At 45.4% G+C, this 72,089-nt stretch overlaps 1 protein-coding gene across 1 annotated transcript; it reads right to left on the bottom strand.

Moving 5' to 3' along the window:
- Positions 1-41,113: 41,113 nt before the first annotated feature.
- Positions 41,114-59,068, bottom strand: KICS2 (KICSTOR subunit 2). The gene is made up of 3 exons (XM_082252762.1): positions 58,669-59,068; positions 50,980-51,268; positions 41,114-42,114 (listed from the first exon to the last, which is right to left on the bottom strand). The coding sequence occupies exons 1-3, from the start codon at positions 58,991-58,993 to the stop codon at positions 41,304-41,306; spliced, it is 1,425 nt and encodes a 474-aa protein (XP_082108888.1). The 5' UTR covers positions 58,994-59,068; the 3' UTR covers positions 41,114-41,303.
- Between the last annotated feature and the right edge of the window lie 13,021 nt (positions 59,069-72,089).

The raw sequence follows: 72,089 nt of genomic DNA, 5'->3' as shown, positions 1-72,089 counted from the left end.
CGCCATGCCGCCCGGGCACAGTTTGCTGGGTTGACCCTGGAGCTCGAGGAATCCCCTGTGGAAAAATTGTTGTCTATCCCAGAGGTGACTAAACTGGTCACTACGTTTTATTCTAGGCTACAGGCGGCTAGTGCCGACCCTTTTAAACTGGCCATGCGCAAGTGGGTCACACTGCTTCCTGAGCTGTCCGAGGAGGGGTGGGATGAGGCCTCTGAGGTGTGCTTCCAGGACCTTATTAGTTCTAACCACAGATTCATACTGTTCACATTTATTCACCATCTGCATTACATGCCTCACAAATTGGTCCATATGGGTGTTGCCCCGGGAGCCGCCTGTCCTAGATGTGGTTGTTGGTCCTGCCCCCATATTAAGTGCTACTGGACATCTATTTTTGTTTTTTTAAATTATAAATTACACCTGCCGGTCCCACATACGCCGGAGGTAGGCCTGTTGGGCGTATTGAATGATTTTGTACATGCCTGGGCCCTGATCCGCATATTACTATTCTATGCTAGGAAACTTATCTTGTTACATTGGAAAAGTGTTGAACCGCCTACAGTACAGCAGTTCTATGTTATTGTGCGAGGAGATATACCACTATATAAACTGATCTATAAGAGTAGAGGATGTCCTGGCAAGTTCTCTAAAGTTTGGCAACCTTGGCTTGATGTGGATGATTCGTTCTGGGCAGATACCCCTCTGCCTTCCAGCTTGTCTGCTGAATAAGACCGTGGAGGTCCCATGAGAGTAAAGGATTATATGACCTCAATGTAGTGTACTGACTGTTCCCCTTCGAGGGATGGGCTGTTGAGGGTAGGGGAAGGTGTGTGTGTGTGAGTGTGTATGTGGGACTGTGAGTGTGTGTGTGTCTTTGTCTGTGTTAGCCGTACCTGGCTGGTTGTCTCCCCGGTCTACCTTAGAGTTAGGACCACTTATGATGCCCTGCCAGGCTTGTCCCACTGTTGCCGTTATGGCTCCTATGCAACCCAGTCTTTGAGGTCCCCCCGTCCCTCCCTCCCCCTTTAGGCCCCGTTGGCCTGTTGTTGAATTATCTATGCTGCAATATTTTCCATTGCTTCGTTGTATATAACCTGATATGTTTTATTGACATTGCTTTGAGTTTTTGTTCTGTATTGTTACTGAAAATGTATAAATAAACACCTTTCAAAAAAAAAATTAAAGGCCTGGATGTTCTGTGAATAAATAAATAGAGGTTGTACAGCCATTGCGTCAAGAAAAGGGTGCAGGGCCGGGAGGTTTTCAAGGACCGTGGGAGCCTGACAAACTTACTGGTCGAAAGGGACTCAACTCAAAACTGTGGGGGTGAAAGGAGGACATAAAGGGAAAGGGGAAGAAGAAAGAGGAACAACGAAATAACAAACAAAAGGAGAGCACTTTATGCAAAAAGCATCCCAGAGTTCCACTTTAATTAATGTTGCATATGTTGTCAATTGTTGGCAGATGCCAGTGTGGTGTGGAATAGAAATATATTCATTACCTTTATAAAATATGGCTTCCTTATCTAAATACATATATGAATGCATATTTTTGGTTTTGCTTATTGTGGGAAAGGGTTTAACCTCTGTTAGGACTTTATAGTCCCTGCTCGGAAGACACTTATAAATTATGATTAATGTGACAAACCATTATTAATTTATTACTCCATATTTCTTAAAGATTTCTACCTGCAGCATGTCTGTGTTGCACATATGACTCATACAGTACCTCCACACTGCACCTACAGTATTTTTCACCTACTGGCCTATACAAAGGCAAGCATAGATTCATTCAAATTTGGATGGATTGGATGTGTAGGAGGTTTAAATGGTCCTGAGTTTAAAGTATTAGTCAATATAAGTATTAAGTATTCTTGACAGTCACTACCCAGCTGCTCTCCTGTACTGCTTAGTGTTGGTTATTATCTCAGATGGTGTTTACTGCTACGTGTAGTATTACCGAGCCTCAGAGAATTTTGCCAAAGGTCAGGTAAATAATAAGTCTTAGATATTGATGTATAATGTATAAGATTATCCCTACTTATCCAGCTAGCAGTGCACAGGATGTGCTTGATATATTGAGCAATGACTTTCAATACATGACATCATTAAGAGGAAGCACTTGGGCTCCATCGGCAGAAACAGCTGCGGGGTAATTTTAGAAAACACATGGAGGAGAGAGAATTTGTGCCGCCTATAGCAGTTATTTTTTTATGTATGTTGGAACTGTGTTATGAAACCAAACAGGTTGTGAATGAATTTCACAAAGGTATTTATCACAACATTAAAAAAAAAAAAAAAAGACCAAAACCTAGCAGAGGAAATACACAAAGCAGAAACTAATCAAGCAGAAGTATAAGACCCTTTTTAAGGCCCCTTAAACACTATAGCGGTCTGAAAAACTGACAGGCGGACCCGATTGGACCCTCCGATCTATTCTCTGGAGTGGCAGTTGTAAACAAACATGTGTCCATCTACAGCCGCTTACGTCCAATCCAATCCGATTCACTAAAAACAGACGGATGGGGTCTTTATCTGCCTAGTTGATCGGATCGGATGGCAGTCGGGTGTAAAAAGACAGGCAGTCTATTTTACATCAGACCGCCCATAGAGGAGAATAGGCTGTGTCTGTGTCTGCTCTGCATCAGCAGAGCAGACACGGACTAGTCATCTGCCTTCTCAGTGTGGATGAAACGACAGATCCCCTGCTGAGCAAGCGGACTCCTGGAGAAGTCTGCCCCGTGTGAAAGCAGCCTAAAGACTCTCTTTATCAAATGCCTTTCTGTATAAAAGCAAACTGTAAAATTCCACTTTTAAATTGTACTGTATTTAAAGTGGAGTTCAGGCCACAGAATCTTTTTTTTTTTTTTTTTTGTTATGTCCCCCAAACAGTGACCCTCCGACCTCTATATATCCGCTAATTCTGTTTTTATACAGTGGAATAATATTTTTGAAAGCATAAAATCTTACTTTTTACAATTTCTGCAGAGCGCCGCCATCTTTGTGCTGGTTCGCCGAGTCCGCTGTGGGGAAATGTGTGCCCTGCTTCCTGGTTGAAGTGGGCAGAGGCCGGTGAATCCAGCGCGAAATCTCGCGCATGCCCAGTACTATGCGATCGGCATAGTATAGGGATGCCAAACAGGAAATAACGCGATGAGTGGAGCGGCCGGCCGCCTACTCACTGCCAATTGCATCCTGGGAGCGACGAGTAAGAGCTCCCAGGATGCATTGCGGGACAGGAAGTGACAGCGCGGGCTGCGGCCGAGGAAGGAGGAAGTGGATGTAAAGGTGAGTATATTATCCTCTGTAAAAAGGTAAGTAAAAAAAAAAAATTCCCCGGGAATATCCAATTCTGGCTCATGGAAGGATAAGGAAGCGGATGCCATAAAATGTAAAGGCATGATTTTCTGCCCGGAACTCCGCTTTAAGGTCAGTCAGCCAGTCCTCACTGGAGAAAATCACCCTCTCTATATGTCCTGGGACTAAAAGGCAGGGAAAAGCCTGTTGAATTTCCCTCCAAATTGTGTAGTTACTGGAAAAGAAATTAAGATGAAATATTCAAATGGAGAAACTTTTTCCAGTACCAAGAGTTTAATGATTTAAAATATTTGTCTGGGAGAAACATGGAGATTGCAAATGCAGACTGCTCTACATATGGCAGTTGCCTGTCTGTCCTTTTTACTCTCTGTCCTTGCAATATTTGCACATTTGTTTCAGAAATGTTAGGCCTTGTTTGCACTAGTAGTTGGGGGAGCTGTAAACCAAGTGGGTGAGTTGCAGTTATACCGTTCCCCTGACGGTTCCCGTTTAGCTGCAAAGGCAGCGGCTGGGGGTATACACATTGCAGACATGATCTTTTATGGTTGCAGCAGGAATTATACCTCCTGATCTATTCAACTTATTGGGGCCGCCCCACAATGGCCCCATACACCAAGCTCAATGCACACAGTTGCAGCATGCTACTGTGGGCTGCAAGGGGTCAAAGCAGGCAGTGAGGAGGTGACAGAGCACCTCCTTATAGTCTATCAAATGCTCTCTGAAGAGCAATCTGAGCGCAGATCGCTCTTCAGATAGCAACGCAAGTGTAAACAGGCCCCTACTTACAAAGTCACACCTCCCAACATTACAAGATAAATGGGGACACGGAAACACAGATGACATGCTACATGCACCGCAAAGAAGTAGGTGCGGTTTGATTGCACTGAATACTCTGCGTTATTTAAAGGTAAATGGAGTTTTAATCTCCTAGTTCTATACATTGCACACGTATTCCACAGGCCATGTAGCCACAAAAAAAAAAAAAAGATCCCCCTTCCCCCAGCATTCTTGGTCAGTGCCAGCAAAAATAGTATCCCCTTCCCCCAAGCATTGGTGGTCAGTGGCAGTGTAAAAATGGCCAACCCCTTCCCTCCCAGCATTGGTGGTCAGCTGACATATCCTCCCTCCCTTCCCCAGGATTGGTGGTCAGCTGCCGGATCCCCTGCCCCCCCAGGATTGGTGGTCAGCTGCCGGATCCCCCTCCCCCCAGGATTGGTGGTCAGCTGCTGGATCCCCCCTCCCCCCCAGCATTGGTGGTCAGCTGCTGGATCCCCCCTCCCTCCAGCATTGGTAGTCAGCTGCCCGTCCCCCTCCCCCCAGGATTGGTGGTCAGCTGCCGGTCCTCCCTCCCCCCTCCCCCCAGCATTGGTGGTCAGCTCCTGGATCCCCCCTCCCCTCAGCATTGGTGGTCAGCTGCTGGATCCCCCCTACCCTCAGCATTGGTGTTCAGCTGCTGGATTCCCCCTCCCTCCAGCACTGGTAGTCAGCTGCCCGTCCCCCTCTCCCCAGTATTGGTGGTCAGCTGCCGGTCCCCTCCCCTCAGCATTTGTGGTCAGCTCCTGGATCCCCCCTCCCCTCAGCATTGGTTGTCAGCTGCTGGATCCCCCCTCCCTCCAGCATTGGTAGTCAGCGGCCTGTCCCCTCCCCCCAGTATTGGTGGTCAGCTGCCGGTCCCCCCTCCCCTCAGCATTGGTGGTCAGCTCCTGGATCCCCCCTCCCCTCAGCATTGGTGGTCAGCTGCTGGATCCCCCCTCCAGCATTGTTGGTCAGCTGCCCGCCCCCCCTCCCCCCAGCATTGGTGGTCAGCTGCCGGTCCCCCCTCCCCCCAGCATTGGTGGTCAGCTCCTGGATCCCCCCTCCCGTCAGCATTGGTGGTCAGCTGCTGGATCCCCCCTCCCCCCAGCATTGTTGTTCAGCTGCTGGATCCCCCCTCCCTCCAGCATTGGTGGTCAGCTGCCGGTCCCCCCTCCCCCCAGCATTGGTGGTCAGCTCCTGGATCCCCCCTCCCCTCAGCATTGGTGGTCAATTGCAATATAAAAAGTCTCCCCATCTCCTGAGCAGTGGTGTTCACTTTTATTATAATAAGGTTATCTTTTTTCCCAGTATTGGTGCTCAATGGTGGCAAAAATACCCCCCCCCCCTCCTTCCCCATGCTGGTGATGTGCTGAACAACTTGAAAATAAATTGAGTGCTATACATTGATATTGGTGTGTAATGACTTTCCATGTGGACGTTGCTGTTGGAGAGCAGAGACATGCTCATTGGCACCTGGTGGCTTTGTGCAGGAGTCTTCAGGGCACTTAAAGCAGTTTAAAATCCTTACCATTGGTGGCAAGTGGTTCTAAAGATAAATCCCACTCCCTCCCCTAGTCTCTGCATTGGTGATTAGTGTCCTCTGCTGCTTCATAACTCTGCTTCCTTTTGCTGGTGTATTCTGTTGGGCAGGAGATGACTTTACACAGTGGGGTGGATTTAGTAAAGGCACATAGACTGTGCAATTTGTCATTTTCCCCAGAGCTAAGCAAATGTGGTGAGGCTTTGTTGATTTCCATCATCACAAGGAAAATTAGTGAAACTGAACTTGCAAGATGCACAGTCTATTTACCTTTATTAAATAAACCCCAAAGTTTGCATAGATATGGAACCAGGTACTGTAAAAAAGAAGAGAAAGAGAACATCTAGAATCTCAAATCACATGGCAGACTTTGCAGGCACAGCACGAGGCAACGTAGTTAAAAAGTATATTTTTGTTCCAAAAAATAATAACATTTTAAGCACGAGTAGCAAAAAAACACGTCAACACCCTTTGCAAATAGGTCAACAGATACCCAATAACGAGCATGGATATACAGATTCAGCCGATCCCGAGCATGGATATACAGATTCAGCCGATCCCGAGCATGGATATACAGATTCAGCCGAGTAAGTAATAAGATGATTGGAAGTCCAAAATTAAAAATAGTATATATGGTGTCAGCATAGATATCCCACATTAGGTTCACAGTTTCTCCATGCTTGTAAGTCAACGTGTTTCCCAAACTTTGATTGCTTCTTCAGGACTGATTGGGTGGGTGCTATTATTGAATTCAAAATATGACATGACTCTAATGGAATACTGTTATATTAGAAGTTTTGTCTATACCTTTATCCTTACGATTCATGTATTAGTGTATCCTCTAACCATGAACGATCGAAGAGGATAAAAAAAAAAACAAATGTACTTGCCTTATCAACCTTGCCTGCAGAAGACACAGGCGAATGCCAGGTACTGGTATGAGTAATGAGTGTTTAAGCGTTTTCCATTGGGGCATAGTCTGAATCCAGTCCCATGGGATACGGGACCATGGGGGGGGGGGGGGCTATAAAAAAGGCATTGATGCTATAGATCAGTGTTTCTCAATCTTTTTCCAGTCGAGGCACCCTTTAAAAAGTATGGAAAATCTCAAGGCACGCCATTCTAAAATGTAAAAACTATTCTAATAGTTTCACATAATGCAGCAACATCCACACATGTAGGATACCCAACGTTCTAGATGATTTATTCTTCCAAAGCAAATACACTTTTGGAAACTGGTACTGACTAGTATTCCAATGTTTCTCTTCTCCCTCAGTTTTTCTCCATCACTAATGTGACCCTAATGCTGATGGAGAGGGGCAGGGAAAGGTCAAACAAGGATGCTATGCAGGCAACGAACATCCTCCTCACCAACTGATGATGCCAATGGTCGTTAAAATGCTGGCAGCTAGGAAGTTGTAATGATGCACAATGAAAACCTGTGGCTTTGTGTAACTAAAAGACAGGTTTCATCCACACGCTGGCTTGGATACAATTTCTGGCAATTTTTAGACATTTTGGCAAGGCACCCGTGGAGAAACCTCAAGGCACCCTGGTAAAAAAGGCTGCTATAAATGGTCAATTTAATGGGCAGATCACAAGGAGGTCCATAGTGGTAATCCCTCTGGGGTTGATTTACTAAAGGCAGAGCTTAGTAAATGAGCAGAAGCTCTGTTGACTTCCATCATCCAATTATGCTCATGCAAAAATTCAGTTTTTTTGTTTTTCCTTGCACCTGATTGGGTATTATTTGCAAAATGAAGCCTTACCTTTTTTACTAAGCTCTGTAGCAACTGCACTTTGTAAAGTGCACAAGCATTTTGCATTTAGTAAATCAACCCCTATGCTTTTCTAAGGAAAGGTTTCTACTCGTAAAAAGCTTGCAATACATTCAGGCTGGTGTTTATAAACTAAAGCCTGCATGAACTAGGCACGAATGTGCTGGGATATGCTAGCCCTAGCTCCAACCATATGTCTTCTAAACTGCTGGTGATTTTTAAAGTACTTCCTCACATGGCTCCATTTTCATATACACAACCCTTTTCACTCCTCTAACAGTAGTGAATAATGATATGCTTTTTTTTGCGATATACATTTCTCTTTCCTGAATAAAAAAAGAAAAGAAAAAGCCACCAAGGCAATTTGCATGTAAAAAGTACAATAAAAAATCAATATGAAAATGTGTGCAAAAAGAATATTTTTGTACTCAAAGAAAAACTCAATAGATATCTGCTTCAAGTCAGGTCTATAGTAGCCTACACTGTATAAATATGACATGTTGCAGTGTCCTCGATGATGTTTGTTAACAAAGGATAAAGTATATTTTAACACAACACATCTGGAACGTTGCAACAATCATATAACCGTTTCAGATATGAACAGTGGAACTAAAAACGAAATACCAAAATACACTCAAGAGGGCAATAGTAAAGTCACAGACATAAATAGAAGCGTTTATCCCTATGACTTTAACACAGAGAAACACTGTTTATTCGTATAAAGGTGTACTTGTCAAATTCATTGTACTGCTCTACTGCCACCTGCTGACTGTTCTAAGTACAACTTAAAGTGATGCAAAACAATATCCCTATTCTCCAAAAAGTCCATACGTATTCACTACTTTTTGGCCCTGTAATCTATTTTTCATAATGCCGTTACTATCAGTGTTTTTCTGCATCATTGTAATGTCCTATATAAGATCCTGAACCTCAGAAGACAAGAATAGCGGCACCTCAAGATGCAAAACAGGCTTCTTTATTTCTTCAAACCATACAGGGCGAAACGTGTTTACTGGCTGTCCTGGAGTTGTGTGCTTTTGTCTTTTAATTTGTATGGATTGGAGAAATAAAGAAGCCTGTTTTTTTGCATTTTGGAGTGCCACTATTCTTGTCTTCTATCAATTTATAAAATAAGGTCTGCAGGTATCGACAGCAGGGTTTGCTCTTGGATACGGAACTGGCTAAAAGGGCGTGTCCAAAGGGTGGTAATAAACAGCGCATACTCAGACTGGTCTGAGGTAGTAAGCGGGGTCCCCCAAGGCTCAGTCCTAGGACCAACCTTGTTCAATTTATTCATAAACAGCATTGAGGACGGGATCAGTAGTTCAATATCAGTTTTTGCAGATGACACAAAATTAGGCAGGGCAATAACAGCACAGCATGAAGCAGATATCCTACAGAATGACCTGGACAAAATAACAGAGTGGGCAAAGACATGGCAAATGAGGTTTAACGTGGAGAAGTGTAAGGTTTTACACTTGGGGACTAGAAACATAAAAGCACAATACACGTTAGGAGGGGAACCCTTGGGAGAATCAAAAATGGAGAAGGATCTGGGAGTCTTGGTTGATGATAGACTAGGCAACAGCATGCAATGTCAAGCGGCAGCTGCCAAAGCCAGCAGAATATTAGCATGCATAAAGATAGGGATGTATTCCAGAGATAAGACTATAATCCTTCCACTTTATAAAACTCTGGTCCGACCTCATCTGGAGTATTCGGTCCAGTTCTGGTCACCAGTCCTCAGAAGGGATGTGTTGGAGCTGGAGAGAGTCCAGAGAAGGGCAACTAAACTAATTAGGGGATTGGAGGACCTTGATTATGAGGAGCGTCTGCAATCGCTTGATTTATTCTCCCTGGAGAAAAGACGCCTGAGGGGGGACATGATAGCAATTTTTAAATATCTAAATGGGGATCTAGGCTTAGAAAAAAAGCTGTTCAGTCGAAGGGATTGCATGAGAACTCGGGGGCATACAATGCGATTAGAGGAGAAGCGTTTTAACCTCAGGCAACGTGGGGGGTTCTTTACTGTTAGGGCTACAAGATTGTGGAATTCTCTACCACATGAGGTGGTTTCTGCGGGTAGTATGGTGGCTTTCAAAAGACTCTTAGACGTACATCTCAAGGATCAGAACATTCAGGGGTATGCAAGATGATTACAGCCACACACATCTACACAGGTTGAACTGGATGGACTTTTGTCTTTATTCAACCTCACCAACTATGTAACTATGTAACTATGTAGTACACTGCTCTATGCACACTATAAATCTCATAGTCCATAGTCTCTAATCCATCTTGGGAACAAACAGAGGGTGGCTACATTCCTACAAACAGTGGGACTAAGGAGAATGAACAAAGCTACCCTCTAACAGGAAGTCAGACACACAACAGCATATGGAAATTGGAGATTGAGAATTTTTTTTTTAAATCAGAGTTTAATGTCACTTTAACCACTTTAAGACCAGAGGATTTGGCTGCTCAATGACCAGGCCCTATTTTGCGATTCGGCACTGCATTACTTTAACGGACAATTGCGCGGCCGTGCGACGCTGTACCCAAACAAAATTGACGTCCTTTTTTTCCCACAAACAGAGCTTTCTTTTGATGGTATTTAATCACCTGTGCGATTTTTATTTTTTGCGCTATAAACAAAAAAAAAAGCAACAATTTTGAAAAAATAACAATATTTTTCACATTCTTTTATATGAAATTCTCAAATCAAAATGTAAAAATCAAAATTTTTTAACATTTTAGGTCAGTTTGTTTTCTGCTAAATATTTTTGGTAAAAAAAAATTGCAATAAGCGTATTTTGATTGGTTTACGCAAAAGTTATTGCATTTACTAACTACGGGAAAGATTTATGTAATTTTTTATTGTTTTTTTTTTTTACTAGTAATGGTGGCGATCCGCGATTTTTTGCAGGACTGCGACATTGCGGCGGACAGATCGGACCCCTAACTGACATTTTTGACCCTTTTGGGGGTACCAGTGACATTAGTACGGTAATAAGTGCTAAAAATATGCACTGTTACTGTAAAAATGACACTGGCAGGGAAGGAGTTAACTGTACTGGTGATCAAGGGGTTAAATGTGACCCTAACTGTAGAGGGGTGTGTGAGATCATCACAGAGACATGCGATCCTATATAGCATAAGCACATAGCCTCTGTGATCATCTAAGGGAGAATGACGGACAGCTGTTTTTACATAAGCCGTCTGTCCTTCTATGTCAGCGGCAGGAGATTGCGAGTGGCCGGCGGCCATCGGAGCCGCTGGTCACACGCACTGGCTCCCCAGCTGATGAGCGGGGGCGGGAGTGTGCCGCCATCGGCGCTCGCTCAACCCCTAGAGTCTCCTGAGCATGCGACGTAGTACTACGTCGCTTTGCCCAGGTGCGGCTGCCTACCGCAGTAAAACTGCGGTGGGCGGTCGCTATGTGGTTAAATACTTTTAAAAGTATTGCCAAAGCTTTTATGGTTATACTTCTATGGATCACAGGAGTGCAGTTCATTCCCGACCTGACATCCAGGCTCGGGAAAGATCCTGACCATGTGGATGGTACCTGGTTCAACCTCTCAGCGATCCTCTGAGAGCCTGAGCTAGCCCCTCCCATCCCCTGCACAGCCCAGCACTCCATTGAGCGCAGGCGGGGAAAACAGAGAGCCGGTGACTGCCAGTCATGGCTCTCTGCTCAGAGCAGAGGTGAGAACTGAGTGATCAGAGGTGTTTGATCGCTCAGTTCTTACTGCAGAATCGGTGGGGGACAGATTCAGCATCTGATTAATGCTGCATTTACCTACAGTAAGTAGGTAAGTATAATTGTTTTTTTTTTTTCCCTGAACAATCCCTTTAAAATTACAACAAATCTGCAATTAAAAAATAGTTGTTAAAGCGGGAGTAAAGTCCACTTTTTCATTTGTACCTACAAGTAAGCCTGTGATAAGGCTTACCTGTAGGTGGTACAGTGAACATCTAAACGTGCACCGTTTAGGAGACATTCTCATTTGTAGCAGCTGGTGGTGTCACCGATGCATGTGCACTGTGCTCTGAAGGGACAGCACACTGGAGTGTGCCATCCATTCATTGTGTTGCGATCGTGACTTTAATGCACATATGTGGGGGGTTGATGTCATTGCGGTCCGGCCATCTAAATGGCCGGATCGTGCAAACCCAGAAGACCAGGTGAAGATAGAAGCCCTGTCAGTGGTGACAGCACAGCACACTGCTGGAGGGATGAGCTTTATAGGTAAGTCTATCATAATGTGCTAATATGCCATGCATAGTATATTATGACATTAACCTGCAAGGGGACCACTTTTTTTTTTTTTTTCTTTTTGCAAGCGAAAAACTTTACTACAACTGTAATTTGTAAATAAGCAAAGTTTGTTTTACAAGTCTGGTCTCAAAAGAACACATCAGGTTCCATAGGTGAACAGATGTAGGAGCATTCACAGTGGGTACATGGAAAATGACGTATGGGATTCCAAAAAGTAAGCAGCTGAAAACTGAAAATCATTGTGTTGTTTTCCAGAAACATGACTTTATGACACTACCCACCCTAGAGAATTCAAAAACCTATGTATATTTAAAAGCTCTTCAGCAGCCAGGTCAACCACTGGTCTAGACTGAGCAGGGTTTAAATGATGGTACAAATACATTACCACAATAGGAGGAGAGTGCTGCAGGAGGGTGCGCTTTAAGTAACAATATAACCTGTATGAAGGCCCAGTTTATACTTGTCGGGGTTGTGTTCTGCAGGTAGAGCACTCCATTCATTTTAACAATGGGATGCCCTACTCGCAGAAACGCAAGGAAAAATTAAAAAAACGCTTCACGAAGAATTGCATGTTGCTATGGCACCATGAAGTCTTGCACATGCACAAAAACATGGGTGTTACTGTTTTTTCCATACATAATGTTAACAGGCGCTTGATCACATATCGAACCAAAAGTCCATGGAGTTAAAAGTCATTAATGGCACAGGGGGAGAAAAAGTCCACCATGTAGGGCAGCCATCCAGAAACCAAAAGCCAGGGGTTGCACAGGGCTAAAACAAAGACAGACAGAGGCGCCTCTAAGTGTAGACTTTATGCAACAGGTTTAATGAATAAAATTATGCACTCACGTTAGTAAGCATATATTCATGCCCATAAAACAAGGTTCCAGTGTGGAGAAGTGTACATCATCCGGTCATGGACATCCGTCCTGCTGGAGCCAAAATCCTTTCGCCGTGGCCGGCTTGTACGGCAAGGTTAGAACCAGGAAGTAGGCTCTGTGTATTTGCTTGACAGCGAGGCTTGGTGGATAGTCGAACCTGGATGATGTCATCTGCATGCAACGCGTTTCCGAGTGTGCTTGCTGCCTGGTGGAGGGCAGCCGCGCTCCTTCTTCTGTCTGTCTCTGTTTTTCCCATGCATGGGGGAGCCATTAATTCTTGGACAGCAATGCATTTCTCTCACGTTCCCAGTAGGCAGTATTGTGAAACTTTACTAGAGGATAGTAGGCTAGGTTCACATCTCCGAGTTTTGTGTGGGTGCGTTTGCATGGGCACAGAAGCACATTATTATGAACATATTGTTGCACCTGCAGGAAATAAAAGGGAAAAAATCCCTAACCCTTTTCCCAAAATGCACACGCAGGGCAGCCATATAGTACTGCATTTTCTGATAGGTGGGGGATCCATTAAGAATATACTAAAGAGCAGCCTGATTGACTGCGGTAACACATGTGATTTCCCACACCCACATATGTGTGAACCTAAGTTAAACTCTGGTTTTAGAAAAAAAAAATCTGTTCCGCTGTGTTTTCTTCAAAAAAGTACCTTCTATTGCCCTCGCTTTTCTTTCTCTCCTATTGACATTCAAGCTCTTGTTAGAGGGTGGCTACGCTGGTTCTTCATGGTCCCACTGTAAGTCTGAATGTAGCCACCTTTCCTTGCTTGCTCACAAGATGGGATAAGGGATTTGTAGTGTTCACAGAGCATCTCTTTCCAAACAAAGGAAAGTGAGAAGTTTGGAAGCTCATTGAGAAAGCTATAAGAAGGCATAAAAACACAGAAGAAACCTTTTTAACAAAAGTTCTGCTTCTTAGCAACCCCCCCTCCTCTTTAATTATTGGAAGTTTTTTGGGGGGTAGGGGAAGCGGGTACCAAGCCGTGGTACTAACGAACAATCTTGTTGCATGTGATGGATGCCTGGGAGTAAACACATTGACATTAATGATATGCGTAAATTGACAGCGCTATATAAGTACCTGAAATAATAATAATAATAATAATTTGACTGAGGCCTGTCCCAGAAATCAGGGAGTTAATTTCTGTAGTACTCTGGAGAGACTTGCACAGCAGCAAGTAAGCCATTCACAAATTGGCAAGCTACTTAAAGGCCATCCAATGTACTCTTCCCTCCTCTGAAGAAGTTGGTGTGACTGGCCAACGAAACGCGTCAGAATAATGTCACCATCTGTGTTGACCAATGGGATAGGAGATAACGGATGCACACCCATTCAGCTGGCTATGGTAATGAATGAACTGATACAGCGGGACTTTCAACCGGACTGAGCAGGCTATCCAGGCACTTATGAGCCGCACTAGTGGCAGCGACGGGGTCGAGGCAATCGGACAGTGGTGAGTCATTCATCCTTTCAACCTGCTGGGACTTTTGCAGTTTATCTCCCCCTTACACACGCTACGTAGGCTACATACACACTGTTTTGTATCAGCAGCCTATAGCACTGGAAGTCGGCAAGTGCGGATTACCTATGCTCTATTACTGCCAGCATATGGGTGTACCGTCATTGCTACCTTCATCTGTTGCCTGTGTCCACGGTTTTCCATCTGGATTCACAATCACCAATTGATGTAATTCTTTTTGAGGCCGCCGGCCACTCGCGATCTCCTGCCGCTGACATAGAAGGACAGACGGCTTATGTAAAAACAGCTGTCCGTCATTCTCCCACACATTTAACCCCTTGATCACCAGTACAGTTAACTCCTTCCCTGCCAGTGTAATTTTTACAGTAACAGTGCATATGTATAGCACTGATTACTGTAGTAATGTCACTGGTACCCCAAAAGTGTCAAAAATGTCAGTTAGGGGTCCGATCTGTCCGCCGCAATGTCGCAGTCCCGCAAAAAAAAAAACGCAGATCGCCGCCAGTACTAGTTAAAAAAAAAAAACAATAAAAATGGCATAAATTTCCCGTAGTTAGTAGTTGCGATAACTTTTGCGCAAACCACTCAAAATACGCTTATTTCGATTTTTTTTACCAAACATATGTAGCAGAAAACAAATTGGCCTAAAATGTTAAAAAAAATTGATTTTTACATTTTTTTGGGGTGGAATTTAATTTAAAAAAATGTGAAAAATATTGTTATTTTTTCAAAATTGTCGCTCTATTTTTGTTTATAGCGCAAAAAGTAAAAATCGCACAGGTGATCAAATACCACCAAAAGAAAGCTCTATTTGTGGGGAAAAAAATGTCATACATTTAATTTGGGTATAGCCTCACACGAGCGCGCAATTGTCCGTTAAAATAACACAGTGCCGAATCGCAAAATATAGCCTGGTCAGGAATGGGGTAAAATCTTCCGGTCCTAAAGCGGTTAAAAATACGCTCATTGAGAATTTTTTTGTCAAAGACATGTAGCTAAATACATTTTGGCCTAAATATATGAGAAAAATTGAATATATTGGATATTTTTTAACTGTCAAAGTAGAAAAATATTGTTATTTTTTCAAAATTGTCGCATTTTTTTATTAATATCGTAAAAAATGAAAAGTGCAGAGGTGATCAAATACCACCAAAAGAAAGCTCTGTTTGTGGGAAAAAAAGGATGTAAATTTCGTTTGGGTACGGCGTTGCAGGACCACGCAATTGTCAGTTAAAGTCGCACAGTGCCCAATCGCAAAAAGTGGCCTGGACATAAAGCAGGAAAATCCTCCGGTCCTAAAGTGGTTAATCTCCTTGGCGGTATGATTATGTCCAGATTTCTGTGCTAAAAGCAGTACATTATTTTACACGGAAATTTGTTGTTTTACATTTTAAAACTCACCTTCCCCTGCGATCCACCTCAGTCCTCCCCCACTGTCCTCCCGCTGTGTGCTCGGCCGATGCCGGCACCTGTCCTCCGGTTCCCTTCACTGCGAGCGTTGCGACGCAGAGGGGTGGAACCGGTGGCAATTTCAAAAATTTTAATACACTAAATGACATGATACAAAGTTGTGATCCTAACGGATTACACTGCATCATGCCATTTCACCACAGGATTATACCTGGTGACCTTTCCAGTGCCCTGCTTGTGCTTTTCCAGTTCTTTGTGCCTGGAAAATTGAGAATGACCATGGTGTCCAAAAAGTGTTCTTTTTGCGCAAAAGCGCTTTTAGACGAACTGGAAAACAGCGACAGCGAAACTGAGTTATTTGAAGAACTGAGCGATAGCAATTCGTGTGAAAATTCGTCATCAGGTACGGAAAGTGATGACAGCCACGATTCGGACACATAGCTCCGTTGGAAATTCTGAAGAATCATTTGATATACTTCCCAAATTCCACAAGCCAGAAAGAGACAGAATCGTTGCTGTCATCACTTTCCGTACCTGATTATGAATTTTTCCACGAATCGCTATCGCTCAGTTCTTCAAGTAACTCCATTTTTCCGTCGCTGTTTTCCAGTTTGTCTAAAAGCGCCTTTGCGCAAAAAAGAACGCTTTTTGGACGCCATGGTCGTTCAAAATTTTCCAGGCACAAAGCACTGGAAAAGCACAGGCAGGGCTCTGGAAAAGTATCCAGGTGCAATCCTGTGCATGATACAGTGTGATCCGTTCACAGCTTTATATCATGACATTTAGTTTATTTAAGCTTTTGAATTTGCCGCCGGTTCCATCCCCCTGCTTCGCACCGCTCGCAGGGAGGGAACCGGAAGGCAAGTGCCGGCAATCAGCCTTGCACAGAGCGGGGAGAGACTGTGAGGAGGGCGGGGGAGCACAGGGAAGGTGAGTAACATTGCGGGGTAATCCCAAGTGTGGCTCAGGGTTACCGTTTTTGGTACTGAAAATTAAACCCGAGCCACAATCGGGAATACCGCCAGGGAGGTTAAGATGCCAGTGCCTGGACCCAAAGCAGATTGGAGAATCAGCTTGTGTGAGGACAACACTGGATCCCTGAACAGGTAAGTGTCATTATATTAGAAGTCAGCAGCTATAGTATTTGTAGCTGCAGACTTCTAAATTGTTCTGGGAGAGACTGGAACTGCTCTTCAGGTAGTGGATGTCTAATAATTATTTTTGAAGTATAAGGATATTGTTTAGTGTTACTAGGAAAACTAAACTGGAAAGTTTCCAGTATGGAAGGGCTTAAGTCAGACCTGAGGATCATCGGTAGCCACATATCCCCCTTTGTAGAGTAGGAAGCATTTGAATGATTGTCTTAGCAGTGCATTTATTATTAGGTATTGTCCTCTGCATGCTTAAAATATAACTAAAGACAAAACTTTTTTTTCAGGTTTAGTGTAGAATTCAAGCCAGCTTTTATTGCTGTGTCCCCGTTACGGAGATTCACCCTCCTTATTTGTCCTGTTTACCATTATCATTGCAAGTGTAAGTAAAGGAAAAATAAGATTTTTGTAAGATCTTACCGCAAAATCTTTTTCTCTGATGTCCATCGACAGACGCTGCCTCATCTCCATGAGCTGAGTGGGTTTATGCTCCTCCCATCAGAAGTAGTCTAGGCAGGAAAATTTGAATACACACGCCCAAGGGGCTGTTCCTTTCAGACATAAACCCCCACTGCACAACCCAGCACATCAGTTTAGTTTAAAAGCAGTGAAGACAACCCCAATCAGAGGGGCGGGTACTGTGTCTGTCGATAAACATCAGAGAAAAATATTTTACGGTAAGATCTTACAAAAATCTCATTTTATCCATTGTCCATCGACAGATGCAGCCTCCTCTCCATGAGCTGAGTGGGACATCCCAAAGCAGTATAGGCATGAGGGGTGGGAAAACGTAACCAGAGAGTAATGTCAACTCCAAAAGGCTAAGCGTAGCCAACTGGCCACATGGAGCTCAACCAAACAACAGGAGCTCACCCAGCTAAAAGTCCCCGAAGAGAAGTGCAAACGTTCTCTTATGAAACAGCACATGAGAAAGGCAGCGCATGAACCACACCGGGATGCAATGGATAAGGAAGTTAGGTGAACATCCAGTATAGAAAGGGTTAACAGTTTATTGGTATTGATAACCGAAATACAAAGTACATAAAATGCTTACATCCCCCTGGGCTGGAGTGGACAAGGGCACCTGGCTATCAAGTTGATGACTTGATAAAGCGCATAGCGCGAAACATGTAGTCATGGCAACCATATAGCTTGTGGTCCACCCTGGTTCCTGGTACTTTCCTGCAAGTGGCGCCTGTCCGGCTGATGTCACCGCTACGAAACTACAGCAGAGTCCTTTCATCCTCGCGCCAGCTGGTTTTCCAGCTTAGTGCACACACTGCTCAGTGGTCCTGGGAGACTGACCTCCTCGCACTCGTGTTGCTTGCTGCCAGGTGCCCTTGTCCACTCCAGCCCAGGGGGATGTAAGCATTCTATGTACTTTGTTTTTCGGTTATCAATACCAATAAACTGTTAACCCTTTCTATACTGGATGTTCACCTGACTTCCTTATCCATTGCATCCCGGTGTGGTTCATGTGCTGCCTTCCTCATGTACTTTTATCCATATCAGCACCCTTCCTATGCTCGTTGGCTAGCAGCAAAAAAAACGTTGGGGAGCCTCACAGGCTTATTTCTATCCCTCCACCCTAAAGGCACCCCAGGAGCGCCACATTTGTGATTATTGCTTTGACTTCTGGACTGGAATTTTTCCTCTGGCTGCCCTGGGTGCAAATCTCTTTACTGAGCCATTAGTTTGCTAACAGCAGAACAACCGCTGGGGAGCCTCACAGGCTTACTTCTATCCCTCCACCCTACAAGAATCCCAGGAGCGCCTGGTTTGTAAATATTGCTTTGTCTTATGAAACAGCAGCCTGCAAAACCTTGCGGCCAAAAGAGGCATCCGAAGAAGCCAACAAATTAACCTTGTAAAACTTGGTAAAGGTGTGCACAGACAACCAAGTCGCTGCCTTACAAACTTGTACAACAGAGGCCTGATCGCGAAAAAGCCCAAAAGGCACTCAGCGTTCTAGTAGAATGCGCCTTCACAGGGAAAGGAGGAACCTGACCCTTGATCAATAAGCCTGAACAACCGTCTGCCTGATCCATCTCGAAATGGTCGCAGCGGACGCAATCAAACTATTGCGAGGACCGTCCGGAAGGACAAAGAGAGAGTCCGACTTCCGGAAGGACTCATTAACTGTCAGATAAACCCTTATCGCCCAAACCAAATCCAGAGAGTGCAAAGCAACTTCCTTGTGATGTTTAGACTTAGGACATAAGGAAGGCAACACAATGTCTTCATTCAGGTGAAAATCCAACACCACCTTAGGAAGAAAGGACGGATTAGGTCAGAGGACCACTTTATCCCTTTGGACCACCAAATAAGGCGAACGACAGGACAATGCCACCAACTCAGAGACTCTGCAGGCAGAAGTGATAGCCACTAATAAGGCAACCTTCTGCGACAAAGAAAGCAGAGAAATCTCCCTAATATTCTCAAAAGGAGGCTTTTGAAGAACAGACAAAACCAGATTAAGATCCCACGGCAGTAACGGGGATCTTCTCGGAGGGGCCAGATGACGCACCCCCTGAATGAAGGTGCAAATAAGCTATGAGTAGCCAATGGACCTTGGAAGTAAATAGCCAAGGCCGAAACCTGGCCCTTGCTAGTACCCAACGTCAAGCACTGCTCAACCCTTTGTGTAAAAAGGGCAAAATCCTAGCTAAAGAAAACAAGCGAGGGTGCAGCTGCAGTGATTCACACCAAGAAATGTACGATTTCCACGTCCAATGATAGATCTTCCTAGATGTCGACTTCCTGGCCTTCAAAAAAGGTAGGAATCATCGAATCAGAAAGACCTTTATCCCTCAACACCTTGCTTTCAACAGCCAAGCCGTTAAAGCCAGCGACCGTAAAGCAGGATGGAATATCGGTCCTTGAGATAGTATATCTTCCTGCAAAGGAAGATGCCATGGAGGATCCACGACCGTTTTTACCAGCTCTGCATACCAAGACCGCCGAGGCCAGTCTGGTGCCACCAGAACGACCGGAATGCCTTCCATCTCCACCCTGCGAAGAAACCTTAGCAGGAGAACGAGCGGAGGAAAGGCATAAATCAGGCGATACTGTATCCAAGGAGCCACCAGAGCGTCTGTGGCGTTGGCCAGAGGATCCCGAGACCTGGCCACAAACTTCGGAACTTTTCTGTTGTGGCGAGACGCACGCAAACAGATCCACGTCCAGGGTCGCCCACCGAACACACAGTAGATGAAACACCTCCGGCTGCAGGGACCACTCCCCCTGATTGATCCAACACCTGATGACTCAGGTAATCCGCTTACCAATTCTCCATACCCGGTATGTGAACTTCAGAAAGAGCTGGAACATTGTGTTCTGCCCTTGGCCACCAGGGCACTCCTGGTGCCCCCTTGATGATTGATGTAAGCCACGGCCATGGCATTGTCCGACTGGACACGAGCCAGAGAGCCATGTAGCCAATTCATCCAGTGAAGCAGGCAGAGCTTGATCGCTCTCAGCTCCAGAAGATTGATTGGCAAGAAAGACTCTTCCGACGCCCCAGTCCCCTGAGCGCAGAGCTTACCCAGCACTCCACCCCAGCCTGATAGGCTGGCGTCCGTAGTGACCACCGTCCAAAACACCGGCAGGAAGGACTTGCCATGGCAGATTTCCTGAGATAGTTCAACCGAATATTCTGGTCCAACGACCAAGGATCTCTGTTCCATTGTGACAGAATCTATTTCTACAGCTGTCTCTTGTGAGACTGAGCAAACGGGACTGCTTCGAAGGGCGAGACCATCAGACCCAGGGCCCTCATGCAAGCCCGCAAGGAGGACTGATCGGCCTCCATCAGCAATCGGACCGCCCTCTGCAACTTCTGAAGCTTGTCCAAGGGAAGGAAAACCCTCACCAGAGCAGAGTCAAGGATCAGCCCCAGATAGGTGACCCGCACAGACGGAGTCAGGGCAGATTTGGTGACATTGATCGTTCACCCGCAGTCCTGAAGGGTCCCAATTGTGATGGAGATGTTTTCAAGCAGATCCGAATCGGAAACTGTTCGCAAGAGGAGATCGTCCAGATACCCCACAATGGAGAAACCTAGTCGACGCAACAAGGCTAGCACAGGGGCTAGGACCTTGGTAAAAACTGTGGGAGCCGAGGCAAAACCAAAGGGTAACGCCACAAATCGAAAGTGCTCCTCTGCCACTGCAAAGCGGAGGAATTGCTGATGTCCCTCGAATATGGGGACATGGAGATATGCATTTTTGAGATCGACGGAAGCCAGAAAATCCCAGATTCAACCACCACCGACCGAATTGACTCCATTCAGAATTTCTGCACCCGCACAACGGTTCAGAGCCTTGAGGTCCAGGATTGGACGCACCTTGCCCTACTTTATGGGCGTGGTGACCAGGTTTGAATAGAAACCTTGAGAGGATTCCTGTTGCGGAACTGGCACAATCACCCCTTGAGCCAGGAGAGCTCGCACAGCCTCCCGCAGATCCTTCAAATGATCCAGAGACATGTGAAGATTTGACTGAAAAAACCTCTCCCCTGGCCGAGACCAAAATTGGATCTTGTACCCGGAACAAACCAGTTCATGACCCCATTCATCCTGAATGAAGGAAGTCCAGGGTTCCTGAAAGAAGCGCAGCTGTCCCCCCCCACCCCTAAGACGGTTGAGGGCGCCATTTCATGCTAGAAAGGACTTGTCTGAGGCACCGGACTGACTGGCCTTGGACTTACCCCAGGGTTTCTTAGCACCTTCAGAAGTTCTGAATGGCTTGCGTTTTTCTTGCGCCCCGGAGGCACGAAAAAAATGTTTATAAGCAAAGGAAGGACACCGCTTAGGACTGGGTGTCTTACCCTTGGGGGGATTGAGGGAGAAGAGTACTCTTTGCGCTAATCAGGCCCTTGATCAAATCATCCAATGAGTCGCCAAACAACCTGTCTCCCAGAAAGGGGAGATCAGCTAAGGCTTTTTTAGAAGCTTGGTCAGCCGACCAGCTCCTTAACCAGACCATGCATCTTAAAACAATGCCCCCGGCCGACACCCTGGCCCCCTGGGGAGCCGCATCCATAGACACTTCACACAGGAACACCAGAGCCTGAATCACCTGGTCCAACAATTCCAGCTGTTCTGGAGGAACAGTCTCAGGGTCCAAAGTCTCCCGCAAACCCCTAATCCATTCCGTCACCGTCTGTGAGACTAGCACAGACACAAAAAACTGTTTCAAAATGGAACCCGCCAGGACGTGAAGATGGCGGGAAAGGTATTCCATCTGCCTGCCCACTGGATGCGTAAAAACTGGGCAATCCTCCACAGGCACAACAGTAGATTTGTTTAATCTGGAAACAGGATGGTCCACTTTAGGTGGCACCGTCCAACGGTTGGAAACCTTTTCAGCAAAAGGATACCAGCGTTTAAAGGGTTTGGGCACCACTAACACTTGCTTAACGCGCCGCCATTGGCCATTCACAATATCGTGAAAAGTGTCGGGACAAGGGAAAACCCTGTCAGCTTCTGGAGACTTCTGGGAGTCAAAAGCAACCCACGTCCCTGCCGGAGTGGGCTAATCAGCCAATTTTAAAGTATCCCGCACTGAAATAATCAGGGCTTCCACCAAAGAGCATTCCCGCACTGCAGCTGAAGAAGACATGTCCTCTTCACCATCTGACTGCGAGAACAGCGAACCCTAAATCAACTTTAATTGGCAGGCTTTCCAGGGCAGCTGAAATCGCGGCCAGCTACTGTGATCTGTAGTGGGATACTGAGTGGGTCTGAGGGTGAAATTCCAGTTTGGGACTCCATAGTGCAATTTGCAAAAAACAGAGTACTGTAGCTTTAGGAACGCCGATAGGGGTATCCACCACCGATCGCAGCGGTCTGCACGGAGCCCCTTTAAACCAAACTGATAGCAGAAAGTGCAAGGATATGCCCGCAGGGACCCTCAGTACTTTACCACCTCGGACACACAGCCTCCTGAATCTTCCACAGCATGGAGAGAGAGAGAGAAGCAGGAAATGACCACACAGGAAGTGATGTCGGCTGATAGGGATACACTGCCAAGTATAGCACCAGGGCTACACAAAACGGAATTTTTGTAAAATCTTACCTGTAAAATTCCTTTCTCTGAGTCCTCCGACAGTCGCCGCCCTCTTCATATTCGTCACAATGGGGTATTAGACTTTGCTCCGAAGGAGTAGCTAGGCAACAGAATATGTCAATATAAAAGTTTTAACACATCCCCCCCCCAGGGGGTGGTCCCCTCAGTCAATACCCTCCCACTTCCTGTATCCATACTCCAGTTTCAGTGGAATAGCAGTAGAGAGTACAATCGACCCCAAAAGAGGGGCGGGGGCGGCGACTGTCGGAGGACTCAGAGAAAGGAATTTTACAGGTAAGATTTTACAAAAATTCCGTTTTCTCTTACGTCCTCCGACAGTCGCCGCCCTCTTCATATTCGTCACAATGGGGACGTCCCAAAGCAGTGCAAACATGAGGGGTGGGAAACGCAGCCGCGCCCCAGGCAACGCCATCTCCACAGCAGAGAAAGGAACCTTACCAAAGGAAGGAAACCATCTGGGCAACAGAAGAAAAAACTTGCTCAACAGAAGCAAACAATCCCAGGAAAACAAATAACCTAGGGATAACAACATGTATCCCAAACAGCCAAGAAGCCCATACAAGAGGCTCTAAGGAACTGCCGCACTAAGAACCTTGCGGCCAAAGGAAGCATCTGCCGATGCCTGAACATCCACTCTGTAGAATTTCGTGAAGGTGTGAACGGACGACCAAGTCGCCGCCTTACACACCTGGGCCACAGAAGCCCCATGACGACAGGCCCAAGACGTATTTAGAGATCTTGTAAAGTGCGCCTTCACAGGCACAGGGGGAACTTTCCCCTTCAAAGTATAGGCCTGTTCCACAGTCTGTCTGATCCATTTGGCAATGGTAGAGGCCGACGCAGCCAAGCCCTTCCGAGGTCCCTCAGGAAGGACAAACAAGGAATCCGACTTGCGGAAAGATTCAGTCGATTTCAGGTAAACCCTAATCGCCCGAACAACATCCAAGGAATGCAGTTCCACCTCCTTCGGATGTTTGGGCTTCGCGCAGAGCGAAGGCAAGACAATGTCCTCATTGATGTGAAAATCCGAAACTCTCTTCGGAAGAAAAGAAGGGTTGGGTCGCAAGACCACCTTATCCAGATGAAGGACCAAGTACGGAGACTTGCAGGACAAAGCCGCCAGCTCCGAAACCCTACGAGCCGAAGTTATCGCCACCAAAAAAGCGACTTTTTTGGACAACATGGACAACGAGATCTTCCTGATCTGTTCAAAAGGAGCGAGTTGTAACACGGACAGCACAAGGTTCAAGTCCCAAGGAGGCAAGGGTGCCCTCCTAGGAGGGGCCAGATGTCGCACCCCTTGAACAAAGGTACTAACCAAAGAGTTAGACGCTACAGGACGTTGAAAGAGAACGGCCAGCGCAGACACCTGACCCTTGACCGTAGCCAACGCCATACGCTGGACGACACCCGTCTGAAGGAAGGACAACACCCTAGACACAGAGTATGTGCGAGGTGAAAACCCCCTGGACTCACACCAGGCAAAATAGGCCTTCCAAGTACGGTGATAGACCTTCCCCGAGGAAGACTTCCTCGCGTTAATCAAAGTGTGAATGACCTCCGGAGAGAGACCCCTATCCTTCAGGACCTCGGTTTCAACAGCCAGGCCATCAAAGCCAGCGACTGTAAAGCAGGATGGAATATCGGCCCTTGAGACAAGAGATCTTCTCGAAGAGGCAGACGCCAAGGAGCGTCGACCGCCAGGTTCACGAGATCCGCGTACCAGGACCGGCGAGGCCAGTCCGGTGCCACAAGAATCACCGTGTGTGGTTCCGAGTTCAACCTGCGAAGGAACCTGGGCAGCAATTGAATCGGCGGGAACGCATACAGCAGCCGATACTGGTGCCACGGGGCCACCAACGCGTCGGACGCGTCTGCCCGAGGATCGCGCGTCCTTGCCACGAACCTTTTTACCTTGTTGTTCAGACGAGACGCGAACAGGTCCACTTCCGGAAGACCCCACTTCGCACACAACATCTGGAAGACAGCCGGGTGGAGAGACCATTCCCCCTGATCCAGGGTCTGGCGACTCAGATAATCCGCCTGCCAGTTCTCCACCCCCGGAATGTGTACCGCCGATATCGCCGGGACATGAGTCTCGGCCCAAGAAAGAATGTCGGCCACTTCCCGAGCCGCTCGGGCACTCCTGGTGCCCCCTTGGTGATTAATGTAAGCCACCGCCGTGGCATTGTCCGTCTGCACCCGAACCGGACAGCCGCGCAGCCTGTCCGTCCAACGGTGAAGGCAGAGATTTATCGCACGCAACTCCAGAATGTTGATCGGAAGGGAGGATTCCTCCTCCGACCAAGTCCCCTGGGCGGACAGAACGCCCAGAACACCACCCCAGCCCGACAGGCTGGCATCCGTGGTGACCACCGTCCATGAAAGAGGACGAAAAGACTTTCCCCCCGACACCGCCGGGGACTGGAGCCACCACAGAAGATCCCTTCTGGTGCGACGGCTCAACGAAATCTGGACATCCAGAGACTGCGGACGCCCGTCCCACTTGGACAACAGAATCTCCGCTTGGAGACCCCTCATGTGAAACTGGGCAAAGGGAATTGCCTCGAAAGCCGAGACCATCAGACCCAGACACCGCATGCACTTCCGCAGGGATGAGCACGGAACTGAAGAACCTTGATTTTGTCGTCCGGTAGGAAGACCTTTGCTTGGACCGAGTCCAGGATCATTCCCAAATAGGGACGACGAACCGCCGGGCACAGTGTCGATTTTGGATAATTTATCGTCCAACCAAACTCCTGCAGAGTCTGCACCGTGACGGACAGATCCTTCTCCAGACCCTGGCTGGTCGCAGATCGAACCAGAATGTCGTCCAGATACCCCAGGACAGAGATGCCCTGGGCCCTTAACAAGGCCAGCAGTGGCGCAAGCACCTTGGTGAAAACCCACGGAGCCGAAGCGAGGCCAAAAGGTAACGCCACGAATTGGTAGTGATCCTCCGCAATGGCGAATCGAAGGTACCTCTGGTGACCCTCGAAAATGGGGATGTGTAGGTACGCATCCTTCAGATCAATGGAGGCCATGAATTCCCCCGGAACCAGGGCAGCCACCACCGACCGCAGAGATTCCATGCGGAACTTGCGAACCCGCACAAAGCGGTTTAGAGCCTTCAAGTCCAGAATTGGACGAACCTTGCCCTCCTTCCTGGGTACAGTGAACAGATTTGAATAGAACCCCCGAAATCTGTCCCGATGAGGCACCGGGACCACCACTCCCTGAGCTCTCAGGTCCCGCACCGCCAGGTGCAGATCCCGCAAACGCTCCGGAGACAGTTGAAGATTTGAGGGAAAAAATCTGCTCTCCGGCCGAGAGAGAAACTCGATCTTGTAACCAGATCGAACGATTTCCTGAACCCACCTGTCCCGAACACGGGCCAGCCAAGGTTGTAGAAAACCTAGCAAGCGTCCCCCCACCCCAGAACCGGGTGAGGGCGCCCCTTCAGGCCGCACTGTTGTGGGCAGCGGATCCGGATTGGCCGGACTTCTGCTTACCTGTCCACGGCTTCTTTTGAGAGCCCTAACCTTTGAACGGTTTGCCCTTAAAGTGCGGCCGAAAGGCACGAAAGGACCCCTGAGAGGGCCGAAAGGAAGCATGCTTCTTACCAGGAGCCGACTTAGCCTTCTGGGATTGGGGCAAGAGCGTGCTCTTACCCCCAGTGATCCCCTTAATCAGAGTATCCAAGGATTCGCCAAACAGACGAGAACCGTCATAAGGGAGATTGGCTAAAGTCTTGCGAGAAGATTGGTCCACCGACCAACACTTCAACCAAACCAAACGGCGAGACAACACCGCCACACCGTGTACACGTGCGGCCAACGGGACCATATCCAAGTCCGCATCGCACAAATACATGACACCCTGATGGATTTGATCCACCATGTCTAATGTCGCCTGCGGGGCTGAGTCAGCCACCAAAACGCGTCTAAGCACCTGCGTCCAACTTGCGACCGCCTGGGCCGCCATAAGGGAAGCAAACAGAGCTTTTAGCATAGAACCCATAATAGAATAGGTATGACGGGCAAGAGACTCCAGCCTCTTGTCTGTGGCATCCCGGAATACCGGGGGTATCCTCAGCAGGAATCGCAGTGGACTTATTCAGAACCGCGATCGCGTGATCCACAGGAGGTGGTACACACCAACGCTCGTCAGTAGCGGGCGTGAAAGGATAACGCAGTTTAAACCTACTGGGTACCGCAAAAGGTTTGCGAATATTACGCCATTGTTCCTTAACGGAGCTCTGAAAATCATCAGTGCAGGGAAAAACCTGCGATGTTTTGCGCCTTCTCTTTGTCCCATAAGCTGCCAAAGCAGCCGGCGGACATGGTTCATCTTGCAAGCGCAGCGTTTGTTTGATGGAAGCAACCAAGTCATCCATGAGTGCAAGCTCTTCAGACGAGCCAGGGGGAGAATTATCCACCCCTTCAACCTCAGCCTCCACCTCGGACCCCACAAGATCCAGGGAGGAACGGGACCCCGACAAGGAGACCCCGGCCATATCAGCCCCCGCACCATCACCCTCTGAACCAGAGGAAATTGAAACTCTGGACCTTTTTGTGGATTGAGCAGCCACCAACATTTGCACCTGGGCAGCAAGATTAGCCACAATCACAGCCAAATCCCCCCCTGGGGGAGAAACAGCAGTCCCCTGGCTACCCACCAACGTGGCAGGAAATTTGCCCTCCTGAGAATCCATTGCCCCACAAAACGTATGCTGACAAGAAAGGGTTAACTGCCCCCTTAACAAGCGCGGCGAGCGCAGCTCACCGACACACACACAAGCCTAATGAGACCCCCACAGGGATAGCACAGAAAACAGGCAATGGATACAGGCAGATAGAAAAGTAAAAACCTGAGGGGACCCCTGTAGTAGCTGCTGCTTCGATCGGTGCACATCAGGAAAGAGGAAGTGATGCAATCAGGGCGCTCTTGTAAAGCCTATGAGAGGCTACAAGAAAATGGCCGCCCGCATTGAAAACATGCGGCCGGGGCGATGCAGGCAAAATGGCGGCGCTTGGCGCCGACAACGCCGCTCCCCCGCTCTGCGATGTAACAACATTACCCATGTAAAAATCAACATGGCAGGTCGCCGCAGTGACCGCTGTACAGTGCCCCCAAAATGACCAAAGGCATGCCCCACAGCACACAGCGCTTCACACATTAACAGGCAGACACACAGTGCCACACAGCCCCCCCTCCTGCAGCCCACAGCGTGCAGGCAGAAAGACAGGGAGCCAAATAGTGTGAATAGAGGCAGGTTACACAGTCCCAGACTGACACCCCCCCGACAGACAGGTCCCCACATAAGTACACTTACCTTCTAATGACGCGGGGGACCCGCACAGGCGAACAAACCGCAGCACATGAGGCAGGGAGAGTCGCATCCAGGACGCACGAAACCGGGGTTAAGAAACCACACAGCGTCCAGTGAGGTAGCCACCTCACCAAGCATCCCTGCACCGAACAGGGATGGGTCGTTCACTGTGCCAGGAGCGATACCTGGCTGAACGCTCGATGGCAGGCCGGGAAAACCACTGACCCACAACCTGCGACCAGGGGGATCAGCCCGAGTCCCAGCCCGCACGAATCCTCTTCATCAGAAGTACTAACTAACGCTGACAAAATGAACAGCTAAGCAAACAGAGAGAAAAAACTCAAACAAAATCAAAAAAGAATAGAGAAAAGGCTGAGACAAATGCCCCAGCATAGAGACATCCAGCTACTCCTGACAAGCTAGACATTGAAACTGGAGTATGGATACAGGAAGTGGGAGGGTATTGACTGAGGGGACCACCCCCTGGGGGTGGGATGTGTTAAAACTTTTATATTGACATATTCTGTTGCCTAGCTACTCCTTCGGAGCAAAGTCTAATACCCCATTGTGACGAATATGAAGAGGGCGGCGACTGTCGGAGGACGTAAGAGAAAGATGGATGCCCATACAAAACAATAGGAAGCTGCAGAGAGAAATGGCTGCTCCATGCAAGTCTATGGGGAAAAATTCCATTGCCCACACCCAAGATGGCGGCACCCATGGCACACCATGTGGCTAGGGACCGACACATGAAGGCCTCAGGAACCACAACAGGGACCAGCAAGCCCAAGGTACCATGTCACCCCCCCCCAGGAGCACCAGAGCACTCCAGACACACAGCCCCCTGCAGGGACAGGGAAGGACACACAGACCGGGCACTGGGCAGACCAGGGGGATCTCTTGGGAGGCACAAATCCAATTATCCCCAGTGGAGGGCCCACACCCCCCCCCCAAGGCCAGCAGGGGCACAGTTACTCACCATACCATGGACCGGGTGGGCTCCGCTCCAGCCAGACTGCCTCCCACCTGAAGTGGGGGTGCTGCCAGCCAAGGGGTACGCTGTGACTCAGGGCGTTCCAGGTCGTTGCATCCCGGTGAGGCATCCGCTCGCAGGTTCTTGCCCCTCCAGACAAGGGGCCACTGTCGTGGCTAGGCCTAGGTCGGAACTATAACCTGCTCACGCTCATAGGCCAGACTGGGGGGTGATCATAAGGATCTAGATTATCCAGTACGAAGCCCCAGCCAGCATCGTTGCTTGTAGATTGCCAGGAAATTCTTCCCTGAACACTAGCTAGCAAGTGAGTAAAGAGAAATAAAGGAAAATATTCTGAAAAGAATAAAAAAAAAAAACTGAGACCGGAGTCCCAGCAGGAAACCTAGGTCCTACTCCTCTAGGCAGAAAACAAACTGATGTGCTGGGTTGTGCAGTGGGGGTTTATGCCTAGAGTGACAGCCCCCTGGGCTTGTCTATTCAAATTTTCCTGCCTAGACTACTCCTGATGGGAGGAGCATAAACCCACTCAGCTCATGGAGATGAGTTTGCGTCTGTCGATAGATAGAGAAATCCCATTTTTTGGGTTATCCTCAGAAAAGAAATAGAGAGGAAATCTTCCAATGAGGACACTAGTTCTGACGACCTGGGGGTCCCCAAGAAATTCCCTTAATTTGCAGGGATTTCCACGCACTTCTTGTTTGGCTGTGGAACAGGAAGTGAATGGAAATCTCAGACACACAGATGGCAAAAAAAAGTAGTTACACCTTTGTTCATACGGATTGCAGCAACAGTATTTTCTTGGAAAAGCAAGTTAGATGCTGAAGCATGCCACCTAATTTAACCATGGCCAAGATGTAGCAGCAGCAGAAGTACTGTTTGAGCTCCTTTTCCACAATACTGAGAATTATTCTTCTAAGAATGCTGAAGGCATCCCTTATGTGCTTATACCCTTAAATGTTCAACATACAGTTTTCATGAAGTCCTGAGAAATTAAGTTTTGAATTTTTTTCTTATTGCTACACTTCCAGAAAATGTGTTAAAATCATTGATATTAAAAAGTTAATAAACTCCTTCTGATACCTCTCCCAGTCTTTGTGTTCTCTTTATCTCTTTCACGTATTGGAAAAACCTTCCTCCCTCATCTTTTCCTGGGCATGCTTACATTGGGGCCACAGTTGAGAGGTCATTTCACTTGGCTGCCCTGTATTGGGCGCCTCCTCATTTGCATGAGCCGGCCATGAGACAGATGCCGGTGGAGATGGGGGACGTCTGCGGGATCCACCTACCTGTCTTGACCCTATGCATTCATGCAGTCACACCTGTTCGTCTGATGGTTCCTTTAGGACTTCTGTTTGTGACCTATTACGTTATTTTCTTGCTCTTATGCTACGTTGCACTGTTATGTATTTTTAACCTGCTCAGTGACCTGTACTTGTTTTTATGGACTGCAATCTGCTTACGTAGTTTTTTTCTTTTGATCTGCTATCTTATGTGTTACCCTTTGTGATGCGTGCTTTTATACACTAAAGAATTTGGAAAAAAAAAAGTTAATAAAGAAGTATTTACAGTATCTCACAAAAGTGAGTACACCTCTCACATTTTTGTAAATATTTTAACATATCTTTTCATGTGACAACACTGAATAAATTACACTTTGCTCCAATGTAAAGTAGTGAGTGTACAGCTTGTATAACAGTGTAAATTTGCTGTCCCCTCAAAATAACTCAACACACAGCCATTATTGTCTAAACTGCTGGCAATAAAAGTGAGCATACCCCTAAGTGTCAATGTCCCGATAGGGCCCAAAAGTGTCAATGTTTGTGTGGCCACCATTGTTTTCCAGCACTGCCTTAACCCGCTTGGGCATGGAGTTCACCAGAGCATCACAGGTTGCCCAAGGAGTCATCTTACACTCCTCCATGATGATATCATGGAGCTGGTGGATGTTAGAGACCTTGCGCTCCTCCACCTTCCGTTTGAGGATGCCCCACAGATGCTCAATAGGGTTTAGGTCTGGAGACATGCTTGGCCAGTCCATTACCTTTACCCTCAGCTTCTTTAGCAAAGCAGTGGTCATCTTGCTTAGAGGTGTATTTGGGGTCGTTATGTTGGAATACTGCCCTGTGGCCAAGTCTCCGATGGGAGGGGATCACACTCTGCTTTAATAGGTCACAGTTCATGTTGGCATTCATTGTTCCCTCAATAAACTGTAGCTCCCCAGTTCCAGCAGCACTCATGCAGCCTCAGACCATGACACTCCTACCACCATGGTTGACTGTAGGCAAGACACACTTGTCTTTGTACTCCTCACCTGGTTGCCGCCACACAGGCTTGACACCATCTGGACCAAATAAGTTTATCTTGGTCTCATCAGGCCACAGGACATGGTTTCAGTAATCTATGGTGTCCTTTTATGAAACGGAGATGAGAAGTGATCCTGCTGATCACAGCTCATTTCCGATCATTCTCAGTTCATGAAACAGAAATGATCAGCGGAGAACATGTCCTTCGCTGATCATCTCTTCACACGGGAATCTGTCATTGCCTGACACAGAAACAGCCAGGTTATGAAGCTGCAATCTCCGCACTTCACTGGCGATCTGTGCCAGAATCCACACTCCCAGATTCACCAGCCTGGAGCTTGTGAAGCGGGGAGTGAAGACCAAATCGGGGGAGAACTGAGGGGGAAAAACAAAGATTATCGACTTCCTTCTTCCTCGTTCAGACCCCCCAACACAGTAATCATGTCCCCCTGCCATATATATATATATATATACACATATATATATATATATATACACACACACATAGAATGTGTCGGCAGATAAGAACCATTTGGCCCATCTAGTCTGCCCAATATATCTGAATCCTATGAATAGTCCCTGGCCCTATCTTATATGAAGGATAGCCTTATGCCTATCCCATGCATGCTTAAACTCCTTCACTGTATTTGCAGCTACCACTTCTGCAGGAAGGTTATTCCATGCATCCACTACTCTCTCAGTAAAGTAATACTTCCTCATATTACTTTTAAACCTTTGCCCCTCTAATTTAAAACTGTGTCCTCTTGTGGTAGTTTTTCTTCTTTTATACACACGTATATATATATATATATATATATATATATATAGTATGCGGGTGTGTATTCAGTGTATATATACAGTGGGTACGGAAAGTATTCAGACCCCCTTAAATTTTTCACTCTTTGTTATATTGCAGCCATTTGCTAAAATCATTTAGGTTCATTCTTCTTCCTCATGAATGTACACATAGCACCCCATACTGACAGAAAAACACAGAATTGTTGACATTGTTGCAGATTTATTAAAAAAGAAAAACTGAAATATCACATGGTCCTAAGTATTCAGACCCTTTGCTGTGACACTCATATATTTAACTCAGGTGCTTTCCATTTCTTCTGATCATCCTTGAGATGGTTCTACACCTTCATTTGAGTCCAGCTGTGTTTGATTATACTGATTGGACTTGATTAGGAAAGCCACACACCTGTCTATATAAGACCTTCCAGATCACAATGCATGTCAGAGCAAATGAGAATCATGAGGTCAAAAGGAACTGCCTGAAGAGCTCAGAGACAGAATTGTGGCAAGGCACAGATCTGGCCAAGGTTACAAAAAGATTTCTGCTGCACTTTAGGTTCCTAAGAGCACAGTGGCCTCCATAATCCTCAAATGGAAGATGTTTGGGACGACCAGAACCCTTCCTAGAGCTGGCCGTCCGGCCAAACTGAGCTATCGGGGGAGAAGAGCCTTGGTGAGAGGTAAAGAAGAACCCAAAGATCACTGTGGCTGAGCTCCAGAGATGCAGTCAGGAGATGGGAGAAAGTTGTAGAAAGTCAGCCATCACTGCAGCCCTCCACCAGTCGGGGCTTTATGGCAGAGTGGCCCGACGGAAGCCTCTCCTCAGTGTAAGACACATGAAAGCCCGCATGGAGTTTGCTAAAAAGCACCTGAAGGACTCCAAGATGGTGAGAAATAAGATTCTCTGGTCTGAGGAGACCAAAATATAACTTTTTGGCCTTAATTCTAAGCGGTATGTGTGGAGAAAACCAGGCACTGCTCATCACCTGTCCAATACAGTCCCAACAGTGAAGCATGGTGGTGGCAGCATCATGCTGTGGGGGTGTTTTTCAGCTGCAGGGACAGGACGACTGGTTGCAATCGAGGGAAAGATGAATGCGGCCAAGTACAGAGATATCCTGGACAAAAACCTTCTCCAGAGTGCTCTGGACCTCAGACTGGGCCGAAGGTTTACCTTCCAACAAGACAATGACCCTAAGCACACAGCTAAAATAACGAAGGACTGGCTTCACAACAACTCTGTGACTGTTCTTGAATGGCCCAGCCAGAGCCCTGACTTATATCCAATTGAGCATCTCTGGAGAGACCTAAAAATGGCTGTCCACCAACGTTTACCATCCAACCTGACAGAACTGGAGAGGATCTGCAAGGAGGAATGGCAGAGGATCCCCAAATCCAGGTGTGAAAGACTTGTTGCATCTTTCCCAAAAAGACTCCTGGCTGTATTAGATCAAAAGGGGGCTTCTACTAAATACTGAGCAAAGGGTCTGAATACTTAGGACCATGTGATATTTCAGTTTTTCTTTTTTAATAAATCTGCAACAATGTCAACAATTCTGTGTTTTTCTGTCAGTATGGGGTGCTATGTGTACATTCAGGAGGAAGAAGAATGAACTTATATGATTTTAGCAAATGGCTGCAATATAACAAAGAGTGAAAACTTTAAGGGGGTCTGAATACTTTCCATACCCACTGTATATGTATATTTATGTAAGGGGACTATTATTTATTAACATTAGTGGGGATCGTGTATTCAGCAGTGATAATTTATCAATGCTTGTTAAAGAGCGCCAGTGATTTTCATACTACGGTAATCTCGCTTTGTCTCACGAGATTACAGGCGCTCCCATTCACTTCTACACAGATCTCGGCAGTTCTCAGAGAAAACAGTTCTCCTCTGATCACCTTGGGAGAACTGAAGTTCTCCACTTCATAAAAAGGGTGCCAGAGGAGATAATTTTCCCCGGAGAACTGCAGAGAAGCGAACAGAGAAAAAAATTCACCCTTTCATAAACGTACACCTATGTCCTTGGTCTGCTTGTCGTCAGAAAACTGGTTGCAGGCTTTCTTCTGCATCATCTTTAGAAGAGGCTTCCTTCTGGGATGACAGCCATGCAGACCAATTTGATGCAGTGTGAGACCTATGGTCTGAGCACTGACAGGCTTACCCCCTGCAGCAATGCTGGCAGCACTTATAGGTCTATTTCCCGAAAACAACCTCTGGATATGATGCGGAGCACATGCACTCAACTTCTTTGGTCGACCATGGCGAGGACTGTGCTGAGTGGAGCCTGCCCTGTTAAACCGCTGTATGGTCTTGGCTACCATGCTGCAGCTCAGTTTCAGGGTCTTGGCAATCTTCCTATAGCCTAGGCCATCTTTATGTAGAGCAACACTTATTTTTTTTAATATCCTCAGAGGAGTTCTTTACTATGAGGGGCCTTGTTGAACTTCCAGTGACCAGTATGACAGAGTGAGAGCGATAACACCAAATTTAACAGACTTCTCCCCATTCACACCTGAGACCATGTAACACTAACTAGTCATGTGACACCGGGGAGGGAAAATGGCTAATTGGGCCCAATTTGGACTTTTACACTTAGGGGTGTAATCACTTTTGTTGCCAGCAATTTAGACATTAATGGTTGTGCGTTGAGTTATTTTGAGGGGACAGCAAATTTACACTTTTTACAAGCTGTAAACTCACTACTTTACATTGTAGCAAAGTGTAATTTGCTCAGTGTTGTCATATGAAAAGATATGTTAAAATATTTACAAAAATGTGAGGGGTGTACTCACTTTTGTAAGATACTGTATTTTTAATTGCAAACCTTAATTCAGAGCAATTTTAACGTGCATACAGTTTTTTTTTAGGCTATCTTGGCTGCCTCATTGCAAAGAATGAGATACATGACACATACAGGGAATTGGAGAGGGGGTACCCAATCAGCAGTCAGTTAGTTTAGGGTCAGATAGCTCGCAAAGCTGTAATGAAACACTTTGTTTAGGATGCATCTGTGCTATAAACAATATCTGTACCAATAAAGCCCCGTACACACGTACCGATGGTCGGCTTACAAATGTTCCTCTTTTCTCCCCGGGATGTCGGTGTCTGCTGAAAAGTGCAAAGACAGCACAAGGACAGCACAAGAATTTTGTCCGCCGACTGCAGAAGTGATGTCATGTAATGGTTAACTTTCCCTGTGTTTTCTATTTTCTGAGCATGCCCAGTCTTGCAAATCTGCGGTCTGTCGGCCGAATTGTGTACTGACAGGCGAACAATCGTCCGTTCTGGTGTCGGCATACAAATATTTTCATGTTTGCACGAAAGACTTTTGTCCGCGGATTGTGCGCAGACATCTGTCGGAGGCACCATACTAACACGCGTACAATCGGCAGATCCTTCGTCCACCGACGTTTGTATGCCGACGATCGGTACGTGTGTACGGGCCTTTACTATCCAATGCTGGATGCATAGAAAGTCAGTTGCTCAAACACAGATGCATTATCCTGTCCTCTATCCAAAAATTAGGAAAAAAAACTTTTTGAAATTGGGTTTGATTTGATGACATTTATATATATATATATATATATATACATACATACATACACACATACATACACACACACACACACACAATAATATCTCTTTATGACAATAGTTTATGCTCTTCAAAAACTTACAGATGCTGCGTTTCTTACTATATCAGTAAATGTATTTTTTTTTTTTAATGCAAGCAATGTAAATACCAACATTTTTCTTGGTAGCAGCCATTTAAGCTTCAGTTTCAGGTATTCAGTTGTATACCTTGTTTATCTGCATATGTATTTATGAGAAGGTCTATATTTCATTTGTCTACATTGCCTTTCTGATCTAACTTTGGTCACTTTTGATTAGATATACCACTTATCACACAAAAGGTAGCGCAGCACTACCCCACACTTTCAATCTGCTTGTAGTTTAAGGATAAACTATCAGTGCTAGCTGCAACCTCCCTCTTTCTATTCCGCCATCCCCAACATCCCTTTTTCCATATTACCGCAAGAGCCTTCTTTGTTTACAGCCATTTAAGCCTGGTACGCACGATCAGAAAATCTGACAACAAAAAAAAAATACCATTTCCGCAATTATACAGCTTTCAAGAGCCGACCACAACACCTAATGCAAATTGTCCGAAGGGACAAATACGAAAATATTTCTCGTACGATACGAGAACGAACGATTTTCGCTTTAAAAAAATGAAAATTGGAATATTAAGACCACACATGCTCAGAAGCAAAAGAATATATAATACAACACAACACTTCTGAAGTTGTATGCTGTTCTTTCTACAAGACTTTTCTTAATTTCAGTAACCTCCTCATTTTTGATATGAGACTTGCATTTAAAAAAAATAAAAAAAATGTTATATTGTTTTTTGTTTTCTTTGGCATGATGTTATAGTAAGACTGATAATATTATTGCAACTTTTGTTATAATTTTTTTTTTTTTCTTTGTATATGTTTGTTATTGTTTTGTGGAAAAATTACAAAAGAGATATTGAAATAAAAAAAATAAAAAATTGACTAACGTTTATCTGATATTCTCATTGTGTGGACGAGGCTTTACAATCCCTATATACAGAGCTTATACTTGGTAACAAGACAGTGTATGTGCAAGCCAGAAATCAAGCCTCAGTCCTGTTAGACAGGGCTGTAGGGTGTGGCAGAACTGTGCAAAAGCTCAGAACTGGATAGATAGAAATATAAACTTTTCAGCGGATGAAACCGTTCCAGAATGTATTACATCTGTTTCTCTGGAGTTGTGATACCAATGTACAATACAGTATAATAATTCATACATATATTTTGATTTGCGTATTCTCATAGATTTTCCAGTTTTGGTATGTCCAATATACTTGTTTATACACAACCTTTCAAAGTCATACCTTTTGTGCAGCCTATTTTAAATGCAAATCAACTTTGAACATGCATACTAGTAGATTGCAAAATATTGCATTTTTCTATGACAGAACACAACCTGTTAACAGATTACAGATAGGGAAAGGTAGATGACATTACCACCAATAACAATAAGTGCATTGTATTTAAAAGAAGGCAATGAGAACACAGTTGCAACTTGATTTTAATTCAGCAGCATAACTTAAACACCCAGCCTTTAGTGCAGTTTAACAGACCCGTCCTACCACAACACTACATCCAACATATTGCAACAATCCTTTTCAGCAGGACATTTTTCAAAATCTACTTCTAAAATGAAAAAAAAAAAAACAGTTCTTTTCAGTGTTTGAATTGCATTGATATAACTGAGATCATAATCTATCATGTAAAAATATATATGTGTATCTATTGAAAATCTCCCATATTTAAAAACAATAAGGCCACAACCCAATGTTTACCGAGGTATTCCAATCATGGAAAACAACTGCGCTAATTTATGGTCTCCAAGAGTTTTCCAGAAACTGGAATAGCAGCTACAAAATTATTGCATTAGGTTCAGTACTTTAGAATCCCAAAAGGGTATATCATCTTTTGTAAGAGGAACACAAAAATAGCATAGTCCATCACTGCTATCACAAAGTATACAGATTGAGGTGTCCATTATACAAGTCATTATCAACTTAAAGAGTGGCTATGTTAAGTTACAGTACCCCAATGACCAATGATGCTGGCACACACATTGATATGGATGATGAAATGCAGTATTCTGTAGACTGGATGTGATCATTTTTTGGTTAATCACTAACAAGAGATTGTGACTTCCTAACATGGCAAGATGTGGTCACTTGTGACAAAAACAAATTAACAGTCATATTTCAGCAAAACCTCCCCTCCCTCATCCATATGCTAACATTGGTGGATAAGGTGCAACAATCAACCATAAAATAATTTCTCTTACAACTAAGAACTGTAAACATGTTCTTAACATTTTGAAGACTATACTGAAAAGCACTGGAATCGGCTCACGATTCTACAGATGAATGGTTGGATGTGAAGTTTAGAAGAATGCAGAAATGGGGTATCTGGTAGAAAATATATAAAATAAATTAGAAAAAAACTTTGGAAAGGCAAATTAGATGCTGAAGCATGTTACCTAATTTACCCATGGCCAAGATGTAGCAGCAGCAGAAGTACTGTTTGAGCTTCTTTTCCACAATACTGAGGATTAATATTCTGAGAATGCTGAAGGCATTCTTTATGTGCTTAATCCCACTCTAGGGTGGTGCAGCTGCCTTTGTCTTATGTATACATCTAAAAATCAGCAACTGTCACTGAAAGTAAGTCGCCTTCCAGATTCCATGTCACAAGCCTTAATAGTTCTTTTAAAACCAGGCAAAGACCCCTTGGATCCAGGTTCTTATAGGCCGATAACCTTACTCCAGAGTGATGTAAAGCTCTTGGCAAAAGTCCTAGCTCTTAAGATTGAATGAGGTCAGGCTATCGGTGGTACATCGGGACCAGGCAGGATTTATTTCCCGAAAGTCGACAGCGGCTAACCTGCAAAGTCTTTTCGTCAATATGCAGACCCCCACAGATAACATGGGTAGAAGAGTCTTACTATCCCTAGAAGCTCACAAAGCTTTTGATAGTGTTGAATGGGACTAGCTCTGGCTGGTTCTGACACAGTTCGGCTTCTGTACAGGATTCATATCCTGGGTGTGCCTCCTTTACAGTGCACCAATTGCATCTATAAGAGTAATAGATAGGGTCCCACTATCATTTGCTTTGGGCAGAGGCACTAGGCAGGGCTGCCCCCTATCTCCACTGCGCTTTCCATTGAACCGTTAGCTGCCCTTATACGAGCCAACCCCCTAATCACAGGGTTTCGCAACGGGGAAATTCACGAAATAAAATCAATGCTGTTTGCAATGACATGTTACTTATGCTAGGAGATACAACCCTGTCATTGCAAGTGGTCAGGTCATCTGTCCTTGAATTTGGCCATTACTCCAGATTGACCATTAACTGGAACAAATCAGCACTGCGCCTACTAGATGGCGATTTCACGCAACCAATCGCTCCCACTTGTCCCATACCCATCACAGATAAATTCAAATACTTAGGGATCTATGGGACTTCTCTCTTAGAGTACAGCCCACTGAATATGTCCTTCCTATCGAATAAATTTGGAGATAAAATAAAAATCTGGAACTGCAATTGTCGGTTGCTGGTAAAACAAACCTTATCAAAATGATACTGATGCTTCAGTGGCCCTACTCATTACACCTCCCTTACTGTTGCTCCTTTAAAAACATGTAGAATAGTGAATTCCATTTTTAAGAATCTGCTATGGGGAAAGCGAACACTGAGAATCAAACTGGAACATTTAAAATGGCCCAAGTATTGGGGGGGGCCTTGCCCTTCCTAATTCCTGGCTCCATTATATAGCAGCAGCTAATTGGCCCCAAGTTTTTCCCTACACAAGGTGTTGAAGATTGCATCCTGCCCACGACCCACATTATGCTTGCCCATATCCGGAGAGACTTGATCGCAGAAGGTCTTGAGGCTCTTGGCTTTACTAAACCTAATAAGCTCCTACCGACATACTGTCTCATTAAAAAAATATAGAACAAAGCCAAAAACGTACAACATGTTACCAGAAATACAAAGTATAGTATGATTTGGCGCAATGATAATTATCTGGAGCTTGCAAAGTTGAGCATGGTGCTCAGTGTAAGATGTATGGAATAGGTGATATGTTCCAGATTTTTAAGGAGTTAGAGTTCTGCTAAAGTTCAGAGGGCGCCGCTGGAGACCGGAGTGTGGCTTCAGAATAGGTATAGTATAGCAATTTTGTTATTTACAGGGCAAGATAGATTAGGCTTAGAATGTGGCTGAAAGTAGGTTTAGAGTTAGTTAGGTTTTGCCTTTACTTCCACTTTAAATCTGATTTAGCAATAAATAATAAATAATTCTGCCTATAAGATATTTTAAAGACCATACATGCAGCAACAGAAGGAATAGCACAATGACCATACACCGGTGTGGTCATCAAACCAGATCTACAACAATTCAACATCCAACTGAACAGGGTGTGTTTGCCATAAAAGCATGGCAAAATTAGGCCTAAAATGTTAAGCTGTCATTATAATGCTTGCTTTTGATGGAATGTAGGGCAAGCAGATGATTCAAAAAGGTCCACACCCTCCATTCATAGATTTCATTAACTGAAGCTCTAGTATAGGCTTTCTATAATTAGAGGAGCTGGTCCGAAAGGGCAGGCATATTCAAACTCTTTATGCGCTCCCTCCGCTCGATTAACCCCTGCAGCACCAGAAAATTATTTGGGAAGGGGGGCAGCAATTGATGGAGGGAGATTTATTGGAAGCCAGGAGCCAACAGCACAAAAAGTTGTGCCCCTTGTGCTGATTTTTGTGTTTTTTAAATTGTGACTACATTTAGGACTTTAATGAAGCCATTTGAAGTACAATGCAGTGTTACCTTGGTGGAAATACCAGTAACAAGGGACACAAATCTCACATTACCAAGAGGTGCACACTGCAATTTAGAAGTCTATTAAAAAGTCACCTGTCATGAGGTAAATAAAAAAGGTAGCCATTGCCAATGTTCTTCTGAAAATGCTGGCTTCCAGATTTTAGAGTCACTTGCTTACAACACACATGGATTTTTGACTTCAGTGACTGTTCTGGGTTTGTGATTTAGAAAGTACTGAAGCCAGAGAAAGAGAGACAGGGAAAAAGAACTTTCAGGGAAAGAAAAAAAAAAAAAAATCAATAAATAAGCACGTCCATTTTATCTCATTACAGATTTCTCTTAGCAACTACCCTAGGCAAAATGTTGGCAAATAGCAAAGTAGCTCTGTGGCAAGTATAATTCCACTGGCAATAGATATTTCTATCTTGCGCAAACACAAGCAGATTCCAAGGGGTCACACAGTTGCTACTAGATTCTAAAATTTATTGTATGTTGCAGTCAACTCAGCAGAGATAACGTAGTGGGTGCAGCTGGGAGAAAATAGGCAGGAACTCCTGCTGGGAAATATTACCTTCAGATTCCTTCAGGATAGGACATATAGAAGGGTTACACTTCAGTTAGGATCAGTTTTACCCTTTAAAGCTATAAGATATCGAAGAGACAACAAATCATTCATCTGGCTTCTGCCACATGATTTTACCCATCCCTTTAACCTTTAGAGCCTGGCTTTAAACTCGCAAATACTCTGGAACTTTTGAGGGAATGGGAAAGCTCATTGAGAAAGGAAACAAAGTGGGAGTCTCTCTCTGATTTTTTTGACTCAAAAATCACAACAAGAGTAAAATGTGGCTCAGGACGTGTCAGAAAATAGGTACTTTGAACTTTGTCATCGTAAAAGTATACCACTTTCTCTAAAGTGTTAAGATCTGCACTTTTATCACTCATTATCATAATAACATTGGGCCAGTGCATAATAGGCCTTTCAGAGGGCAATGATACCACAGCAGGATATTGGTCCACACCTTTGGGGGCTTCTCTATAAGAATCTGGATGGTGGTAGCCATGACCTTGAAAACTTTCTGAACCTCTGTTGTCGAAAATTAGGGACACATTGACTGCATCGTATTTTCTTACGAAGCTAGAGATTTTTCCAAAGTAGTCTGGATTAGTCTTAGCAGTCAAGGTTTTCATTTCTGAGGTTTGTCGGCTTAAAGCTTCATGGAAGTAAAAAGTAAACTTTGCGAGTAGATTATTTTTAAACTTCATGAGCCACAGGAAAAGATGTGGAGGCTGCACTGCTTTTTGCGACTGTCCTCCAAATAAATGTTTCTTGGTCTCTTTTTGCTTCTCAAATATTTGACCCCAAGTCTGTAGTTTAGTATGGGCATTGTGTAAGTTTACAAGAGACAAGAGAAACTTCCACTCAAATATTAAGTTCTGTGCTTTTAAAAGGTGTGCAAGAACATCAACTTCAAGCTGGAATCCACTTTCTAGAGGAGACAAGAGAGGATGATGAAACCTACAAAACAAGACAAAGCAATATATAAATACAGGTCCACGTAGATCAGACACACAGACATTACTATAAAAAGGCATAAACATCATCAGATATTTCCAAAAATTGGGCATCAGGTCATGTTTATTTTTTACACAATACAGCAGAATCATTAAAATGTACCGACTATAATGTACAATGCGGTCATACTTTTTGACCTAAAAGCCTAGGTTTAGTTTTTGTTTTTTTTTTTAAATCAGAATGAGGGACAGTACTCACACATTCAAGCCACCTTTGTGCTTGTAGCTGCCATCTTAGTCTTCTGACCCTCCCCCCAATGGTAACCTTCTGGTGCTGCAGGGGGTAATACAGCCGCTTGACCAATTATAAGAACTCCTCAAGAGGTTCGGCTATGCTCACCTTTCAGCCTCCCCCCTCAATTATTCAAAGCTGCACTATAGTTTCCATCAATGAAAAGTGCTGTATGACTGGAATAAATCTGTCCACCCTCCATTCATACAGCACTTTTCATTGAGGAAGCTCTTGATGAATATTTTTTGCAGGCCCAGTGGCTGTAATAACCTCTGTGGCACCGGAATATTACTGCTGAGGGAATATGGGGAGGGCAGCAGGTGGTTTAAAATAAAAGACAGCAGCCACCAGCAAAAAGGGACACTTCTCATAAAATGTAAGTACTTGTCCCTTGGACCAATTTAAAAAATATATACAATAACATTTTTTTATATAAAACAAAAAAAAAACCAAAAAAAAAAAAAAACTTAGGCTTTATTTTAATTTTTTTTACCCAGATACTTGATTGTGAATCCAATGACAGCTTAAGGAGAGAAATTTCATCCTTAAAAGTTTATTCTTTCCAATATGAGGGGTATCAATTCCTCTTTTTCCTACAGTATTTACTATATAATGGATCCAAGGATTTCTTCTTATCACATGAGGTCTAAGTTGACTATCCACATATTCACTGCCAAATAAGTTTGACAACCAACGCCCAAACCAATTGGGCGTCAAGGGGGTTTATTAAGACATTTATGGCCTCTCCAGCCATTACAGACCCACCGCCAAGCCGGACATGCTGAACGATGTTACAGGAAGCAAAACGTTCTCCACAGCTTCTCCAGGCCCTTTCACATGTGCTCAGGCTGAACCTGCTCTCATCTGTGAAAAGCACAGGGCACCAGTGGCAGACCTGCCAATTTTGGCGTTCAATGGCAAATGCCAATCGAGCTCCACAGTTCCAGGCAGTGAGCACAGGGCCCACTTTAGGACGTCGGCCCTCAGGCCACCCTCATGAAGTCTGTTTCTGATTCACACCAGTGGCCTGCTGGAGGTCATTTTGCAGGGCTCTGGCAGTGCTCATCCTGTTCCTCCTTGCACAAAAAAGGAGCAGATATCGGTCCTGCTGATAGGTTAAGGATCTTCTACGGCTCTGTATAGCTCTCCTAGAGTAACTGCCTATGTCCTGGAATCTCCTCAATGCTCTTTAGACTGTGCTCGGACACACAGCATACCTTCTGGCAAAGGCACGTATTGATGTGCTATCCTGGAGGAGTTGGACTGCCTGTGCAACCTCTAGGACTGCAGGTAACACAGGGAGCCGTGGAGTGGCCCTGCAGCTTACACGTGTTTGCAAATGTGTGCTACTAAACCCCTGTAGTGACGCAAACTGTTAAGACAGGTTAATTTGGTTGGTAAGCAAAATGGTTAGCAAATTGAAATGGAATTTTATTTTTGTTTGTTTCATGAGATAGAGACCTACAGGGACCCCAATAGACATATCACCATTCGATATGGTGGAGAACAGGATAGGTCTGCTGTGCAGAAAAAAAAACAATCTTTACATGATGAGGAAGTACATGGGTCATCACTAGAGTAAAGGCCTAGCTGCTCCCTGCTGTCCAGCGTTCGCTGACTCTGAGAACATGGCTGCCCAATGCATTCCTATGGGGAAACCACAAAAACATGGCCGTCCATGCATTTCAATGGGAACTTCTACAAAATGAGGCTGAACAATGAGGCTGAACAATTCTATAATAAAATAGTGGCCCCCTTGGTGCGCCATGAGGTCTCCAGAAGGTCCAAATGATCAGTGGCATGGGGGGCAGGGACCCCCACCAGGATTAGCCCCCCCCCCGCGCAGATCCCCTATAGCATCAGTGCGTCCACCTCCCGAGGACCCCCGTCGCTGACTGAGGTAGGGACCTCTATGATCGTGGGGTGGGAGGCCTAGAGGGAGCCTGGTACATACCGAGAGGCCAGGGGGGGAACGAGGGGTTCCCGAGGGTCTAACCTTCAGAGGGATTTATTGTTGCCTAGTGTCCTACTCCTGTAGGGGGCAGCATAACCCAATGGTCAAGAAGAATATGGAGCTGCGTCTGTCAAGGAACGATAGAGAAAAAGTAGCAAACTACTGCAGAAAACAATGTGTTAAAACAGGGCTTGACAAATTTGCTCCGAATCTAGGAGCCAGCTAAAAAAGTTAGGAGCCAGTTTTTCCCTAACTAAAATGACAGAGAGCATGGGGGGGGGCACAGAGAAACCAAAGAGAATCCTAACCGTTCACATCTGTGCGCTCCTCTTTTGAAAAGTCAGTTTATAAAATACCTTCCAAAACAACATTGTACTCAAGTGCGCTTTTCGAGTCCCCTGTCAATTTTTACCAGGTGACAACCAAATGCAAAAAACACAATATGCACTGCATTCACTTTTAAAGCAAAAGCATTAAAAACGCAGTAAAAATGCAATTTGTGGTTTCATTAAATGTATATGGCATTTTCTAACGCAATGATTTGAACAGATACCAAGATCACACTTTCTTGCCCATAGATCAGATTCTCTTCTGTCCAGAAATTCACCTCAACCAAAGCCATGAGAAAAGGAATGGAAGGTCACAATTACACTCTTTCCAGGGACAAACCTCCAGGATCTGGGACACCAGTGAAAATCATAGACTGCAGGCAGACAATGCCCAGCATACCCTCATTAGTAGTTATTCAGCATGCCAGGCTCTGAAGAACCACAAATACCAGCATGTCCAACCAGCAAATACTATGCTGAGTGCTGCAGCTCCTTCACAGCTGGAAATCCACAGGTTGCCTGCATCCTGAACACAATATTCAGTCACCTAATTTCTGATGCTCCATACAACACCCCCCCCCCCTCCCTCCCCCCAGCCTCACACCAGAGCCTGCTAATATGAGGGGCACTCCTCACGCTGCCATTGCTGGGGATTTCAACATGCAGCTCTACTTTCTCCTGAACCACAATGGGAGCAGCGATTAGGAATTGACTGATATTGTTTTTTTTTTCATGGCAGATACCGATTTTTCCAGCCACCCTTCAGGCCGACAGCCGATATTCAGTGTGGATATTATGCATTTAAAGTTTTTATTTTTACACTGTTTTTTTTTTTTTAAATCACCTTTATTGCCGTTACAAGGAATGTAAACATCCCTTGTGACAGTAATAGGCATTGACAGGTACTCTTCATGGAGGGATCTAAAATACCCCAAACCCCTCCTCCGCACTTAAAGGCATTCAAAAATGCCAAGTTTGGCGGTTTTGAATGCGGTAATTTTTTTAAAAACCTGGCGCCTTTAAGGGTTTTTACACCAGAGACCCGATCAGAGCCAAATGCGTCTTTGTTCAGATCTTAGGCCAGCCAGCAGACATGCCGGCTGGTCGTTCGGGCCTCCTGATGGGATTGGTTAACTGACTATACCATCTGAACTACTAGGATACCATGCATAATCTGTTTCATACTATTACAACGTTATAACAATCGGAATTAATTGGCAGCACTCCTGTATGAACTGATTCAAGGATCGATTTAAGATCACTTCCTTACAGTGGGCGGTGGACACAGGAGGTGCAGTGAGTGAAGGAGGAAGCGACACGCTGCTGCATGTGTGCTGAGCCTGTCGGCGGCTAATAGCAGCTCACCTGTGGATACACTTGGATGGCTAGAGTCATATCCAGGGGCAGACTGAGCGGTCGGGCATTTAGGACCTGGTCCGAGGGCCCGGCTGGGAAGGCGGGCCTGGCCGGGAAGGGAACCCGCCGCCCAGTACAGCACTAATTCATCCGATGTTGTCTCAGAGACAACATCGGGCTATCGGGGCCCGCCGCTCGGCGGCCAGCGCTATGGAAGTGGGAGGGGCGGGGCTCTGTGGCCGTTGCTATAGAATTAGGAGGAGGGGCCCGGCAGCCAGTGCTATAGTGAAGTGTGAGGAGGGGAGGGGCCCGGCGGCCGTCTCTGTTGAAGTGGGAGGAGGGCAGGGACCCGGCGGCCAATGCTATTGAAGTGGGAGGAGGAGGGGAGGAACCCGGCGGCCAGTGCTATGGAAGTGGGAGGAGGAGCCCGGTGGCCAGCGCTGCTTCCGTGGGAGGAGGCTTTCTATGGTGTCATCAGCGAGTAGATAATAAAACAGGAATACAGTACAGTACAGGTTTTGTTCAAGGCAAGCCTAGCTAACTACCACATCCACTGACACCCCCACCAACATGTGATCTCCCCTAAATTCACCATAGTGGTGAACTTGGGGGAGATCACATATTGGTGGGGGTGTCAGTGGGGGGAGGGGGGTATGACAGCAGAGGTGTCACCACCGCTGTGTCATACCACCACTGACACCCCCACCAATATGTGATGTCCCCCAAATTCAGCACCGTTGTGTCACACCCCCACCCCCAACACCACACAATTCACCACAGAGTCTGTGGTGAATTGTGTGGTGTCGTGACACAGGGGTGCTGAATTTGGTGGGGACATCACATATTGGTGGTGGTGTGGGGGGTATGACACAGCAGTGGGGAATTTGGGGGGGACATCACATATTGGTGGGGGTGTCAGTGGTGGTGTAGGGGGGGGGTATGACACAGCGGTGGTGAATTTTGTGGGGAAATCACATATTGGTGGGGGTGTCAGTGGTGGAGTAGGGGGGGTATGACACAGCGGTGGTGAAATCACATATTGGTAGGGGGTCTGTGGCACAGACCCCCTACCAATATGTGATTTCCCCACAAAATTCACCAGCGCTGTGTCATACCCCCCCTCACCACCACTGACACCCCCACCAATATGTAATCTCACCAAATTCACCACTGCTGTGTCATACCCCACACATTTCACCATTGACACACCCCCCCCCTACCTCAACATGTGATCTGCCCACCAAATTCCCCACCACTGTATCATACAAACCCCCACACACAATTCACCGCTGATCTCCTCACCAAATTCACCACTGCTGTGTCATTCGGAGGGAATGACACAGTAGTGGTGAATTTGGTGAGGAGATCAGTGGTGAATTGTGTTGGGGGGGGGGGGGGTTAGGGGGATGATACAGTGGCGGTGTAGCCCCCCCAAAAACCACATAATTCACCACTGACACCCCCCACCCTAATAGGTGATCCCCCCACCAAATTCACCACTGCTGTGTCACCACCCCCCTTACACCCCACAAAATGTGATCTCCCCCAAATTCACCACCGCTTTCATTCCCCAACACCCAATTCACCACTGACACCAGGGGCTGACGATTCAGCAGTGCCCCCCACCCCAATATGCGATCCCCTTCAGACCTGATAATTCACTACTACCTATCCCCCCCCCCCCCCGTCGTCAACCTTCCCGCCCGCCGTCAGAGAAGTGGCAGCGGGCGGCGCGCATGGAGGAAGAAGAGTCCGGTGTCCGGTCAGAGGACACTGGTCCGACCGAGTCGTGGCGCCATGGAGGAGGAAGAAGTCGACCCCCGAGCAGCACGGTTGCCAGGGAGTCGGGACGGTGACGGGCGGCGCGCATGCAGGTCGAGACGAGAACTCGGAGGGAGAAGACGTCCGACAGACGTGGCACCAGAGGTAAGTGAAGTCCTCAGGGGGTGCACGCATTGAATGGGGGACATGCTGGTCAGGTCACTGTGCATTGAATGGGGGACATGCTGGACAGGTCACTGTGCATTGAATGGGGGACACGCTGGACACGGTGCATTGAATGGGGGACACGCTGGACACGGTGCATTGAATGGGGGACACGCTGGACACTGTGCATTGAATGGGGGACACGCTGGACACTGTGCATTGAATGGGGGACACGCTGGTCAGGTCACTGTGCATTGATGGGGGGACATGCTGGTCAGGTCACTGTGCATTGATGGGGGAACATGCTGGTCACTGTGCATTGATGGGGGAACATGCTGGTCACTGTGCATTGATGGGGGAACATGCTGGTCACTGTGCATTGATGGGGGAACATGCTGGTCACTGTGCATTGATGGGGGAACATGCTGGTCACTGTGCATTGATGGGGGAACATGCTGGTCACTGTGCATTGATGGGGGAACATGCTGGTCACTGTGCATTGATGGGGGAACATGCTGGTCACTGTGCATTGATGGGGGAACATGCTGGTCACTGTGCATTGATGGGGGAACATGCTGGTCACTGTGCATTGATGGGGGACATGCTGGACACTGTGCATTGATGGGGGACACGCTGGACACTGTGCATTGATGGGGGACACGCTGGTCAATCTTAAACCAACCTAATGATTGTTTGTTAAGTCATGCAATTTTTTACAGCGTTTTTTGCCGCAAAGCAACGCCTATTACATTTTTCTGTTTGCGCCCCCCCCAAAAAAATCTTGAGCACCAGCCGCCACTGGTAATTCGTATGTGTCCTGGATTAAAGGGATGAGGTAGCAACCCTACCCCACCTAGACCTGGCAATTTACTATTGTAATGCTCTGGTTTTGTCTATTTATGATTTTTGTAATGCACTGGTCTTGGTTTGTGATTTATATTGCACTTGTTTATAAATTATTGCACTTTTGTTCCTTGTGTCTTAAGATTGTGTAGGGTGTGTCTGGAGGCGGGATGTTGGTGTGTCTGGAGGCAGGGCAAGGGTGTGACTGGAGGCGGGACAAGGGTGGGGCCTGGAAGGGGGCCCTTGATTTATTTTGCCCGGGGGCCCTGAGGGTTCTCAGTCTGCCCCTGGTCATATCGTAGCCGAGAACTAACATCATACGCTGAACCCCGCTGATAAGGATTTTATGGGATACGGTTAGACTTGCCCCAATATTATATCGCCACAGTGGTGGTATATGGGCTGTAATTAACTATGCATACCAGCAGTGTACATGTTGCCCTTTTCCTTTTCCCTTGCATTAAATTGTTAAACCAGTTATACCATTGGAACTATTAGGATACAATGTATAACCCGCTTCATACTACTGCAACGCTATAAAAAACGGATACCCCTTGCAGCACTTAATCCTTGAATCAGTTCATACATGATTCAAGATAACAAGTGCTACTTATATGACAATTAACAACCTAGGAATATCCATCATAACCTTGGACGTCCCCTCCCGCTCCTTGTAATGACAATCAAGCCGCTGCTCAGCCGCATTGGTTGTTACTACAAGAAAGCCAACCGTCGGCTCAAAATAAATAAATAAAAAAAATAAAAAAAAAAAAAAAATCGGTCATGTAGGCAAGCTTGTAGCGGAAACGATACTTCAAAAAACAAAAAGATGCTAAGAGACCAAGCTCTCCAGCCCTCCCTATGCCAAGACTGTGCAGCACCCAGCATGCATGCACATAGCTGATGATTGAGCGCCAAGGACGGCCTGAGTGTGCTGAGAAGAGACACCTCCAGACAGTGAATGGGCAGACAATAGCCCAGGTTCCAGGGCAAAATTTCTACTCGCCATGGCAAACTGGCGCCTGGGGTTTGTCGAGCCCGGTGTTAAAAAAACAAAAACACACTTATAAGTGTTAATGCAGTTACATGTTTTATTTCTCAAGCTCTAACCCTTATGACCACCAAGGACATGTCTTAGACATCACAGCAGTCAAAGGTTTAATACAAGTTCGCAGCTATAGCCTTTTTCTCCAGTTTATTACTATCACAAACAGGAATAATAAATGAAAAAAATGAAACGAGCCCTGCCCCCAAGGTAAAACGAACATACACCTAGGATGCATGCATGTACATAAACACTGATTATGAAAGTCATATTGGGTATCGCCACGCATGTCCTCAGAGGAATAACTCTAGAAACGTGGATTACAGGAAGGTGTAAAATGAGCAGGTTTATTTTTTTAAATGGCCAGCTAAGTACAATATTATACAATATTAGGGGGTCTTAATTTAGATTGTGACATATTTGCGACCTAATAACTTGACACAATCTCATCTTTTTTAAAGAATAAAAAAAAAAAAAGAAAAAAAAAAAAAAGGTTAGCTTGTGTGCACTTAAATTCTAATTTATTTACTGAAAATATAGGAGAGTTGCATAAATATCAAGTAACAGATATCCTGGTCCTCAATTCAGCCACCGAGGAAGAGAAATTTACGATACTTCCAGATGTGGAAGTATGCGTTTCCTTTCTCTCGCTTGACAATGTTGGGGATTGGCTCCTCAGCCACCCAACAATGTTCCACTGGGGTGGGGAGAAAGATTTTAGCCCTGTGCAAGCTCATAATTCAGAATAATTTATTAATCCCAAAAGGGAAATGAATGAAAGTCGTGACTTGTAGCTTACAAAAAGACTTCTTCTTTATTACTGTATAAAAATGATTCAAAATGAGAGCTGTCCATTTGAACTAGTTTACACAGTTTGTATTTTTAACACTTAGCAGAAAACCAAAGAGGAGAATTTACTAAGACTGAAGTAGACAGGATCTGGAGCAGCTTGGCATGGCAACCAATAAGCTTATAGCTTTCATTTTCAAAAATTAACCGAGGAAGCTAAAGTTACAAGCTACTGGTCACTATGCACAGTTGCTCCAGATTCTAGCTGCTCCAGTCTTCGTAAATTCCATCCAATGTTTTTATGGGTGAACAAGTGGGATAACTATTGTCCTTACCTGGAACTGTATTTTTTTAAAATGACTTCCAAAATATTGACCAGCTCCTCGGCGTTAATGAATTTCTGACTGTTCAGAGAGTACATTTTTTCATAGAAATCAGCAATTTCCATGCGAGCATGAACAAAAAAGCACAACTGCTCTGACAGATGGGAAAGCAGTTCTTCCAAGTGAGGTGCTGTCCCACCAATAGCATTTCTTCCTGTTGTCACCACTTTCTTCAGTTCGTTGTACAGCGAGGTGTAATTTGTCCTGATTGAATCTTTTCTGCTAAAAAATGACTGACCACCTACAAGCAACAGAATACATTTTTAGACTCAGTTGAACACATTGGAAATACATTTTTGCAAGCTTTATGTCTACAATAAAGTGTATGTGGTACTTAACAAAGAACTAACCCCAATTGTTCACTATTATTCTGCACAATATACTGCGAGCATTCTGGTATATCTGTTTTATAAGACCAAAGAAATACCTTGTATCTTGTCAGCAATTCAAAGCTGTACTCCGTTCTGTTTTCACTGCCTGTTACCTCAAAAAAGACTTTTTAGCCCTCTTTGTTCCTAACTTGGACTAAAAGACAGTTGAAGTGGTTGAGTAGTTTGGCAAAAGACAATGGGCAAGGCTGACACACGGCCACAAAAATGCTGTGTGTGTGGTCAGCCCACAATAGGAAATTAAAAGCCGAGTGCATTTCTGGATGATCAACAGGTATTTTTCTGAATTGCAGGGTCTTTCAAGGGTTAAAACAAGTGGATTTGTGCATGTATTGCAGAGATGCACTGCATAAGGTTTTTTATTTCAAATAATGCATTGACATAGGCTTTAAAACATACAAGATGGTGCATTGCCAATATACACTCACTGGTCACTTTATTAGGTACCCCTGTTCAGTTGTTTGGTAACACAAATTGCTAATCATCCAATCACATGGCAGCAACTTAATGCATTTAGGCATCTAGATGTGGTGAAGACGACATGCTGAAGTTCAATCCGAGCATCAGAATGGGGACGAAAGCAGATTTAAGTGACTTTGAATGTGGCATGGTGGAGTATTTCAAAAACTGCTGATCTACTGGGATTCACACACAACCATCTCTAGGGTTTACAGAGAATGGTCCGAAAAGAGAAAATATCCAGTGAGCAGCAGTTGTGTGGAGAAAAATGTCTTGTTGATGTCAGAGAAGAATGGGCAAATAGGTTTGAGATGATAAAAAGCCGACAGTAACTCAAATAACCAATGTATGCAGAATACGATCTCTGACGGCACAACACATAGAACTTTGAAGCAGATGGGCTACAGCAGCAGAAGACCACACCGGATGCCACTCCTGTCAGCCAAGAACAGGAAACTGAGGCTACAATTTGCACAGGCTCACCAAAATTGGACAATAGAAGATTGGAAAAAATGTTGCCTGGTCTGAGGAGTTTCGATTTCAGCTGCGACATTCAGATGGTAGGGTCAGAATTTGTCGTAAACAACATGAAAGCATAGATCCATCCTGCCTTGTAATAACGGTTCAGGCTAGTGGTGTAAGGGATATTTTCTTGGCACACTTTAAAGCTCCTTAGTACCAACTGAGCATCATTTAAACGCCACGGCCTATCTGAGTATTGTTGCTGACCATGTCCATCCCTTTTTTAATACAGTGTACCCATCTTCTGATGGCTTCTTCCAGCAGGATAATGCACCATGTCACAAAGCTCACATCATCTCACCACTGGTTTCTTGAACATGACAATGAGCTCACTGTACTCCAATGGCCTCCACACTCACCAGATTTCAATCCAATTGAGCACCTTAGGGATGTGGTGGAATGGGATATTCGCATCATGGATGTGTAGCTGACAAATCTGCAGCAACTGCATGATGCCATTGTGTCAATATGGACCAAAATCCAACACCTTGTGGAATCTATGCCACGAATAAAAAAGCAGTTTGGAAAGAAAAAGGGAGTCCAACCCAGTACTAGCAAGGTGCACCTAATGAAGTAGCCGGTGAGTGTATGGTTCTGCAATATTGGATACTTCAAAAGCCAACCCAATGACATAGGAAGTTCTAAGCGCTTATAAAAAGGGATATTTTTGTTTGGTCTGTGCCTTCCACTTATTTCCTAAGGTTTGTCCCCAGCAGCTATGGACGGGTCCTAGCAGGTCCTTTCGGTTGATTTCCTTCTATATTGGCACCTGATCTTTTTGAGAAGTTACCGCCTGAGGCCTCCAGGGATAAGTGAAGTGGGTATCCCAGGAGGCTGTAGGCAGAAGAGGACATTATTCTTGCCTATGTGAGAAAGGCAAAACCGCAGTCTGCGCTTTCCAGAAAAAAAAAAATTAAAAAATGAAATGACAAATTCCTAAATGGAGAGGAGCTAAATTCAATAAAGATGAAATAGGTGAAAAGTTCCACTTTAAGGATACATTCAAAAGCTTTTAGTGGTCACCACTGCAAGAGATGAGAGTGAATCAACAGGGACACCACCTTCCTGGTGATAAGCTACGATAGGAATTGCCTTGACTTTGGGGGATTTCCTGTTTCATCTCTAGGACAGGAAGTACAATCTCTCCAGAGGGACACAGGCAGCAAAATATAGGGTTAAAGTGATACTAAAGTCGTTTTTTTTAAAATTAAAAATAACAAATATGTTATACTTACCTGCCCTGTACAGTGGATTTGCACAAAGCAGTCCAGATCCTCCTCCTCCTCAGGTCCCTCTTCGGTGCTCCTGGCCCCTCCCTCTTGTTGAGTGCCCCCACAGCAAGCAGCATGCTATGGGGGCACCCAAGCCACCACAGCTCCCTGTGTCCATTCAGACAGACCAATGATCGAGCCCCGCCCCCTTTCTCTTCTCATTGGCCTTTGATCTTCTCATTTCTCTTCTCATTGGCAGTGGGAGCCAATGGCGCGGTTGTCTCAGTTAATGAGAAGGGGAGCCCCCGGCAGTCAAGACACTCTGCAATGTCTGCAATGTCGCTGGATCTAGATGGACCTCAGGTATTAGAGGGACTAAGGGGGGCTACTGCACACAGAAGGCTTTTTATCTTAATGCATAGAATGCATTAAGATGAAAAAAAAAAAAAACCTTGTGACTTTTACAACCACTTTAAGTACAAAAAAAAGTTTTGCCTGCACATAAACCTTTAAAGCTATCCAAATCCTGATCATTAAACAGTTGCTTTTTTCTAAGGGTTTGTATAGAGTTATAGTAAAGATGTTTGCAGAACTGCACCACTATTTCAGAATACAAATATTAACTGTAAACGCACAGCTGCTGTTTGATATAAAATGAACTGTAATATACAGTATCTCACAAAAGTGAGTACACCCCTCACATTTTTGTAAATATTTTATGATATCTTTTCATGTGAACACTGAAGAAATGACACTTTGCTACAATGTAAAGTAGTGAGTGTACAGCTTGTATAACAGTGTAAATTTGCTGTCCCCTCAAAATAACTCACACAGCCATTAATGTCTAAACTGCTGACAACAAAAGTGAGTACACCCCTAAGTGAACATGTCCAAATTGGGCCCAAAGTGTCAATATTTTGTGTGGCCACCATTATTTTCCAGCACTGCCTTAACCCTCTTGGGCATGGAGTTCACCAGAGCACCACAGGCTGCCACTGGAATCCTCTTCTACTCCTCCATGAGGACATTACACAGCTGGTGGATGTTAGAGACCTTGCGCTCCTCCACCTTCCATTTGAGGATGCCCCACAGATGCTCAATAGGGTTTAGGTCTGGAGACATGCTTGGCCAGTCCATCACCTTTACCCTCAGCTTCTTTAGCAAGGCAGTGGTCATTATGTTGGAATACTGCCCTGCAGCCCAGTCTCCAAAGGAAGGGGATCATTCTCTGCTTCAGTATGTCACAGTACATGTTAGCATTCATGGTTCCCTCAATGAACTGTAGCTCCCTAGTGTCGCAGACCATGACACTCCCACCACCATGTTTGACTGTAGGCAAGACACACTTGTCTTTGTTCTCCTCACCTGGTTGCTGCCACACACGCTTGACTTCATCTGAACAAAATACGTTTATCTTGGCCTCATAAGACCACAGGACATGGTTCCAGTAATCCATGTCTCAAGTCTGCTTGTCTTCAGCAAACAGTTTGTTGGCTTTCTTGTGCATCATCTTTAGAAGAGGCTTCCTTTTGCGATGACAGCCATGCAGACCAATTTGATGCAGTGTGCGGCATATGGTCTGATCACTGACAGGCTGACCCCCCGAACCCCTTAAACCTCTGCAGCAATGCTAGCAGCACTCCTATTTCCATTTCCCAAAGACAACCTCTGGATAGGACGCTGAGCATGTGCACTCAACCTCTTTGGTCGACCATGGTGAGGCCTGTTCTGAGTGGAACCTGTCCTGTTAAAACGCTGTATGGTCTTGGCCACTATGCTGCAGCTCAGTTTCAGGGTCTTGGCAATATTATTATAGCCTAGGGCATCTTTATGTAAAGCAACAATTTTTTCAGATTCTCAGAGAGCTCTTTGCCATGAGGTGTCATGTTGAACTTCCAGTGACCAGTATGAGAGAAGGAAAACGATAAAACCAGATTTAACTCACCTGCACCCCATTCACACCTGAGACCTTGTAACAGTAACGATTCACATGACATCGGAGAGGGAAAATGGCTAATTGGGCTCAATTTGAACATTGACACTTAGGGGTGTACTCACTTTTGTTGTCAGCAGTTTAGACATTAATGGCTGTGTTGAGTTATTTTGAGGGGACAGCAAATTTACACTGTTATACAAGCTGTACACTCACTACTTTACATTGTAGCAAAGTGTCATTTCTTCAGTGTTGTCACAAAAGATATAATAAAATATTTACAAAAATGTGAGGGGTGTACTCACTTTTGTGAGATACTGTATATTATGCTCAAATGAGCAAAAATATATGTCCATAGCAAATCCTATAGGTGAATCTTATAAACACAAACAACAAATGTGAATATACAAGATACCTTAGATTGTAAACTCCTTGAGGGCAGGCACTGATGTGAATGTGCAATATCTATGTAAAACACTGCATAAATTGATGGCGCAATACCTGTAATAAATAAGATGGATTTTACACTTTTAGGTGTTCACTTGAGATTTTTACACTCTTCGTTTTGATCACAGAAGTATTAATTCACATTTTTTTTTGGTGTTTATCAGATTTCTCCATTGGATTTGCTATGGATATATATTTTTGCATACTTTTATAGAATTATGGTTGGGGGCATTATACCCAGGCAGTTCGGTTGTATTTTTACTACCTACTTAACCACTTCAGCTCCAGAAGGTTTTACCTCCTTCATAACAAGGGCATTTTTTGCTATTCGGCACTGCGCAATTTTAAAATGGCAAATGCGCGGTCATGCAACACTGTACACAAATACAATTTATGTATTTTTTCACACAAATAGCCCTTTGTTTTGGTGGTATTTGATCGTATGCATGAAATCTTTTACATTCTACTATAAAACATATCCAATTAAAAAAAAAAAAAAGAAATGTCTTCATAAATTTAAAGCGGAGTTCCGGGCACGAAAACCTTTTTCAATAAACATACCCCCGGGACAATCAGGGCTAGCACATTCCACAATGGCTAGCCTCTGATCTGTCCCGGTTTGCACTTACCTGCAAGAAGAAATACTCACTTCTTCTCCAGTGTTGCCATCTCTGTTGTGGGCAGCTGAAGCCGGCGCGATCCTCTTCTGCGTCCACTTCCGTGTCTTCTTCTCCCAGAATGCACCTGCACCGGCCCCTCTCGTCACTTACGGTGCAGCGCCGCATTCCTCCACAGCTTCTGGGCATGCCCAGAAGCTGTTTAGCAGGGAATGCGGCATCGCCCCGGAAGTGACGAGCGGGGCCAGTGCCGTTGCATTGATTCCTGGGAGCGATGACGTTCAGCTCCCAGGAATCATTGCAAGCCAGGAAGTGACGGCGGAGCCGTGGCACAGAGGGAGGAAGTGGAGAATAGGTGAGTATTTTCTATCTACAATTACAAGGTGAGTAAAAAAAAAATATATACCCAACTATCCAATTCCTTTTCAGGTGAAGGAGACCAAGCAGATGGGCACAAAAAAAAAAAAAAAAAAAGGTTGATTTTGTGCCCGGAACTCCGCTTTAAGCCAAAATATATTCTGCTACATCTTTTTTTTTTTTTTTTTTTTTTTTACCAAAAACAAGAAAAAAAAAAACAAGTCTATATTGATTGGCTTGCTTGACAGTTAGCATCTACAAACTATGGTATAGATACTGGAATTTTTTTATTCATTATTTTATCCTAGTAATGGCAGTGATCAGCAACTTATAGTGGGACTGTGGGGGGACTCCCCATCTCCAGTGACACTAATACAGTGATAGTACAGAGACAATGTATAGTATTAATGACACTAGCTGGGCAAGGGGTTAACATCTAGTGGCAAGCAAAGGGTTAACGGTCCCTAAAATGTGAAATATGTGCTTATTTTACTAAGCGATGTGGCTGATGTTTCTCCGTGAAAACAGCCATTTCTCTGCTCCGTGTACAGAGCCCTGTGTTGTAAGTAAACACAGGGCTCTGTGCCATTTGCCAAGCTGATCAGCAGGTTCCGGCCATAAATCATTGGCCAGGACCTGCTGACTTGTGCTCTACCGCGCTCCTACCTGCAAATGCCGTTTCAGGTACATGTATGTGATCTGTGCAGTGATAACAGATAGGTTGGGGTGTAACAAGTAACATAATCACGCAAGCGCCCCCCCCCCCCTCCATCTCCTTGTAACCCCCTTTCCCTTGACGGTGTTCAGAGGGTCCACATCTCTGCAGCCCTGGTCACTTTTTTAAATCAGTGCGGCTGTGCAGGGCAGCCAGATGGTGGTGTCTGCCACAACGCTTTGCCAGATAATATCCACTGTCGCATTTGGGGGGGCAGTAATGCCAACTAATGTGATCCATTTAAGTGCAAATCACAACCAAACTGCAGCGATGCAGCTTATGCAGGGTTAAAACAGGAGGCAACATATCCTTTCCTCCCCACCAGTCAAAGGACTTGGAAAAGGCCACTAAATCACTTTTCTGATCCCTGCACCCAGGGCATTACATGCTGCTGCGCTTCACGCGATCCCAAGCCCAGAGCTCTGTGCATTGTGCGCTCCTGTGCCCTGCACATTACGCGTTCCCGCGCCCAGCACACTACGCATTCCCGCGCCCAGAACCCCACACATTACGCATTCCTGCGCCCAGATCCCCACACATTACGCATTCCGGCGCCCAAAACCCCGCACATTACGCATTCCCGCGCCCAGAACCCCGCACATTACGCATTCCCGCGCCCAGAACCCCGCACATTACGCATTCCCGCGCCCAGAACCCCACACATTACGCGTTCCCGCGCCCAGAACCCCACACATTACGCGTTCCCGCGCCCAGAACCCCACACATTACGCGTTCCCGCGCCCAGAACCCCACACATTACGCGTCCCCGCACCCAGCGCACATTAGGTGTTCCCGAACGCATTGCTCATTCACGCGCACATTACGCGTTCCCGCACCCAGCGCATTATGTGGCCCCACGCCCAAAGCATTACGTGGTCCTGCGCCCAGCAATCTGCATATTATGCAGCCCTGTGCCATTTGCTAATAAAATATGTCCCCGGATGTCATTTTAAAAATGTGGTCACCTTATTGTTTCAGTATTAGTACTCACCAGCCTTCTGCCCCAGGAAGCTCATGCTGTGGTAAGCCTTCTCTGCCGCGGCCAAGTGTGCCAGGGCTGCCAGCATGGACGACCAGGAGGTGCCGGCCGTCTTGTTGGCCTCCTTCTCCTTCTCCACATTGTCCTTGGCCTTGTCATAGGAGAAGTGTCCCAGGTGGCTGAAGAAGGTCTGCAGGACATTCTGCTCCGCCGTCACGGCTGGGCTCAACAGCGGAATCATCACCACAGTCGTCATCAGAAACAGCCACTCTTTGTCATTCTCGTCCTCCTGCCACAGGACCGGCGGAGCATCGTCCTCTTCCTCGGGCACCACCATACAGGGAAGAGGACACGACTCCAGGGATGAGAGAGGCCGCACACCCGGAGGAGGAAGGAACACACGGGACTGTTTACACGGAACACGTGATCAGGCAGGAAGTGTGCAGAACGGGTTTTTTTTTTTTTTTTTTTTCCCCAACTAGCTTTATAGATCACAAAGTGAGCAAAGCGTGTGCGAACAGAGGGAATTGTGGTCATGGTCAGTACACGTTGCAGATGAACAGCTGCAAAAGTCTCCGGTACAAGACTCATTTCTGTGCTCATTACATCCTCAGAGGCGGCAGAACGGGAGCCTAAGGCTGTGCCCCCCACCCTTCCTTTGATATTTATTGGAATAGCACTGTCTGTACTGTAAACATCCAAATTTAACTGACAATTGCTCGGTCGTACAATGCTTATTTCCCCACGCATAGATATTTCTTTTGGGGGTATTTGGTTACCTCTGCAGTTATTATTTTTTGCACTAAGCTAATAAACACCGACAATTTTGAAAAAAAAATATGTATTTATTTTTTTGCTTTCTGCTATAAAACACATCCTATAAAAAAATGTAAAAAATCCAATTTCTTCATCAGTTTAAGCCAATATATATTCTGCTACACATTTTGGGTGAAAAAAATCCCAATAAGCGTATATTTTTTGGTTTGCGCAAAGCAGTGCTTTAAGTGTCCCAAAAGAGGTGCCGGTACTCTATTATAGCCTATAAATTTTGTCCCCCCCCACCCCCATCAGGGTCCCTACAGAGCACCCCCCCCTGGCCTGGGCTGGGACTCCGGAGCAGGGGGACTCACTGGTGGTGACTGGTCGGGCTCTGGAGTGGGAAATATTCTTGGGGGGGGGCAATTGAGGGCACAGATGTCCAAAATGAGCGTACTGGTACGCTAAGGCGCACAGAGAGGTGGCGGTATGCTCAAGAGCCATATTTGGAAGTGGCAGTACTGAGTACCAGTGCATGCCGGCCCACTGAAAGCACTGGCGCAAAGGGAATTGTGAATATTATTTTCTCTAACATTCATTGACAGAAGCAGCTCCAAATTCTTCTTAACCATTGGGTTATGCTGCCCGCTACAGGAGTAGGACACTAGGCAGGAAAAATCTTTACTATGCCTATGGGGCAGTGCCTGAATGCATACACCCACTCACTCTGCTTTTGGATTCAGTTTGTTTCTGCCTAGTTTAGGAGTAGGAGGAGCTCTGAGGAAGGGAGCGTGACTCCCGAAACGCATCAGTAGTCCAACAACAGAAATAAATACCTTCACGTGCGGTGGACTCATTTAATGCGATATATGCTCTTTATGTCTGTGAGTATGTTTTTGGCTTTTTAATAAAAGTTCTAAAAGGTGTCCAAGGGTAATGCACTAGGTGTTTGCGCCTCCTTTCTTTCTCTCTTATGTAGTTTAGGAGTAGGACCTAGTTCCTTGCTGGGACTTCGGTCTTAGCTTGCTTTTATATTTAAAAGGGAACCTTTGGTTAAAATTTAATTTTTTTTAGCTAGTTATGTTTTTGAGAGAACTACAATCAACAGCCGGACTGGGCGTCAGACTGGATATTCTAGATCCTTAAGGTCTCCCGGTCTGGCCAGTGAGCGTGTGCAGGTTGCAGCTCCACGCTAGGCCTCGCCACAACAGAGCCCTAATGGACAGGGGCTGGCCCGCGAGTGAAACACCTCACCAGGACGCACACGACCTAGTTTGGCCTGAATCGCAGCGTACCCCTTGGCCGTCGGCACCCCCTAATCAAAGATGGGGAGGTGGTCTGCCCGGAGTGGTGCCCAATGTCCCCCCTTCCCCTTTTGTGGTCCCTTGGGATGGTCGGACCCTTGAGTTTCTTTCCATTCTCCGCGGCCCCTCTAACAGTCACGGTGGTCTTATGGGCCCAACCTACCCCCAAGTCCCCCCCCCCTGGGGTGAGGTAGGAGCTGGCTTTGCCAATTGCTCCAGTAAGGGGAGGTGGATGTGGTTGTTGCTGACTGGGCTGTCCAGATCGCACACTGGGGTATTTGAGTAAGTTCCCGGCCCCTGGAGCAGGGATGCCCTTTGGGCTCCCTGTGGTGGCTATAGGCTGGGGGGGAGCGGATGTCTCTTTGTCCGTAGGTCTGCGCCCCACTTGGCTAGATCAAGCTGAAAATTTGGTCCGCGACTTTGTGGTCTACTCGCAGCTTCCTTCCACCCCTATACCCCCTGTCATCTTCATCCCCCTGCCCCACTCTGCCAGCTTCCTTCCACCCCTGTTATCTTCACCCCCCCTGCCAGCTTCCTTCCATCCCTGTACCCCCTGTCATCTTCATCCCCCTACACCCCTCTGCCAGCCTACTTCCACCCATATACCCCCTGTCATCTTCATCCCCCCATACCGCTCTGCCAGCTTCCTACCATCCCACCCCTCGTCATCCCCCATGCATCCTTCTGCCAGCTTCCTACCACCCCTGTACCCCCTGTCACCTTCATCCCCCTGCCCCACTCTGCCAGCTTCCTTTCACCCCTGTACCCCCTGTCATCTTCATCCCCCCGTACCACTCTGCCAGCTTCCTACCATCCCACCCCTCGTCATCTTCATCCCCCATGCACCCCTCTGCCAGCTTCCTACCAACCCACCCCACTGTCATCTTCTTTCCCCCCTGTACCCTTCTGCCAGCATCCTTCCATCCCACCCCCTGTCATCCTCATCCCCCTGTACCCCTCTGCCAGCTTCCTACCATCCCACCCCCTGTCATCTTCATCCCCCCTGTACCCTTCTGCCAGCTTCCTACCTTCCCACCCCCTGTCATCTTCATCCCCCCTGCACCCTTCTGCAAGCTTCCTACCACCCCACCCTCTGTCATCTTCATCCCCCCTGTACCCCTCTACCAGCTTCATTCCACCCCACCCCCAGTCATCTTCATTCCCCCCTGCACCCCTCTGCCAGCTTCCTACCACCCAACCCCCTGTCATCTTCATCCCCCTGTACCTCTCTGACAGCTTCCTTCCATCCCACCCCCTGTCATCTTCATCCCCCGTACCCCTCTGCCAGCTTCCTTCCATCCCACCCCCTGTCATCTTCATCCACCTGCACCCCACTATCACCCCACCTTCTGTCTTCACCCTCCTGTACCCCACTGTCAGCTTCCTACCAACCCACTGCCTGTCATCATCATCTCCATGACTCCATCCTCATCATAACCCCCTTTTGCCTGGTATTCTACCACCCCATCCCCTCTCCTCTTCATCCCCCTGCACCCCTCTGCCAGATTCCTACCACTCCACCCCCTGTTGTCTCCCCCACTGCGCTCCTCTGCCAGCTTCCTACCACCCCACCCCCTGTCATCTTCATCCCCCCCCCTGTACCCCTCTGCACGTTTCCTTCCATCCCACCCCCCTGTCATCTTCATCCCCCCTGCACTCCTCTGCCCGCTTCCTCGTACCCCACTCCACCTTTCATCTTCATCCCCTTTTACCACTCTGCCAGCTTCCTTACTACCCACCCCCTTTCATCTTCACTCCCCTGTCTCCCACTGCCAGCATCTTACCACCCCACCCACTGTCATCTTCAGCCTCCTCCGGTACCCCTCTGCTAGTTTCCTTCCACCCCACCCCCTGTCATCTTTATCCCCCTGCACCCCACTGTCAGCTTTCTACTACCCCACCTTCTGTCATCTTCACCCCGCTGTGCCCCACTGTCAGCTTCCTACCAACCAACTCCCTCATCTCCATCCTCATCATTCCCCACTTTGCCTGGTATTCTACCACCCCACCCTCTGTCATGTTCATCCCCCTGTACCCCACTGCCAGCTTCCTACCACTCCGTCTTCTTCACCCTCACTGTACCCCATTGCCACCTTCCTACCACCCCCCCCCTCTGTGCCCTTCTCCTAGCTTCCTACCATCCTACCCCACTGTCATCATCCCCCCTGCACCCCTCTGCCAGATTCCTACTACCCAACCCCCCTGCCATCTTCATTCCCCCTGTACCCCTCTGCCGGCTTCCTAACACCCCACCGTCAACTTCACCCCCCCTCTCTGCACTCCTCTGCCAGCTTCATACCACCCAACCCCACTGTCAACTTCATCCTCCTGCACCCCTCTGCCAACTTCACCCCCTCCCCCTGCACCCCTATGCCAGCTTCCTTCCACCCCACCCCCTGTCTTCTTTACCCCCCCCCGTACCCCATTGTTATCAACATCCATTGCCAGCAGTTTAGACATTAATGGCTGTGTGTTGAGTTATTTTGAGGGGACATCAAATTTACACTGTTATACAAGCTGTACACTCACTACTTTACATTGTAGCAAAGTGTAATTTCTTCAGTGTTGTCACATGAAAAGATATAATAAAATATTTACAAAAATGGGAGGGGTGTACTTAGTTTTGTGAGATACTGTATACCCTATGTTTAATGAAATTTGATTAAAGAGTAATCAGTTAGAGGAAATTCTAGAGACCCCGGATTCATAGTTCATAGGATTTAAGGCTCTTAATATATGCAATCTATACAGTTAATTTCTATCGCTTGAATTATTTTTCTCACTTTTTACTTTCTGCCTAAAATTCACAAATCCCTGACTAATCCTCCTGGCAGGCCGATTGTCAGTGGGATTAATTCTATTACATCTAGGGCAGGTAAATATATAGATTTTTTCCTTCAGCCTTTGGTAACTAGGACCCCTTCTTACTTAAAGGATTTAACGCAGGTGATTAACATCTTGCATGAGATACAGTGGGAGGAGGGTTGTCTTCTTGTGACAGCTGATGTTGACTCCCTCTACACTGTAATCTCGCATGAGCATGGGCGTCGGGCAGTATTTCTTGTCAGGAGGGGCTTCCTTGCACCCCAAACAACATCAATTTGTTATGGTTTTGCTTGAGTACTGTATGTCACATAACTATTTTTGTTTTCAGGTGAAGTACTACTTGCAAAACAAGGGTGTGGCCATGGGGGCTAAGTTCGCCCAAGTTTGGCGAACTTATTCATGGCCAAGTGCGAGTAGTATGTCGTCTATAGTAACGCCAGACCTGAGTTGCATCTGTGGAGGAGGTACATAGATGACCTCCTCCTCCTGTGGGCCGGGAGTGCTGAGTCCTTACATTAGTTCTTTTTAGGGCTTAATTATAATGATAGAGGCGCATTTACCTGCAGTATGAGGCTAGTGAGAAGGAGGTACATTACCTAGATTTAAGAATTAGGATTGAGGGGTGTTCCATCCGGACTTCTACATTTTTCATGGAGACGGATAGGAACGGATATATTGATATGTCCAGCTGTCACCATCCGTCTTGGCTTAGATCTGTGCCGAAAAGCCAGTTTCTCCAGTTGTGGAGGAACTGTACGCACCATGAGGACTTCTTAAAGGAATCTGAGATTCTTAAAATACGATTCCAAGAAAAGGGTTATGATCCTAAAGCAGTCGATCAGGCCTTGGTGGATGCGGGTAGTAGGGACAGAGAGGTATTATTGGACCCCAAGACTAGGGTGATTAATAAGAACTTTGATTTCTCTTCTCTCACTACCTATTCCAACCAGCATTTTGCAGTAAAGAAAATATTGCGTAAGCACTGGAAAGTACTGGAAAGTACTGCGCAATGATTCTGTTTTAGGACCGCAACTCCCTAAAAATCCAGTGGTCATTTATAGAGGAGTGCCATCTTTGAGGTTGCAAGTTGCCCCAAATGTGATCAAGCGCCACGGAAACCTTCCTTTTTCTTTCAGAATATGGTAGGATTTTTTCCGTGTCGTAAATGTCCTATTTGTGCGCTTAATGCACACCGGCCTAGGAAGTTTCAGTCATTTGAGTCCTATTCTACTCATGAATTTTCCACCAAGCAGTTTATTACGTGCACAACCAAATATGTAGTTTATGTCATCTGTTTCCCTTGTGGCTTACAATACATTGGTCGTATCAAGAGGATGCTGGTGACAAGGCTGAATGAGCACGTCGCCAACATCCATAAGGGTTTCCCTGGCCATAGTCTCTCCGAACATTATGCCCTTTGCCACAATAAGGATCCGAAGGGAACCGTGTTCATTGGTATTGAACAATATGTGGTGGATTGGCGAGGGAGTCATGTGGTCAGGGAAATTTTAAGGTTGGAAGCACGCTGGATCTATAGGGCCAAGACCTACACTCCACATGGTATGTCTTTATAGCAAATGGTTAAATTTCTCCTATTGTCTCTTTCTCCTCTGTTTTTTGTTGCATGTTAATTTTATATGCTTTTTTTATTGTTTTTTAATCCCATCTGGACTGCACATACATTTTTGAATATTTTGTTTCTTATATGTAGATTCAGCTTGATATGTAATAGTAATGATGTGGGGTTCGGTTTTTGCCCACAAGATGGCGCTGTTGAATGCCATTGGTTTATCCCCTATGGGGAGAGTAGGAGTTTTTATTATCATCTGCATACTTAGTATAGGGGATTGTTTCCCCCCCATTCTTTGTATTTATGTTTCCCTTCATTTAAATTTCTATTCCTCCTTGATTGTGGGGAATGACCGTGGTGGTGTATTATTGTTTATTTTCCGGTGGGATATTCATATCCGCACCATGGTTAATTGTGTCATCTCCTTCAGTGTGGGGGAGTTATGATGGCGCCGTAATGTTTATCTTCCGGTGTGATCTGATACATCCGCCAGATATGGGTCTTCTAGCTGATTGAGCCGCTTGCCTCCGCTATAAAAATAGCGTGGTGGCGCCCGCTGACCACGCCCCTGACGACGTCTTCTATTGGACTAAATGCCGCGTCGGGTGGGATCTGGGAGGCTAAGGAAGCAGCAGAAATCTTCCGGGCTACAAACCGATCTCCAACATTATTACCGATAAGCTGATTCACCATTCATTTTTTGTGAGTGTTTTGGGCTTAAGTTTGTTAATAAATGTTTTATACTCAATTACGACACTATGGGTATCTTCTTTGCTTTTGGGGATAACTATTGATCGCTTTACCCTGAGTATTTGGTATACGGAATCATAATGCTATACTGCTCCACCCTGAGAATGCTGATTGGGAAGGAGGATATCTATAGGAGTTTTTCGTGCATTCTATGAGATTCTTTTAATATCAGCCCGACGGTAAGCGGCAGTGTGATTGGGGACACTCTTTTGGTGGTGGTGGCACTACATAGGACCAATCAGCTGGACCTTACTGAACTAGTATTGGACTGTTATCTATTAGCGCTGCATTTCATTTTTACTATTGTTTTTATATGTTTAAAAATCTCCATAGGCGATGCTTTAAAAATCTCTACAGGTTACCAGTTTAGAGATACAGAGAATTTCCAGAGCTAGAATTATTGCTCTTGCTCCAACGATCATGGCAGTACCTCACATGAGTAGTTTGAACACTGTTTACGTATGTGAGCGCGACTTTCTTATGCGTTCGCTTCTGCGTGCGAACTCAGGAGGGACAGGGCGCTTTTAATTTTTTTTTCCTATTTATTTTACCTTTTATTTTTACACTGTCCCTTTAAAAAAATGTTTTGATCACTTTTATTATGTAATAGGAATACTCAGCTGTGGAAACCAAAGGGTCGCTCTCCTCCTCACTCCACTCCTCCTCAGATGGACATGAATGTGTGGAAAAAAGTGCCTAAGCTCTCATGGATAGGAGAGCCACCATCAAGTGTTTCTTGGCTAATGCTAGGCATTGATAGAATCACATTCATGTCCATCTGAGAAGGAGAGCGACCCTTTGGTTTCCACAGCTGATTCCCCCTTTATTGTTTTTCTACATGCTCCATATCCATGGTGGTCTGGTAAGAAGCCTCTGTTGGACACTTTTTGGTGGTGTGTGCTATTCATTTACAAGACCATTGGTGATAGGAACACATCTTTTTAGTTGGACTTTAGGCATTCATATGCTTTACTTTTAGCGTTGCGTTTGGACTTTTACATCTTTGTATTTGTTATCAACAGATTGATGCTGGCTGCTTCTTTTAGGATTTTATTTTATATTTAATATAGCGCAGATATTTCTCATTGTTTATTTAGATTAATGGGATTACATTGATGGTCAGTAGAAAAAAAATATTTTCCCCTTTCTAGGCATTGGTGGTCAGTGGAACAATGCAATATGAGTAGTACACTGTACATATGATCATTACAGCCTAGCCAGTCCCATAGCCCATAAAATCCCCAAAAATCAGGAGAAAAGAACAAATCGGGTACAGTTGTGTTCAAACTGAAAGCTTTAGGCCCCTTGCACACTGGGGCATTCAGCTGCAGTGTGTAGTGCAGGGGACCCACGGGAAGTTTTCTTTTTTCGTTCAACCCAGTGGGCTAAGCAAAAAGAAAAGCAGAGAGGTTTCCATACTAAGCAATGCTAGTATGGTGACCCCCCCCCCCCCCATCTGAGCTATGGGTGTTCTGGCAGGGGGACTGCCCGGACTGACCCCCTAGAAAGTCTATTTTGCACAGACATCTGTGCAGGATCCCGCACAGATGTCTGTGAAATCACTCCTGAAGTCAGACTGAAATGCCGGCCTGAAACTCGCACAATTTCAAAATGGCCTCAATGTGAACCTGGGCTAAACCTTTACAAGTAAAATCTTCAGGGAGACATCTGTAAGCCTGGACAGGGATTCCTTTTTTTTTTGACCTGTGTGCATTCTTCTGAAGGTGGCAGCATAACCCAAGTAGTCATGAATAGGAATTCCTCTGTGTGATGTATGATTAAGAAAAATAGAATTTTTATTTCATCCATTTAAGGACACAAAGTCTTTAACCTTCAGAACATCCAAATCAGTCCAACTGAAGGTTTGGCAACACAGCAAACAATCCCTAAGAGGGCCAAGAAATGGTCACTTTGTACATCTCTAAGAGTCACCTGAAGATCCTTACGCCCCAAACTGCCATCAGATGAGGCCACCTGGTAGAGAATGTGTACACAAAAGACCAGATGGCAGCACTGCAAATCTGGGAAACAGTTGTTTAAAAAGCCCAAGGAGCACTTGCAGACCAAATAAAGTGCATATTAACAGGGTGGATGTTAAATCACTCGCGCCACTGGAATGTCCAATATGGGTAAAATTGTGAAATATACAGAAAGGGAAGCTGCTAATTCAAAACAATGGGTAATTGTTAGAATGGTGGAGCCTGATTCTTGGGACCATAAGCTGATATGATGGTCTACTAAACCACCTAGAGATGGTTGTAGAAGCATCCCCTATGCAAAACCAGAAAAGTTTCCTTGCAGGATAAGGCTGTCAGTTTAGACATTCACCTTGCAGAGGTGATGACTGCAAAGAAAAACAATTTGTGTGAGATGGTAGAGAGATGAATGTCTCTAATTGGTTTAAATAGTGGTTTATGACATGCAGAGAACTAGATTCAGATCACATTGAGTTACAGGGGAATGGATGGGGTGAGCTACATAGGAGGCCCCCAGTAAAAAGTTTTTGAAAAGCAAAAGGCCAACAGCCTCTAAAACTAGAAACCTTTGATAGTGTTGACGGCTGAACGCTGATCATGGCCATGCTGCAGCAAGGGATTCATCCCATTGCGAAATTTCCAGGGAAGAAGCCCCAAGACTTACTATGTCTTCCACATCAAATGACAGAGGAAAAATAGACTTTCTAGCATTCTAGGAACCACAGACTCAGAAACACCCATCCCTCAGAACCTGGGTTTGAGCCCACATTCACATTGGTCCGTTTTGACATGCGATTTGACATGTCAAATCTGAGCCAATTTCCAGCAATGGCACCATCTGAATCAGTGCAACGCCGACTTTGTCACACCGATTCCCAAAAGTAGTTTCTGTACTACTTCTGGGGACTTCCAGAACCAAGAACCCACACAGATGTCTGTGAAATTGCCCCCGATGTCGGACTCAAAATGCCGGTTTGAAATCATGCGAGTTCAGCTAAACTCGCACGATTTCAGAACGGCCACAGTCTGAACCTACAATAAAGCTGAATACCAGTAAAATAACTCCTCCTTCTTTGCAGTGAAGCTGTACCCACATTGCAAGGGTTAGCTGCTCGTTAGGTCTAGGGAATTTGGAAAAGCTTTTTTTTTTTTTTTTTAACTTATTCAATCCTCTGCTCCAACCTGCTAGACTGGCCCCTACCCAAAACTCCAGCAATCTAAGATTCTCTAACATCAATACAGATTGCAGACTTCATAGCCCTTTCTTGGGTTACATTCAGTTTCCTCCCACACTTCAAGGACATGCTGGTAGATTAATTGGCCCTAGTATGTGTATATATGAATGTGAGTTAGGGACCTTAGATTGTAAACTCCTTGAGGGCAGGGACCGCTGTGAATGTAGAATATACTGTATATAGATGTGAAACACTGCATATATTGATGGCGCTATATAAGTTCCTGTAATAAATAAATTGTGCATAACCATGGTTAAAAAAAAAAAAATAAATACTCCAAGATAGGAGCTGTTCTAGCCATACCAAACCAAGCCAAATATGACTTCAAGAGTAGAGGATAAACATTCCAGGCTGCAGGTTACTCTTTTGGGAAGCACTTCAAGTGCGACACTTTTTAGAGACGTTGCCGGAGCCGGAAAAATTTAAGAAACCACTGACATACTTTGAAAAGCTATGTGAGAAAATAGGAGGTATAGATCGTCCATTATCCATTTTATATAAAATGTTGATTACTCCATTAGACCAACCGAATTTAAAATGGTTGGAAAAATGGAAAGCAGATCTAAATATAGACATAACAGATACACAGAAACAGAGAATGTTTAGGGCTATATTTAGACCAACTAAATGCACGAAAATGCAGGAAATAAATTATAAAATCCTGACTAGGTGGTATAATACGCCGGACAAATTGCATAAGTGGTACGCTCAAGAATCAGACGGGTGCTGGAGATGCGGAGAAGGGGAAGGCACGATATATCACATCTTTTGGAGTTGTCCAGAGATAAAGAAATTTTGGTCAGAGATTGGTGATGTAGTTCAAAAAGTAACAGATTACAAAATCAAGGAAGAAGCTGCCTTCTGCCTCTTACAGATATCAGATCAGTCAGAAAGGAAATATGCAAGATCAGTATTGCCACACATGATGAATGCCGCAAGGGCATGTATACCCCAACATTGGAGAAATAGACAAGCGCCAACGGTGTTTGATTGGGTAAGAAAACTAGAACACATTAATAAAATGGAGGATCTTGTGCTTTCCTCACAATACAAACAGGAACAATACAAAAAAACATGGAGAACATGGAATTTATTCATATCTTCAGATGTGGGCAAACAATTGATGGGGCCTCCAGCTCAAGGTGTGGAAGTGGTTTGAGATAGGAGTGGTCTTTTCTTTTGTTTTTTTTTTTTTTTGTTTTTTTTCCCGGGTGTGTGTGGTGATTGACAGTGGGTATGAATGAGGAGAATGAGAGGGGAGGGGGGTTAATATAGAAAACAAAAAAGGGGAAAAAGGAAAGGAATGAATAGATAGAAGAAGGGGAAACAAAGACAAGATTACTGATTAGGACACTCAAAATAAGCACAAGGAAGTAAAGGAGGCAAGGATTAAAGGAGCGGGAATAGAGATAGAGACTTGCTGACTTAACAATATCTTGCTTTAATTGAATATTTGTTAAATGTCTACATATTTATGAGTTGGGAACCTCCAGAGATCTTTATTAGATCCAGGAGATGAGAAAAAGGAGGTGGATAATGTCTTTGTAAGCTATGTATTTATTACAGAGTCATTTATTATGTAATGTTTTTCTCTTTTCTTTTCTGAAAATTCCAAATAAAATTATAAATACAAAAAAAAAAACATTCCAGGCTGCAGACATTAACCACTTCAGCCCCACCCACCGCAGTTTTACTGTGGCAGGCAGGCGCTCCTGGGCAAAGTGACGTGGTACTACGTCACTCACTCAGAAGAATCTAGGGGGCGAGCGTGTGCCGCCGCCGGCGCGCTCCCGTCCCCCCCGCTCGTTAGCTGGGGAGCCAGCGCAATCTCCCGCAGCAGAGAGAGGACAGACGGCTGATGTAAACACAGCCATTTGTCATTCTCCCTGAAGTGATCACAGAGGCTATGTGATCCTGCTATATAGGATCGCATGTCTCTGATTACTTCACAAGCCACGCCCCCTGACAGTTAGAATCATGCCCCTAGGGACACATTTAACCCCTTGATAACTAGTACAGTTAACCCCTTCCCTGCCAGTGTCATTTTTACAGTAACAGTGCATGTTTTTAGCACTGATTACTGTAGTAATGTCACTGGTACCCCCAAAAGTGTCAAAAATGTCATTTAGGGGTCCGCCGCCATTACTAGTAAAAAAAAATAAAAATGACATAAATCTTTCCCGTAGTTAGTAAACGCAATAACTTTTGCGCAAAACAATCAAAATACGGTTATTGCGATTTTTTTTACCAAAAATATGTAGCAAAAACTAAATTGGCCTAAAATGTTAAAAAAATTTTAATTTTTACATTTTTTTGAGAATTTCATATAAAAGAATGTGAAAAATATTATTTTTTTTGTTTATAGTGCAAAAAATAAAAATCGCACAGGTGATCAAATACCACCAAAAGAAAGCTATGTTTGTGGGGAATAAAAGGACGTCAATTTTGTTTGGGTACAGCGTTGCACGACCGCGCAATGGTCCGTTAAAATCACACAGTGCCAAATCGCAAAATAGCGCCTGGTCATTGAGGGGGGTGGTTGAAGTATAGTTTCGTACTTGAAACTGATGTAGTTTCAGCACAGTTCAGAAAACCTGTAAAAACATTGCATTTTTTAACCACTTGCTGACGGATTTACATGTACAGCTGTCTTGTGAGCAAGTGGTTTTTACAAGATCATGCCTTCAATTTGTAACTTAAAGTTTATGTAACTCCTAAAGTACATCTAAACCCAAGAATGTAATAGATTGTACCTTACTAGTTCCTTGGTGTTGTGGCTGCATTTAAGTTTCTTCAAGATTCTCTTGCTTTTTTTTTCCACTTCAAATAACACTTCCTGTCTCTGTGTCTCTGGGCAGCTACAATATTCCCCCTTGTATCTAAGGAGGAAGCCCTGGCTGTCACCTTAGGCTGCTCTTCTAATACAGAATGTCCCCATCTTCATCTCCATTACATAAGGGGCAGGGCAAATGGCAGATTACAGAAGATAGCTTTTAACCTTAAAAATGGGATTTTT

Source organism: Pelophylax lessonae (assembly GCF_965119305.1).
Source record: "Pelophylax lessonae genome assembly, chromosome: 4".
NCBI lineage: Eukaryota > Metazoa > Chordata > Amphibia > Anura > Ranidae > Pelophylax > Pelophylax lessonae.
This window is presented reverse-complemented; position numbering and strand designations above follow the sequence as displayed.

Coding starts and splice junctions, on each gene's coding strand:
- KICS2 (XM_082252762.1), bottom strand. CDS start 58,993: ATGGTGGTGCCCGAGGAAGAGGACGATGCTCCGCCGGTCCTGTGGCAG. Junction 51,269..58,668: donor CTTCCTGGGGCAGAAGGCTG/GTGAGTACTAAT, acceptor TGTTGCTTGTAG/GTGGTCAGTCATTTTTTAGC. Junction 42,115..50,979: donor TTAAAAAAATACAGTTCCAG/GTAAGGACAATA, acceptor CTTGTTTTGTAG/GTTTCATCATCCTCTCTTGT.